This window comes from Emys orbicularis, chromosome 8, assembly GCF_028017835.1.
Source record: "Emys orbicularis isolate rEmyOrb1 chromosome 8, rEmyOrb1.hap1, whole genome shotgun sequence".
NCBI classification, from domain to species: Eukaryota; Metazoa; Chordata; order Testudines; family Emydidae; genus Emys; species Emys orbicularis.
In genome coordinates this window covers 82,155,054-82,216,001 of record NC_088690.1, presented here as the reverse complement: position 1 = coordinate 82,216,001, position 60,948 = coordinate 82,155,054, and the positions used below count along the sequence as shown (strand labels likewise).

General features: G+C 44.0%; 1 protein-coding gene across 1 annotated transcript; it reads right to left on the bottom strand.

Moving 5' to 3' along the window:
• Positions 1-502: 502 nt before the first annotated feature.
• Positions 503-22,803, bottom strand: KCNMB1 (potassium calcium-activated channel subfamily M regulatory beta subunit 1). Its single transcript, XM_065409874.1, has 4 exons — positions 22,635-22,803; positions 8,838-9,007; positions 5,978-6,173; positions 503-935 (listed from the first exon to the last, which is right to left on the bottom strand). Exons 2-4 carry the CDS (start codon positions 8,972-8,974, stop codon positions 651-653), a joined length of 618 nt encoding a protein of 205 aa, XP_065265946.1. The 5' UTR covers positions 8,975-9,007; positions 22,635-22,803; the 3' UTR covers positions 503-650.
• Between the last annotated feature and the right edge of the window lie 38,145 nt (positions 22,804-60,948).

Genomic DNA, 60,948 nt, shown 5'->3' with positions numbered 1-60,948 from the left:
GAGTAAGTAACTCTTGGGGGGGGGCAGGGAACTGCTCCCTGCCCCAGCTCACCTCCACTCCACCTCCGCCATCCCCCGAGCGCGCCACAATTCCCCTTCTCCCCCCTCCCTCCCAGGCTTGCCGCGGAGGTGAGCTTGGGGGGGGGGGGAGGAGAGGGGGCAATTTTTAGAGGGCATAGGGGCGGCAAATTTGTTAATCCGCCACTGTGTACATAGTTCCAGTAATTATGTAGGTAAAGTTGTTACAGAAGGATGCATTTAGATGTCTGGCCTCGACTTTCTGAAAATCAACCCCCAAATGTGCATTATGCTCTTTTTCAGCAAACTTGAATGCTGAATTTTTAACCTACTTTCTGTAAAACAAAAACCATTCAAACTCCCCAGGAAATTGACTGATGCATGAAAACAAACAAAACAAAAAAACACCACCAAAAAAATCTTTGAATAGTTCTCATGCAATCCCTGGGATCCCACATATCTGTTTTATTTTATATCTAACACATGGTAATCCATGGTATATAAACTCAGACAACATATCTCTTCTCTAGAACTCTGACCACTGAACATGGTACATTTTAAGAATTACAAAATACAGACTGAGAAGGCAGAGTGTGGGGAAAAGAAACTTCAGCTTGTTTTTTTGTGGACCATTATATGTTTGTTTTGTATTGCCAAGCAGAAAGTACAGAAACATATTGACTGACTTTCACCATGATGATAATCAGAACTCCACCAGTCAACATAAGGGAAGGCCAGAGGAAAGCGAAGAAAAGGCCCTTTGGAGGATATAGCCTTATTAAAATGACACTTGTCTGTCTTTGTTCTGGGTCGTAATAACAAGGGAAAGTCTGATGCTTTCGGAAATTTTCTGCTGCAGTTTCTATTAGCATTTTAACTTCTTTGTCGTTCTTCAAGTCTCGTGGAATATAGGAGCACTAAAATGAGAAATCAAGATACTTGTTAGAGCAATTGTTCTACTGCAGGATGTGCAGTGATGCGAGACCTTTCTTAAAACATCACTTAACTAGTTCAAATAAAAGATTACGTGCACATATGAGAGTATCTCTAAATATTGTCTTGCCGTTATCTTGTCCATCCCCCACCTATTTGTTGTTATCTCCTGTCATACACTGAGCCCCCAGTCCTGCAAAGGGTTACACACACATGTAACTTGATGCATGTGAATAGCGATTTGGAGTTGGGATGGAGTTTCCCCCAAGGTCAGATTGGCAGGGACCTTTTTTTTGCTTTATTCTGAAGCATGGGATGTGGGTTGCCTGGTAGGATCATCTGGACATATCTCACCTAATCAACTCTCTACCATTGCAGGGGCATTGGGAACACCTCAGTCCCTCCTGTTCTCTGCCTACGGCACACAAATAGTTCAGTGTCCTGAGGACTGAAATGCTTTCATCTAACTAAAGACGGTGGGTTCAATATGAGGGGTATCTGGGTGAAATTTAGTGGCCTGTGGAGGTCAGACTAATGATCTGATCTGAAGGTCTATTCTGGCCTCAAGCTCTATGATTCTATGAAAAAGTTTTATTGGAGCCAGTGGGACAGCTCCTGCTCTTGGAGTGAAGCCCATGCATAATTTTTTACAAAGCTCAGGGCTTAGATTTTAAACATAGAGACAAGGGCTGTACTTTTTCTCTGTGTACACAGCACCTAGCTCTATGGGCCCTGACTGGGGTTTCTGTCACTACCACAGTACAAATACATTAGTTGTACAGAAATTCCTAAATGGGCTGGGCTGGAAGGGAGCAGAGACAGTGGAACAAAGGTATTTCACTGCTGATAGTGCTTTCACAGTCATGAGTTAGGTGCTCCATGGCAGCAGTGGTAGACTATCTTGCGGTGCTGGAGTAGGCTAAATTCCAATTATCCAAGAGTACACGGCCAGTATTTGAGTTACTTCAGCGTGAGCCTCTCTCTGTAATTAGCGAAAGATGATGACCTACTTTTCCACTGGGGGAGAGAGTATTTTTAATTGGTTACACTATGAAACAACTTTGTAGCTCTCTAATGCAGGGGTCGGCAACGTTCGGCATGCGACTCGCCAGGGTAAGCACCCTAGCGGGCCGAGCCAGTTTATTTACCTGCTGACGTGGCAGGTTCGGCCGATCGCAGCCCCCACTGGCCGCGGTTCGCTGTCCCGGGCCAATGGGGGCGGCGGGAAGCGGCGCGGGCCGAGGGATGTGCTGGTCGCGGCTTCCCGCCGCCCCCATTGGCCCAGGACGGCGAACCGCGGCCAGTGGGGGCCGCGATCGGCTGAACCTGCCGCATCAGCAGGTAAATAAACTGGCCCGGCCCACTAGGGTGCTTACCCTGGCGAGCCGCGTGCCGAACGTTGCCGACCCCTGCTCTAATGCAAGAAATAGGTAGTGATCAATGTTATTTTATTTGTATTAATGTAGCACCTCTGGGTTCTAGATGTGATTAGTACCCCATTATGATAGGTACTAAATGTGCACACACCCAGTGAAAGATAGTCCCTGTACTGCAGAGCTTGCAGTCTAACTAGGTGAGTCAGAAAAGAGCTGAGAGGGGAAATGAAGTCAGAGAGGTGCATTTGCTTTCTCATTATAACACAGGAGTTCAGTGGCAGAGTAGGGAGCAGAGCCCCATTCTTCTGAGCGTCAATCCATGTTCCTATCCATTGGGCTCACACTGCCTTTCAGAGTAAAGGTGTTGCTGGATTCTTAATTCAGCTGTCTGCTGAAAGCCATTCTTTGCCTCTGTAACTGGCTATCTTAATGGACAAGGGGAGAAAGCAGAGATCAGCTATCCAGTTGTACCTTCCTCATGGACAAGCAGGGGGCTTTCAAATGTAATTGAGTCTATTTAAAGAGGCATAAAATCCATTCATAGCTCTTAGAAGACAGCTTGGCAAAAACTGTGCTGACAGGCTTAATTTACTGAAGAAATTATACTTCCGTTAAGGTTCCCGATGTTTATTGCACCATTTCATTAGCACCCATTAAAGTGGGTTGGCTAAAATAAGAGTCCTTTACCCAAATCCCAGCTATTAGTTTGGAATGCTGACATTAAATTGCTGGAAATGCTATTTATTTTGGAGCATTAATCCACAGGCCATTTTGAGGTTCTCGCAGTACTACTTTTTTCCATTTCTGTCATCTTTTTTCATCTCTTGAGCAGATAGTGTTTGTTGATCAGTTTAGCCTAACCTGGCAGTAATTTTAAAATTTCAGCTGTAGAAATGCAGAAGCTTTATCCCAAAACCGATAACCTAAACAAATATAATGTAAACAAAATCAGATTTTTTTCCCAAGCCAACAGTGACTACAAGACATTGAAAACCTGAAAGAAAATCCCCTATGTGCAAAAATAAAATTGGCCCCATAAAACAATAACATTTATCTCACTGCAAATGAGATGTTTTAGGACTGCCCTTTGATAGAGCAAGGCCTGAAGAGGAATTCCAAGTTCATGTAGACCGGCTGAAACTAACCCCTGTGCAGAGATTCACCTTAAAGTATATGTACCATTAAAGGTCCAGGTAATTCTCATAATAGGGCTTAACTGGGGTTTCTCTGGTGCATAAGGACTTGTTCTGGCCTCCTACAGAGGGATGAGTATCACCCACTATGCTGAATATTGGACCCTAAGAGTCAACCGCTGCCCTTGAACTTGCTCTCACAGCCTGCCTTATGGAAAGGAGAGTATTCAGTGCACTGTCCCTAAATGTCTGAGATTCCCTATAGTTGGAGTTTCACAGGGAGCAGAGAATTTTTTTCCCCAAAGCTAAAGGTTCTGTATGTTTACTTAATTTTTAATCTTGACATTTTAAATCCACCTCAAATCTGTGAAAAACATTTTAATATAAAAGCTAAATTGGCCACATTTTCAAGGAAGCGTTAACCAAGCCTCTACATTTAAACACATTTTTTTTCTTCTTGCTATCACTTGTGTGCGCAGCCCCTGTAATTGTGCCTGCGAGTAGCAATTCTGTACAACGAGATACTACATGTAGCTTTTCTACAACACTGATCTTAGAATTGCCATATGTTTGAACTATATAGAAATATAGACCTTGTATTTGCAAAGCTTGCAACAGCCTTTGAAGATTGACCCTCCACATTTCCAAGCTCCAAACTATCTGCATGTTTAAATCCCATAGTGCTTCATAATGTTTAATATATATTCTTCAGTCTTGAAGTGGACTTTGAAGTGATGATTGACACAAGCTGCTAAATTCAGATATGGAATTTCCCAAAGTCTTGGAAGGGTCAAGGGCACCTGGCATTTTGGTTTGGGTCCTTCTCTTATTTTGATGATATGCCAAGGAAATAAAAATCTCCTAAAGTAATCCTTACTGTTTTTCTTATGTGCACTCTGTAGTAATTCTGTGCTTTTTACATTCAAAACTCACTCTACTCACAACACTCTGTTTCTTACTCAAAAGCAAGTACAAGACAGCATAATGGACTGAAGGCATATCTACAGCAATCCTACACTTTCTCCCCACATCTCACTTTCAACCATTCTGCAATGTATGAAATGTCAGTCTTTCCATGAAACTGGCAGTTCATTCACATACCGTACATTCAGACCCAGGCATTCTCACACACACACACATTTTTTGCTTCCTATCTTATTCTCTGATGGAATTGTTTATTCCCTCTTAAAGCTAGCTTGCTGAGTGAGATTATGAATTTTAACTTCACATGCAAGAAAAATTTCAGTGAATGTTCAGGAATTCGCTGCAGGGTGATATTTTGCTGTTTCTGTGGTTGAAAATGTTTCCCTCCCCTTCACTGAAAATGGTGTAATTCTGGAGGTTTGGTTCAACTTGCTATAAAGATGGGGACAAATTGCAGAATTCAGGGCTATATTCTGGTTTGGGTTTTGAACATCCTTGGGGTGCTTGGATCTGAACATTTTGGTTTGCACCTGCCCCTTGAGAGTCGAGAGCTTGTTTTTGTGAAAAAAGCAGCCACTGAAATCTTCCCCGTATTCAGGAACCAAATTCAACCCTAATCATCTTGGCTGTTCTGAAATGGTTTCTTCACTTCCAGTGGCAGGCTGGGGGTCCATGATAAAACACTACAAGACAGTTGATTCCAGACAGGTGCACAAGTGGACATATTGGAAATGACATGAGGACATGTTTCTTTGACTGCCATCCCAGGTTTGATCTGCCAAGTTATTCAAGACTTTGGACACTCCCTTGAAGTGAAGCTGAACTCCCAGCTGTCATGGTTCCCATTGCCCTTACTGGAATGGAGCTCCACCACAATACACGGTGCAACCTCTGCACAGGTTTTGTTTCAGTAACACTCCCATCTATTCAAGGGTATTTCCAAGCCCAAGTTTCTGTTGTGACAGTGGGTAGAAACAGTTGCAGATTACACCAAGAACAAACCCAGCTGCTGGATTGGGTGCCCACATTCCCAGTTTATTGGCTTCTACCTGACGTGTACCAAACTCACTGGTGTTTCACGTTCCTAAAGGCTCTGGGACTCCACCTTTTCCTCCTTCTACCTCCCACTTTATTTCCTGCACTCCCCAAATGGGAGTGAACTTTGGGGCTCTGTGTTTTTAATCAGGGCCACATTTAACCTCAACCTACCCCAGGGTTATTCAACAAACGCTTGGGCAAACCACACATGTTGATCTATTCCTCTGAATTGTGCTTCAGCTTGCAGAGATGTATGTATATTTTATGCTTATAAATGTTTAATAGTTATTTTTGGTTGATGTAATTGCTTCTCAAATATTACCTTAAATATGTCTGATACCGCATTTATAATACATGCCAGATATGTCCTCACTCTGAATTTTTTAACATTTGCCTTGGTCTAAGCATAAGCATTGCCATGAAGAAAGACTAACAAGTCTGTGCTCTACTTTCAGTTAATTCACTAGTGCTTTGCTTGGTTATAAAAATAACCTGCTGAACCACATGTGACAAATATGGACAGGGATTCTGATGAATACATTTAAATCCCAGTACCTTGGGATTTCTTTCCTGTGTTTCTTCATTATGATAGAGCATAACCTCTTGTCCTGAGAAGTTCAAATCAACCAACACCTCTAGACAAGGATACTGGAAAATGTTTTCGTCGCCTGCACCATTGTTGAACGAGCATTGGACTTTGTCCTTGATGTTGGTTTTGAGCAGTTTGCATGTAGTTTCTTTGGTCCAAACACTATAAAACAAATCATACTGCTTTTAAATGCTTTGTTTACAGCTTTTTCACAGCGTGACTCTGTCTAACCGTTGTTGACAAATTTTCCACCATGGTGTTGTTTCATGTGTCATTAAGCCGTCAGCAGTGTGGTGGGCTGGGGGTGTGGATGGAGTGTGTATGCAAGTGCTCTGAGCCAAACCCAAACAGACAGATAGCATGGGTTGGGGTTAGAGGCACTGCAGGGAAGATATGGATTTTTACTCATGCATTAGCCATTCATTGGATGGATTTAGAGGTAGATTTTAACTCCCATGCTTGGATGTGTTGGAAGTTGGCACCCCCAAAAGAACAACAGAAAAACTAGGGTGGGTTTGTGTGAATTCTAATATTTGTTGGTAAATATTTTAAATGTGGATGCATGTGGTTTTTATCTATGCACTTGCAGAGACCTGAATGAAAATTTGACCTATGTTCTGAAATATAGTTTAGCATATTAGAGCTTTAGATCAGAGGTGGGCAAACTTTTTGGCCTGAGGACCACATCTGGGTATGGAAATTGTATGGCAGGCCATGAATGCTCACAAAATTCGGGGTTGGGATGCGGGAGGGGGTGAGACCAGAAATGAGGAGTTCAGGATGTGGGAGAGGGCCCCGGACTAGGGCAGGGGATTGGGGTGCGAGGGGGGGTGAAGGCTCCAGCTGGGGGTGTGAGCTCTGGGATGGGTCTGGGGATGAGGGATTTGGGGTGCAGGAGGGTGCTCTGGGCTGGGACCAAGGGGCTCAGAGAGCAGGAGGGGGATCAGGGCTAGGGCAACCTTTGACTAATGTTGGGGCACAGGAGGGGATCAGGGGGTGCAGGCTCTGGGCGGTGCTTACCTCAAGCAACTTCCAGAAGCAGCAGCATGTCCCCACTTTGGCTCCTATGCGGAGGCGCTGCCAGGCGGTTCTGCGTGCTGCCCCATCCGCAGGTGCCGCCCCTGCAGCTCCCATTGGCTGCAGTTCCTGGCCAGTGGGAACTGGGGGGGCAGCGCTTGGGGCGGGGGCAGCATGTGGAGTCCCCTGGCTAGGAGGACGCGTAGGAGCTGGAATGGGGACTTGCCGCTGCTTCCGGGAGCCACGGCATGTGTGGAGTAGGACAAGCCCCGGACCCCACTCCCCGGCAGGAGCTTGAGGGCCAGATTAAAACATCTGAAGGGCTGGATGTGGCCCCCGGGCTGTAGTTTGCCCACCCCTGCTTTAGATGCTTCAAAGGTGTTTTATTTTTCTGACTAATGTTGTCTGGTAACCAGGGCTGACGAGAGGGGGGAGAAGCTGGTACAAATTACTGGGGCCCGGCGGTCCGGAAGGGGGCCTGGGGCCCGGTTCTCCCCCCCCACCCGTCGGCCCTGTTTAGCTGGTCCACCCTTGCTGGGGTGCCCAAAAAAATTCCGGGCCCAGATTCCCCCCTCTCTTGTCGGCCCTGTTTAGCCGGTCCGCCCTTGCTGGGGGGCCCGAAAATTTTTTTTCACCGGGGCCCAAACCCACTTTCGGCGGCCCTGCTGGTAACTCTCAAATCCTATATTTACTGGGGGTTTTCACTTATTTGTCTTTCTATTAAAAGGGTCATTTGCATGATTGACTACACAGGAACTTTGCACGAGGCTTTCAGCAGCTTTTTTACTAAGCATATCACTGAATGTTGTTAACAGCTGAGGCAAGCTAGGAACTTCATGGCTATCATTATGCTGCACGCTGTGGCCACTCAGATCTTCACGGTGACAGCAAGGATAAAACTTTATCAGCCTGATCCAAAAGCCCAAGCCCCCTATACTGGGTGCTAAAAGAGGATCCTAGCAACAGAGGACTTGTGTGTATGCGTATCTATGGATATAAATCTACTTACACAGAGAAATATGTCCATAAAAAAACAAAAATACACATGCTTACTGGTATGATAGATATCAAATTAGGAATTGAACTGGGGACCTCTAGACCCTAGCAGGGACTGCAACTAACTTGTATCCTTTGCAGATTGATTGTGCATTTTTCCATGGTATGTGTTTGGGAAGAGAACCTGTAATTAGCTCTGATGGGTGGGCTACAGTAGTTCATTACAAAATGCTTCCAGTCGTTAAATAGTTAAAGCTCAGGGCTGTGGACCTGGCTTATTTGCCAAAGGTCATACATTCTTGCTAGGGCTAGTTTGAATATTTTCATCTAAACTTTTTTTTTAAAGGAAATATGGCTTTTGGATACCACACAACTATTGCTTCTATTTTTGTTGAAGATTTGCAGCGTTTTCGTTAAACTGAAAAATGTTTGTTTTCAAAACCAAAAGCCAAAATGTTCTCAGTGAAAACCCTGAAAAATTCCATGAGAAACATTGACCAAAATAAGTTTTTTTCATTTTTTTCCTAAACTTTTCACAGAAAATTAAAATGCATTTCTGGACCCGCCGTGATTCTAATCCTGAAAGGATGTCTTGCTGTGTCAGGTGCTTCCCCATAACTCTATTAACTATTCATGATTAACAGCTTCCCTCCCCACTTCATGCTATCTAAAATCAGCTTGTAAGCTCTTTATGGCAGTATCCTTTGATTTGTTCTGTAAAGCACCTAAGGCACTTTTGGGCTCCACAAAAATAATAACCAACAACAGAAAAACACAGGCTGATGTTTATAACAAAAAAAGAACAGAAGTTACCTGTTCACGTAGGATGGCATAATTGTGATCCCAATAAAAAAGTACATCATCACTGAGCATGCAACCATTCCTAGTCCCAGGCATAATGCCCTGGTCTCCCCTCGCTTCTGTGAGGTCACCAATTTTTTCCCCAACATGATTTAGTGTTATGGATTCTGAGATTTCTCGTTCTGGAGTGAAACACAAAACAGGGGAAAATGCAACCAGAATCATCATAGATTTAGTATTAGATTTAATATAAACTCTTAAGAGGCTTTGATTCAAGATATTGCAAATCGTGAGGGGTTTAGTGAAACCTGATCCATTACATTCTTATTCTCATTAAAATTTAGAAGGCAGTCAAGTAAGTCCAGTAAAAGAAAATACTGACTCCAATTTTTTTTTTTAAAAGGCTCCAGAGGTGATTCCGGCAATTACAAGCCAATAAGCCTAACTTTAGTACCAGGCAAATTGGTTGAGACTGTAGTAAAGAACAGAATTATCAGACACATAGATGAACACGGTTTGTTGGGGAAGAGTCAAGATGATTTTTGTACAGGGAAATCATGCCTCACAATCTACTAGAATGCTTTGAGGGGGGTCAACAAGCATGTGGACAAGGATGATCCAATGGATATAGTGTACTTAGATTTTTGAGAGAGCCTTTCACAAGTTCCCTCACCAAAAGCTCTTACGCAAAGTAAGCTGTCCTGGTATAAGAGGGAAGGTTCTCTCATGGATCAGTAATTGGTTAAAAGATAGGAAACGAAGGGTAGGAATAAATGATCAGTTTTCAGAAAGCAGAGATGTAAATAGTTGTCTCCCAGAGGTCTCTATTGGGACCAGTACTCTTCAACATATTCATAAATGATCTGGAAAAATGGGGAAACAGTGAGGTGGAAAAATTTGCAGATGATACAAAACTACTCAAGATAGTTAAGTCCCAGGCAGACTGCGAAGAGTTGCAAAGTGATCTCACAAATCTGGGTGACTGAGCAACAGAATGGCAGATGAAATTCAGTGTTGATAAATGCAAAGTAATGCACATTGGAAAACATAATCCCAACTATACATATGTAAGCAGAGTCAGGATGAGCTCTACCCTGACATCTGGTGGTGAACTATGGCGAGTGTGGAAAAGAACTCCAGGGGCTGATCTTGTTTGCATAGGCACACCCACTCGCCTGGCATGAAACAACAGCAACTGAAAGTGGTTACTTTGGCTGGTGTGGGATCCCCAGTTTCTTTGTTATTGGGGCAGGAAGAATAAAGTTTTGTTACCCTGATTCTGTGAATCAAGGCCAGTGGAACTGTTGTATGACAGAAGGACTGAGTGAGTCCTTCACCATTACCTAAGTAGCACTTGCTTGACAAGGGGCATGGGTTACAAAACCCAGTGAATGGAGAGAGGATGGGGACAGGTATTTGTACCTGATGGTATGGGCCCACTCTGAGGGTTTGAAACACCACTTGCACTACCTCCTCTCTCCACTGTTGAATGTCAGAGCTAACTTTGATTCCATTAGGAGTCTAGGGAGATTGTGGAATCTCCATCTCTGGAGATATTTAAGAGTAGGTTAGATAAATGTCTATCAGGGATGGTCTAGACAGTATTTGGTCCTGCCATGCGGGCAGGGGACTGGACTCGATGACCTCTCGAGGTCCCTTCCAGTCCTAGAATCTATGAATCTAGTTACAGGCTGCTGAGCTGAATTCACTTTGGGCTAATGGTGCACCAGCACTGGGGCCCCCCTACTATGAGTTGAAAGTGCTAAGAGCTGAAATCACAAAAGAGTTAAAGTTATTAAGAGCTGAGATCACTGAGTGCTGTGTTAACTAGTTGGGGAGCCTGAAGCTATATTGCTAAGCAGCTGGCGGAGCAATTTGTGGGGATGACTGGAGGAGCAGCGAGCGGCGCGGAGCCTTGCGGGGCCGGTTGGAGCAGCCCAAGGAACGGCGAGAGGAGCTGTTTGCGGGGACGGCTGGAGCGGCTCACAGGTCGGTGAGCGGAGCAGCTTGTAGAGCGGAGCAGTTCGGGGGACGTCAGGAAGTGGACTGGCTTGTAGTGAAGGCTGCGGCGGAACCCCACGGAGAAACGGCTGGCCAGCCTCGGATCACGTAAGGTGCCCCTTAACACCCTGCGTGCCCCCCCCTTTTACTCTGGGGCTGCACTGACCAGGGACAGAGACTTTGGGGTTTGTTGGACTTTTGGGACTTTGGGTGGTTGCTGGACCCGAGAGACTTCGGGGGTGTTGGACTTTGGGGACTCTGGGTGATTTTTGGGTTGCTGGATTCAAGAACCAAAGGGAAAGGACACAGCCCAATTTGCTGGGGTGGGTTTTTTGCTCATGGTTTGCGTTATGAATCCTGTTTGTGGTGTGTTTTCCAATTTAATGCTGATGTCGTTTACCTCATGTTATTAAACATTTTCTGCTACACTCAGACTCCGTGCTTGCGAGAGGGGAAGTATTGCCTCTTAGAGGCACCCAGGGGGTGGTATGTAATTGTCCCAGGTCACTGGGTGGGGGCTCGAGCCGGTTTTGCATTGCGTTATTGAAACGGAACCCCTAGATACAGAACCCGGCCCTTGTTGCTGCCAACTTAGATGGGCAGAAGGGTTACACATACAAAACAATAGGATCTAAATTAGCTGTTACCACTCAAGAAAGATCTTGGAGTCATTGTGGATAGTTCTCTGAAAACATCCACTCAATGTGCAGCAGCAGTCAAAAAAGCGAATGTTGGGAATCACTAAGAAAGGGATAGATAATAAGACAGGAAATATCATATTGCTTCTATATAAATCCACGGTATGCCCATATCTTGAATCCCATCTCAAAAAAGATATATTGGAACTGGAAAAGGGACAGAAAAGGGCCAAAAAAAATGATATGGGGTATGGAACAGCTTCCATATGGAGAGAGTAATAAGACTGGGACTGTTCAGCTTGGAAAAGAGATGACCGGGGAGGGGGAGGGGAATATGATTGAGGTCTATAAAATCATGAGGGGTGTGGAGAAAGCAAATAAGGAAGTGTTATTTACCCCCTCTCAGAACACAAGAACTAGGGGTCACCAAATGAAATTAATAGGCAGCAGGTTTAAAACAAACGAAAGGAAGTATTTCTTCACACAACGCAGAGTCAACCTGTGGAACTCTTTGCCAGAGGATGTTGTGAAGTCCAAGACTGTAACAGGATTCAAAAAACTAGATACGTTCATGGAGGATAGGTCCATCAATGGCTATTAGCCAGGATGGTCAGGAATGCAAAACAATGCTCTGAAGTGTCCCTAGTCTCAGTTTGCTGGAAGCTGGGAATGGGATGGGATGGATCACTTGATTACCTGTTCTGTTCATTCCCTCTGAAGTACGTGGCATTGGCCACTGTTGGAAGACAGGTTACTTGGCTAGATGGACCATTGGTTTGACCCAGTATGGCTGTTCTTATGTATTGTACTGTGTGAAATACCCAGTTTGACAAATTCAGTGCTACACGGGGTCATGGACTATGTTCCCTCTAAGCTGTGCAGTTGGACGTCCGCCCAGGAGTGATTCAAGTGCCGGCAGTGTGTGTTAAGGTGCCCCTACCCCTGCTGCCCTGCAGCCACATTGCTCCTGCCCTCTGCCTTGGAGACCTTGCTGCTCCTGGGACCCTCCTGCTGGTTGTGCAGAGCAGGGGGAGGGTTATGCTGATGTCCGGGTCTCCCCCTCCCCCTGTCCCCCTGTACTCTATCTCTGCAGAGCAGGGGAGAGGGGACAGGGCCAGGGCCGGCTCCAGCATTTCTGCTGCCCCAAGCAAAAAAAAAAAAAAAAAGGCCGCGATCGGCGGCGGCAATTGGGGAAAAAAAAAAAAGCTGCGATCGGTGGCGGCAGTTCAGCGGCAGGTCCTTCGCTCCTAGAGGGAGTGAGGGACCTGCCGCCCCCGAATTGCCGCAGGTGCCGCCCCTCTCCCTTGGCCGCCCCAAGCACCTGCTTGTTAAGCTGGTGCCTGGAGCTGGCCCTGGACAGGGCTCAGGACTCGGAGCAGGAGAGGGTCTGAGGTCTGAAGGAGCCTTCTGGGTGGTGAGTGAATGCCTTAACGAGACAGCACAAGGTCACTCAGAGACTTCCCCAGCAGCCAGCACACAATCTCTCTCTCTCTTCCCCCCTGCCCACATACCCCATCTTGCAGAGCGGGGGAGGGGAGACAGGGCTCAGGAGCAGCAGAGCTTTCAGTGAGAGTGCCTTAAAGAGACAGCACATGTATTGTATCTAGTTTTTTTTATTATTATTATTTCTACTGGTAGCGCACATCTGCACATTGCCTCAATGCACATAACAAAATTTATTCTGCACATGGATGGAAAAAATTAGAGGGAACATTGGTCATGGAGGGTGTATATCAGGGGTCGGCAACGTTCGGCACGCGGCTCGCCAGGGTAAGCACCCTGTCGGGTCGGGCCAGTTTTATTTACCTGCTGACGCGGCAGGTTCGGCCGATCGTGGCCCCCACTAGCCGCGGTTCGCCGTCCCGGGCCAATGGGGGCGGCGAGAAGCGGCGCGGGCGAGCGATGTGCTGGCCGCGGCTTCTCGTCGCCCCCTTTGGCCCGGGACGGCGAACCGCGGCCAGTGGGGGCCGCGATCGGCCGAACCTGCCGCGTCAGCAGGTAAATAAAACTGGCCCGGCCCGCCAGGGTGCTTACCCTGGCGAGCTGCGTGCCGAATGTTGCCGACCCCTGGTGTATATGGATATATATTCTAGGGTTGTATGAACTATTGGCAACAAAATGTGGAAACTTCAGAAACTGTGTTCACCTAAACCTGCTGTGATTAGGATTGGACAGTGATTTAGACATTTCTACCTAGTCAGCACCAGCATTCAATTCATTGCTATTGCTGGTGGTAGTGCAACAGTAGGGAATGTTAAGAAAAATGCTAACTAATCTAGGATGGGCAGGAATGCATCCTTAGAGTTCTTCTGTATAATTGACTGAATTTAGGGGTTTGGAATGTTCTTATCCCCCTTTGTTAAATAGAAGTCTAAATGATAACCTCCCTGGTACTGATGATGATTGCTATGGAATTGCAGCAATTGAAATTAATGAGTTCTGAAAATTACTGCTATTCATCCATATTCTCTATGCCAATTTAGCATGATCGATGTTTAGCAAATAAGAATGGTTGAAGTTCACAGTCCACAGTATGGTTGAAGTTCACAGCTGGGAGTGTATATATATATGCCATTGATGGCCATCACTAGTATAATTTTTTTAATGGAAATATGGTGTAAACCACACTTGCAGAAATCATATTTTCAGCAGACTGATAGGATTTGCTGGGGGTGGGGAGGGAGACAGTAGAGAAGTGGGGTGGGGGAATAATCCAGCAGGCTGAATTAAACCCACATAGCCCCAGTCCTTCAGTTTGTTGTACATGGATTATCCTTGAATCCATACAGCTTCATGCTGATATCACAGAGTCTTTGCACAGGCTCAAGGGTTTGCTTAGGTGGAGTCAATTGTCAGCTTACTGCAAACATCTTCTAGTCAGAGTTTAAAAGAGGCAGCTACTTACCATGTTTAGAGTTACCATATTTCAATACTGAAAAAAGAGGACACTCCATGGGGGCCCTGCCCCCGCCCCTTCCCCATCCCCGCCCCCGCCCCAACTCCGCCCATTTCCCGCCCCCATTCCAACCCCTTCCCCAAAGTCCCCACCCCAACTCTGCCCCCTCCTCTGAGCACCCCGCATTCCCCCTCCTCCCTCCCGCTCTGATCTTGGTTGGGGGTTGCTAAGTGCTTCATAAACTGTAAAACGTTTGTAAAACCTACAAAGTGAGGGTGAAACAGAGAAAAGTCTGTGAGCAAAACAAGCTGCTAGTGAGGGAGACATGGTTATCTATATGAGATGTTTTTATTTAAGAATCCATGGTAATACAAATAGTGATGATGATGATGGTGGTAATGCTACAAATAAGCAGTTAAGATTGGGACCTTATTCTAAACAAGAAAATAAATCTAAACCATGGAGAATGCAGTGAAAATTAATATTGATTATTAGGAATAATGGTGAGGTAGGAATAGCATCATGCTGGTCAAGGAGAAGGGATTCCGCTAGGGCCAGGTAATAACCATGGTTCTATTTAGTATTTGTGTCAAGACACATTCACTGCTTAAATACAGTTCTCTGGTTTAGTTATTTGGTACAGTAACTTGCAAACCGTGAAACTGGTAGCACTCCAGCAAAAGACGCTCGGGGGACCCCGAGTGCGAGTGGCTGCAGCAAAACTAACAACTCGCACCGAGATGATGTCACAGCGGGCAACCCCCCCCCACACACACAAATTCGGAGAGCCTTAATATAGTTGAAATACACTGAACTGCAGATTTTTGGATTGACAGAATGGAAAAAATAGTAGCTATTTTGCTAAAAATTAAGGACAGCTATTAGTGTACAGGACTTCTGGCACTGCATTTCTGACTATACCACTGCCTCATTCGGTGACCCTGGGCAAGTCACTAAGGCCTGCTCTACACACAGATTTTGTGCCAGGGTAACTATTTTGGTTAGGGGTATAGTTTTTTTTAAACCAATTTAGTTATCCCAGTACAACCGCAAGTGTGGATGTAATTCTATACTGGTACAAGCACTTTGATACCAAGTCCATGCCAGAAAGTTGTCCCACTTTCATTATACTGGTACTGTTAAAATGAGAGAATTTTCATGCACCACCAAGGCCTTACACTCGATCTGTTTCTACCTATTTATGATTTTCCACTTACTGCTTTGTGATGCTCACGCTGAAGGAGCTCTACAAGTATAAAGTATTTTTATGGACATTTTTATGGTATTTTATATTGTTATGGGGTGCGTGGCTAGGAGCCTGACCTTTGCCTCGCCTCACAAGATATGAAGGTGCAAGACCTGGGTAAGGTTTTCCCCTGGGTCATGTTTTATGGACAGGGCTAACAGGGCATGCAGCAGCCCGATTGATTTTCACCAGTTCCATTCAGGAAAGTAAACGGAGACACGGGAGAGGGGGAAGGGGGGGGATCCTGCCCCGCAGATACACCCCAACAACATCCTCCAGGCAGCTCAACCCGACTAGCAGCTCCTCTCATGCCCCAGGCTCGCCAGCCGCCCCAGCCCCTCTAGCTTGCCCCGTGACTGGTGCCCGGACAGTGCCGGCTCCCCCAGCGAGTCGCCAGGTGGTACCGCAACGCGCTGGAGTCCACAACCCCCCCGGGGGCGCCCCCCAGCCCGGCGCTGGCTGCCGAGCGGTGCCCAGAGACAACCCCCACCCAAAGGACCAGGGCCCGCGCCCCCCCTCCCCTGAAGGCTTGCTGCCTCACAAGGGCAGGTTGGTCGCTTCGCAGGGGCCGCTGGGAGTTGTAGTTCTTGGCCGCTCCCCTCTCCCGGCTCTCCCTGGAGCGCGAGGCCCGGCCGGACTACAGCCCCCGGCAGGAGCCGAGTGTCGCACCGAGATGATGTCACTGCGGGCGACCCCCCCCCCCCCCACACACACATCCGGAGAGCCTAGCCTCCCTATTTTCCCGGACATATTCGGCTTTTTGGCAATTCCCCCCGGATGGGGATTTGAGGACCAAAAAGCCAGACATGTCCGGGAAAATCCGGACGTATGGTAACCCTAACCATGTTCATCACTGGTGGATGGGTATAAAAAGGGTTGAGGCTCAGTTTTGGCAAGCAGGTGGACCCTGATTCAGCACAGTGGCGTAGCCAGCTTCTCAGTGCAGGGGGAGCAACCATAAAAAAGGCGCCCCCCCCTTGCCTCCTCCTCTGGCCACGCCCCTCCTTGGCTCCTCCTCCGGCCGCTCCGCACCCCCCCCTTGGCTCCTCCGGCCACTCTGCGGCCATGCTGTCCCCCCCCCTCGGAGGGGTTCGGAGGGGGGGGGGCCGGGCACGGGGGAAGGGGTGGCGGGTGGGCGCTGCTCGCTTCTCCCGGGGGCTGGGGGGAGTGGAGCAGTGGGGCGGGCAGCAGCTGGCGGGCAGATCCCCTCTCCCCGGCAGCTTCCTGGTTCCCTCGCCCGGGCAGTCCAGCATTTTTTTCAAAAGCGGAGCCTGCCAGGCCGCCGCTGGGCTCCTGCAGGCAAGGGGCGGGGGGCAGCACGGCCGGACTCCGGAGGAGCCATTTGGGGGGGTGGCGGGCGCGGCCAGAGGAGCAAAGCGGCCGGGCTCCTCAGCCATCGCGCCCCACGCTCAGCTCGGCCGCCGAGCCCTGAGCCGCCGCAGGAGGCAGCCGCGGCGGCGATGTTGGGGCCGCGCTGAGCATGGGGTGCGATGGCCGAGGAGCCGGCCCCTTCGCTCCTCTGGCCACGCCTGCCACCCCCCCCCCAATGGCTCCTCCGGAGTCCGACCGTGCTGCCCCCCCACTTGCCTGCAGGACCCCAGCGGCGGCCCGGCAGGCGCCGCTTTTGAAAAATGTACTGAGGGGAAGCGGCTGCTTCCCCTGAACCCCCTAGCTACGCTACTGATTCAGCACAGCACTTAAGCATATGTTTAAATCCATCCCATTCAGCAAATCACTAAAGCACATGCTTAAGTGCCATTGAGGTTTAACATCAAGGTGAAGTCAATGCCTAAGACTGAATATAAGTGCTCATGCACTTGGCTGATTAGGAATGGACTGTTGAACAGGAATGCAAGAATTATTCCACAGTGAAGGGCTAAACCACATAACTGTTTTGTTGTTTCCTGCATTTTGGCCACAATCCTTTAAGTTACCCTTAAATGGGTGCCTGCCTCCCCCCACATACCCCTCCCCCCGAATCCACTGGACTTCAAAATGTCACTGCAGGAAGCATTGTCTGGAGAAGAATAAAAACCAAAACAATTGCTATGGTGAAAGGAACTTTAAAGATGCCGTCAGCTTTTGAGAGGAAGAGCTGAAGAAGAATGTGATGGTATTAGTATGTGGCTTTCTATTTTAATTATCTTTCAATCATTCAACCATGGCAGTATTGTCATTTGACTGGTTAATTTTGATAGTCAAAAGACAAGATATTTGGACAATTAAGACTTTGCTGCTGTTAGAAAAATAATTTTATAGCAGGCATTAGCATGGTTACTAACAACAAATATATTCTCCCATGTGATTTCAACATGTGTTGATGCTGTTATGTTGATAGCACAGCACACCCTGAGGTTAGTGGAACTGCGGGGGGCGGGAGGGGGGAGGGAGTTTTTAAGTGTTGGAGGGTTTCAAATATTGAACAAAAAGATGATTGGTGTTCTAAGGTCTCTTTGGGAACATAATTGTTCCTCATTGAATACTAGCATTTAGTTGCAGTACGGAAAATTGTTCAGTTCAGTATAAAATTCCACACTACATAGGTATTTAGACCCATTGTGAGAGACCAGCTTTGAAGAGAATCAGTTCAATGAAATTCAAGTACAATTTGCTGAGGTTCCTAATCAAAAAGCATCTTCTTCTTAAATTGACAAACTGACACACAAACCATACCTGATTTCTGAGGTGTGCAGCCATATGAGATTCAGACCTTGGGATTGCTATCAGATTTGTGCTCCCTTGTTCTAAAAATACCCCTCCCAGTCACACACACTTCAATGGCAGGATGCCGATGGAGCTAAATGAAAATCTGAATTTCCATCCTATAGGAAATTCTAACATTTCAGCATTTGTTTTTATCCTGAAAGGGGGCAAAGTTGAACCATCAATTTTTTTAATGGAATAAAAATTCCCTAAAATTTTGACTCAGACATGAAATAAAACATTTTGTTTTGAGTCAGCTTGACAATAAACTGCACTGTGCGGCTTGGGCAGAAGGGAGACTGTGGTGTAACATGGGAGATGTAATCTGGCCAAGGAACCTGACCCAGAGAAGAGAATGAGGACATGGGGAACCCAAACTGCAACTCCCATGAGGCAGTGCTGTACAAACTGCTGATACAGCTTACCGATGAACCAATGCTAAACAAAGTGCTTTGGTTCAGTTCAACAACTGAAATGTTTCAATTCAGGTCAAACTGACCTCCCACAAAATATTTTGAGTTGATTTTTCTGATGGAAAGCCAAAAATTTTGTGGAAACCGCATTTTCTACTGAAAAATCCTTTTGATGAAAAATTCTCAACCAGCTCTATCAATCACATGGAATTCACCCATGTGGTCCTAACAGAGTCAGGGAAAAGTTAAAGCACCTGGTGCGCCCCCTCCCCCCCTCCCCAAATTGAAAGTGATTTCCAGACACAGAATGTTGCCATTTGTGCCTATTAGCAGAATTGCAGTGGTTAAGTATCCATCCCAGTTATACTGTGAGACAATGCAGGAGACCAATCCCCTCATCATATATAAAACAAGAAATTATTGCCCTGGGACCATTAACCAAAGAAATAATGCAATTATGAGAACTGTTAATCAGTAGCTCTGTCTCTTGGGATGTCTGCCACATCCATTAATTTGCACTTCTCTTGCACCTTTCATCTAATCATCCCAAAATATTTGCCAGTTTGTTTAAGCCTCATAGCACCTCTTGAAGCTAGATAGCTAATTTACACAGTGGTAAACTGAGGTACTGGAAGGCTAAGGGATTGAGCAGAATTACACAAACAGCCAGTGGCAGAACAGGAAATACCAGATTGCTTGACTTCAGTTCCCTTGTGCTAACTGCTGCACGATCTTGCCTCTCAAAATTCCTGAAGCAGTTCAGATCCATTTCTGCTCCACCCCAAAACAAACAAATGATAAATTGTGCAAGGAATGATAACAGGAAAGACTCACCTAAAAATATCAGACAGCACTTCTACAAACACCACGTGATGGGCCAGATCCCCAGGCAGCATTAACCAGAGTAGCTCCATTGACTCTTGTGTTGCTTTCACCTGTTTATACCAGCTGAGAATCTGGTCCCTAAAACTGAAAGTTCCTTTGCCCTTTTTTTTATGCTTGTAAATTGAGTGAGAGAATGAAGTGATGATGTAGCAAAAATTGTAAAACCACACTTAGCATGTATATACACTGTAGAAACCCCTCCTGAAGAAAAGCTGGGGATGTAAGACAGGACAGTAAACTTCAGTGAAATTGACCTAATATACTTATTTTTTTAAAACCCCTTGCATATAAAAATAACCATTCAGATGTTTTACTAGTTCTTGTTAATGATAAAAACCCTCCATTTTCTGGTTTGGAAGACAAATGAAGGTGCTCTCTGTGTGCGCGCACACGTGCATCTGTACACAAGTGTGTATAATTGTGATATTACATAATATAAATTTTCTCCCAGTCTCCAAAGAGTTAATTATGGCACATCATAAACTCGGATTCATGTTTACATTCCTTATTTTATTCTGATCTAGTATATCAGGAGCAACATCAAAAAAGGCTCATTTCTAAGTGTTTCCTCTACCAAAGTTAGTAAATATTTGACAAATGAAATATTATGAAAAATTTAATTGGCCTGGGAAGCGTTACTGTTTTAAATCTGGAGACACTGAAGTGGGGGGCACATGTGGATTTAAGTCCTGCTTCAAATATTAATCTCAGTGTAGCCATAATTCTGAAGCTGCTAGGGTGCCACCATAACTCGTAGGAAAATATAAGCTACAAATCTTTTCATAATTCCCCCCCTCCCTAATCTTTTTGTTCAATCTAGTTAAATTATACAGTACTGTACAATTCACTGTACAATTTCAAGGTATAATCACCACGTTGACAGCTGCTGGTGATAATACTAGGGATGGGTTTGGCGCTGAATACCCAAATTTGATTAGTAGACTTTTTATCCTCGATGGGGAGATTCCCCGCCCCCCCCTTTTCTTCAAGGACCTTTTGTTGCCATGACCTTCCTTGGTTAAGGATGAAACTCCCTTCATGGTTAATCCATGCTGCTCCTAGATTCGATGCAGAAGTCACTAGTGATAAGACTCCACAGCACTCACAGACACCTGTCCGAGCAGAGAAGGAGAAATTGATCTCCCACTCCCATGGTGAAGCCTCATTAGTGTAGAACTGAGGTTGGCAGTAAGTATTAACAGAGTTAATCATTAATAGAGGAACCTTATCCTGCACCATTTGTTGAATTTCCTATAACTAGCCAACTATTAATAAGCAAATGGTATTTTCAACAGAGTTACTAGGAGTAAGGTTCCTATAAGCATTTAGCTTTCAAATGAACAGCGGCAGTGGATGTTATGTTGCATTACACCAATGTGTGTAGTGGTCATTTGGCTCTATGATGATTAACTAATAATATTCTAAACAGGCCCTGACCTAATAGCCTCTAATTCCCCTGACTTACACAGCACTCTGTGAGTTTGAACTTAATCAAAAAGCCACTTTGAAAGCAGTTTGTAAATAGCCATCTATTTACTATCTAAAATGTTAACTCTTTAACAGCCATCTGGTTTTATAGCCCTTGGAGTACTCTATTCTGGCCTGCATTAAAAAGAGAAGTGCCACTTTCCCTGGCCTCCTAGGAAGAGGGCTCCATTTAGTGACCTCGGAGAGATTATTGCCAGTTTATTGGTAATGCATTTCATGCATAGAATAAATAACAGGTAAATAAGGAGACAATCTGTATAGAATCATAGAGCCATACACTCAGGTAGTTCGCGCGGGGGGGGGGGGGGGGTGTTAACTCTTGACAGCAAAGCTACAGGAGCCTGTACAGTCACCAGCATTTTGAAATGGAATTATGACCCATAATTCAAAATTTGCTCTCTTGTTTTTAGTTTATAGATTTTTAAACCAGTTTGGATCCTTTTTCTTCCAGGTACTGCCATTTTGCCTCCTCTGACCTCCTGCCCTGCTCCCCACCTCATGTCTTGTGCAGCTTCATGTGGTGTGTCCTGGCTTGGGTATTTAGACTGATGTTCAAGATTTTGGACTGATGTTCAAATTTTCCTTTCCCTACTTTTGCATCTCCAAGCCCTCTTTTGCTTACTAGTCACTGTTAGGCAGTTTTGCCCATAATATTGAGAGTCACAGCAATCCCCATTCCTGAGAGTGCCAATTATAACCCCTTGAAATCGAAAGTAAAAATATTACAAGAAAGCAAATGAAGTTTCTGATCCCATTCTGTGTATCCGGTATTTACAGTAAAGAGTGATGCTGAACCAAAGGAGAAAAGACATAAAGTTTTACATCTCACCACCATATAGGGCTCCAATCCAGAGACCTGGGTAGCTATACCACTACTAGTTTATATCACGTTTGACATACATGGGATGTAAATTTGATCATGTGATTAAAGCATTGTTCATATAACAAAACAAGACTGGAGGAAAAAGCTGGATATTTCTTATGTCAAAAACTGTAAAGTAGGAGTGAGATGTCAGAGAGTAACAATTGGCTAGCTTTGATTTCTAATGCTTTATATAATAATTTGAACAACTGCTCTTATTCAGTCTGGTATCTCTAATATATTTCTAGAGTACTTCTTCTGAACACTCCCTAATATGATACTGCACCCTATTTGGCCATTTGAGACTGGGATTTTAAAAAAGTCTGAGAGAGGTGCCCAGTTACCTTTAAGGCATCCAGATCCCTTAAACTCTTTGAAAAGCCCACTCACAGTGCTCCTGAAGCTAAGGACATTTGCTAATAAGTACTGGCCCCGAAAGAGCAGCAGTTTCCCCACTTTGTGTTATTTACAAGTTATTAGCATCATGCGTATTGAAATATTCAAGTAACTTTATGATGTATATCTGAGAGAGGAAAACTAGATAACGACTTCCCCTACCTTAAAAGTTAGCTGTGTGTCTAGAAGCGTTCCTGTATATTTATAAAAGCTGTTTCTTCTCAAAAGACAAAGCTGTCCCAGACATTCCTAAGGCAAAACTTTCTCTCAGTGATACTTACAGTCACTGGCGAATGCTGCTCTTTTGGCGTCTTTAGCTCATGACATAGTTTCTGTTGTTTGACTGATCCTGGTAGGTGAAAACCTTTCCACACCAGTGATGAAACAGCAAAACCTAGAGTTAAAAACTTTCCTTTCCAGGACTCCTCTGGGTTTGTTTTGCTCTGGCTGAACTCTGAGCTTATTTCCTTATTATTATTCCTATTACCATAAATGGTAAGGTATGAACGGATGCAGTCCTCTTAAGATTAATTGCTGAAAAGTAGAAAGCCACAATGTTCAGAGGCTTGACTCTCCTTTCCACTACAGCTCTTTTCCTGTGCTCTGGAAGTGTAAAGGTAATTCAAAGCAGGTCTGCTTAAGTTCTCTTTACACTGTCAGGGCACTAGAAATTGACTTTAGTGTAAAAGAGAATCAGGCCCTTTGTGTTCAATCTAAAAGCAATGACCTACTACTAATGACAATTAAAAAAAAAAAAAACATTACACCCATGGGCAAGAAAAGTAAAGTAAGCAACTAGCATGGATTTAAAACCTTTTCTGAACTTATATTCACTATTTGGAAGTTAGCTAACTGAATTTAAGTTTTACTTTTGGAGTTAAAGGAGCCTGACCTTTTCTAAAGATCAAAATGCCAGGGCGGTATGTAAAAGCTGAGCACGTGATTACCATTGCATATGCAATCTATGCTTCAGAGGTAGATGCTTATCTGGATCTCTACATGCACAAATTTAGATGCAGAATTGCAGTACGTGTGTATTTAATATGTCACACAGGCATACTTAGCCTCCTGATATTTTGAAAATCCGGCCTTCAGAGAATTTAGACAAGTAATAAGTAACAGATTGATACAGAATGAAACTAGTTCTACACAGAACCAGCATAATGCAGACAGCAATAAAACCAGCATTCCTTTCCAATGTGCCTGAGTCTTAATCTTGGACGGTCATGGTGAGTTGAAACTTTCAGGAAGAGTGCTTTAGTGGCAATAGTGGAGGAAATATTCTTTTTTATGTTGACACCTTATTGTCAGTAGGTCTTGAGTTAAGTCTGACTGTTCTTTCCATATAGGCCACAGAAAAGTCACCAGATGTTCATCGTTTTTTGTTTCTGTTGATTTTGGTCAGAGTTGAGCTAATGGACAATGGAATTGCAGCAGTGTAAATCAGAACAGAGTTCTGCAAAATCAATTTTTTCTTGTAATGCTTTTATCTAGCTCCCAGTGTGATGCTATAATTTAAAGGACAAATGTGAGCCTTGGAAATATAAGCAGGGGAATATTAAGTAAGAGCAGGAAGGTGGTGTTACCTTTATGTACAGCTTCATTGAGACTATTACTGGATTACTGTGTCTAGTTTAGGTGTCCAAAAAGATGTTGAAAAAATTGGTTCAGAAAAAAAGCTTTAAAGAATGAGGTCTAGAAAACATGCTTTCTAGTGACAGACTAAAGAAGCTCAAACTATTTAGTTTATCCAAGAGAAGCTTAAGAGGTGACTTGATTATGGTCTACAAGTATCTACATGGAGAGGAGATTTCTGATGGTAAACTGCTCTTTAATTTAGCAGAAAAAGTCATAACCTGCTTCATAAAGTAACAATCCAGTGGGTTGGAAGCTGAAGTTTTACAATTTGGACTAGCAATGAGGTGCAAATCTTTAACAGTGAGGATAAAGCCATTAGAAGAAACTTACTTAGAAAGATAGTGGATTCTCTATTTACCTCTTCATATTAAGACTGGATATCTTTCTAAAATACATGGTATAGCTCAAATAGAAGTTAAGGGCTTGATGCAGAAAAACATTGGGTGAGGTTTTTCCCTGGTGTTTTGCAGGAGGTCAGAGTAGATAATCACAATGGTCTCTACTAGCCTTAAAACAGATGAATCTTCATTTCTTGCTGTCCTTTCTCCTCATCCCAATCTCATCATGTCTACAGACTAATGCACTCATGTTGATTTTAGTTAAAGCATAGATTCACAGATTCCAAGGCCAGAAGGGCCCAATGTGATCATCTAGTCTGATTTCTTGTATAACACAGGCTACAGAATTTCCCAAAAATTATTTCTAGAGCAGAACTTTTAGGGGGAAAAAATTCAATCCAAGGTGTTTCACTGCAAAAGCAATGGCAAAACTTGTGCACTTCCCAGGCAAAATACTGCTAGAGTGAAAAACCAAGATTCCACTCAGTGTAGCTGGGAATAGATAATCTTAGCATTTGACTGTGTAGCATCAGGCTGCTGTGGCCATGGTTAAAGTTGACGCCTTAGACTTGAACTATGCTGATGCTCCAGTTCCATTGTTAAAGGCTCCCTGTCCCCTCTTGCTCATATGTCTATGGTTGTTATGCAGATATTCATGTACGGTACGGTCACACACACACACACACACACACACACACACACACATGCATTTTCTTATCTTGGTAGTACTGTATCTAAGTACAAGTAGGCATTGGAGACAGTATTGGAGCAAACAAAAACAAAAAAATCAATACTGGAGAGCTGGAACATGTGATGGGATCAGAGATTCATGTCTGATAAACATATTCCAAAGTTGGGATGCTTCTCGGAGACTTTATGGGGACTATGCACATGGGCAGACTGCTGTATCTGTGTGGAGTCCCATTGACTTCAGTAGTGCTCCTGGCAGGCACAGCCAGATCAAGCTTTTATCAAATCTGATCTGAACCATTTTGGGTCTCGAGAATTGGACTGGAAATCTCATGAGATTTTTGTAAGCAACTGGCTCTGAGCTGGCTAGAAATACTGCATGAGGTCATTCCTGAGGCTTGCTGACACTTTTACTTCTGGTCCTGGCTGTAACTTGGTGGTGTGGAGGCAGCAAAAATAACCAAACAATGGGAAGAAGAGTTGTCCAAACTTTCCTGAACTTCCAATGTTCATTTTGGGTTCAGCTCAAGACTCTTGCCAAGCTTCAACTCAGTTCTTGTTTTATCCCAGTTAATTTATCCCCTTTTACCCGGAACAGAAAATGGGAGAAACTGGATGAGCTTTGATTGTTGTGAATTTTTCTAAAAAAGATAACTCCAGCTGGAATGAGAAAAACATAAACCCTTAAGCTATTGGGGGATCTGAATTTAGAAGTCACCAGCTCCAGAACCCTAATTAGTTAACTGTCTAGTAAAAGAGAATTAGGTTAAAGATTATATGGGGAATTATTTTCACTACACTGCCATGCTTGGAAGTTTAGAAGCTGTTCAAAGGGAAAAGTGATGGAAGAGAAAAGGTGTGTGTGTTTGGATCAAAACTAGAGGAAGGAGGAAGCGCGTAAACATTAACATGAAGGGATTTGTTTAATGTAAATAATGATATGATTGATTGGTCTATCGGTCTTACCTGGCCAAAGGAGGAAGTGGCAGAGATGGGGAAAATAGTAATGGAAAAAACTTGCTTTGCCAATATTAACAGCTTTTTGCAGAGGGCAAACACGCAAAGCCTTAGAGTGTACTGCCTTTGATCCAAATGCTGACTTCCCATTGTAACCAGTGGGAATTCCCTGTTCCTGTCAAAGGTGCCATGTGGCTCAGAAAACTAAGCTAAGATAAGGTGGATGCGGCCTGATCTTGTGGGATGAGGCATGATCCTGTGGGATTCTGAGTGTATGAATCTTTAACTCTCTTTAGTGCCCATATATTACAGTTATAATTACATCAGCAATACAGGGGAGATGGGCATTTTAGCAAACACTTATTTCTATTTTCTTTTGACCCCTTAACATCTAAACGAGCTGGTTGAACCATTTATTTTGGATGGTATGCATTAGGAATGGAGCTGCTCATATAGTGTGTCAGTCTATCTGAAGCTAATCTTTACTTTTGATTTTTATTTGTGTTTGCTGAGTTGTTCTGTGGAATAACTTTCCTGCCAAGTTTTGCTTTCATTACTTGTGGTGTGTGATTGATCACTTGTCACATGGCATTGGTTCTGCTCACCTGCAGTATGACTGAAACTTTTTAAGCAGAAAAGTAATATCTGGTTTGAATTTTCATATGAACAAAAAATACTTGTGGTTAAAATGAATTAAACTTTTGTGATTCATGAATGTTTTGATGGAGAAAATTATTATTACTCCACGAGTCACTGTGAACCAGAGCTGGCACGGTTATCTGCAAATATATACACACTTTGGTATTCCTATTATATGGTCAGCTTTAGCATGTCTGTTATGCCAACCTCATCTCTTAACACTTACCTCATTTTATTTTACATGTGATCATAATCACACACTTGTTGATGTATATATTTCACCATCACACGCACCATTTACATTTCACCTGGTTTAAAAGGAAGCACAAGAGGAAGTGCTGAGTAACAAATTTCTTTTTGTTTTTCTTTTGTTTATGATTGATTCTAAGGCCTTGTTCTGCATGGAATTTTTTTGCGCGGGGGGAGGGGTATAAGCGATGGCAAAATTTTTCAGTGTAGTGAGTCTTAGGGAAGAGTTCATTGCTGAGTGAGATATATTGTATGCCTTGTCTTGGGCCTGATCAAGTGACCTAGTATACTATACATCAGTGGTTCCCAAACTTGTTCCGTCGCTTATGCAGGGAAAGCCCCTGGCGGTCTGGGCCAGTTTATGTACCTGCCGCGTCCGCAGGTTCGGCTTCCAGCAGCTCCCATTGGCCTGAAGCAGCGAACCGCAGCCAGTGGGAGCCGCAATTGGCCGGACCTGCGGACACTGCAGGTACACAAACCGGCCCGGACCGCCAGGGGCTTTCCCTGCACAAGCGGCGGAACAAGTTTGGGAACCACTGCTATACATTATCATAAATTAGTGTGCAGTGCTGGTTGTTAGTCCTGGTTGAAGTACATAACTAGTGTCTAAGGACCAACATAAACGCGATAGGTGTTCCATAGATAGTAAACTAAGTCAAGTATCTCTTGACGTACTATCAAGAGAATAGTACTCAGAAGTAAAGAAATGGCTCAAGTTGATAAGAACTGCCCATTCGTCCAAGCTGACCCTCCTAAAGAATTGTTTTTACACTGAACTGTAAGAACAGCTAATGTCTGTGTGGCAAAGACTTTTAGTAAGTGTTGCAGTTTATTTACGGGAATTTTCCTAATGCCTCTGAAGCGTCAGTGAGCTGTGAAATGAGAACAGTTGTTCAAAGCTTCATGAAGCCCTGTAAAGTTATTAGCTTTCCCCCTCCTAACTGAAACACATTAATAGACCGGATAAAGAAAAGGAAAATCTATGGCAGTTGTCCAAGGAACATTCAGGCAACTTGAACATGATCACTTAGTTGCTGGAGGGGGAAAGAGTTACCTTATGCACAGTCATGTCTAGATCAACTGTAGTAGGCCAACACTTCTAACCCAGACGTGTCATGTTAAGCATCTAAATAAGTGAGTTGGCTTTCAGAATTGTTGAGCACCCATAATTTCCCTGGGTTCTATGGGGTGCTCTGCACTTCTGAAAATCAAGCCACATATTTATGTGCATAAATATAGATTCAGGTGTTTATCACTCGGGGCCAAAGTTTGGAAATTTTGGCTCCAATGTTTTGAAGATAGTTCGTGTAAAGGTAAGATAACTTTGTAGTGATAATCTTACTTTGTGTAGATATTGTACTTAGAAGAATGATATTCTCTCACTAAGGCCTGGTCTACACTAACCCCCAACTTCGAACTAAGGTACGCAACTTCAGCTACGTGAATAACGTAGCTGAAGTCAACATACCTTAGTTCGAACTTACCGCGGTTCAGACGCGGTCCACACGCGGCAGGCAGGCTCCCCGTCGACTCCGCGGTACTCCTCTCGCCGAGCTGGAGTACCGCAGTCGACGGCGAGCGCTTCTGGGATCGATTTATCGCGTCCAGACCAGACGCGATAAATCGAACCCGGAAGTTCGATTGCCAGCCGCCGAACTAGCGGCTGGGTGTAGACATACCCTCAGAATTCACTTCTGTGTGACGGGGTGCTGGAACAATTTTTTATAGTGGGGGTGCTGAGAGTCATTTAACTGAACTGTAAACCCTGCATATAATGGAAACCACTTCAAGCCAGGGGTGTGGTAGCACCCCTAGCTCCAGAACCTATGCTGTGTGATCATCTAAAATTTGCTGTACTGAAACAGTTGGAGGTACTCACTTTCTTTCAGGAACCAGGCCCACCCTGAATGTACATCACACCTCAAATCACAAATAAAATGCACACTAGAGCATATACTGGGTCTGACTCCTCTCTTTGTTTGTACACCAGTGTTACGTTACCTATGGCCTTCAGTAGCATTACTCCTCATTACACTGGTATGAGTGAGAAGAGAATCAGGCCCTCTATATACTACTAGTAATACCTAGCTCTTATAGTACTTCTCACCTGTAGATCTCAAAGCATTTTACAAAGAAAGTCAATATCCCCATATTACAGGTGGGAACCTGGGGGCAGGCACAGAGAGGTGAAATGTCTTCCCCAAGGTCACTCAGCAAACCAGTGGCAGATCCAGGAATAGAATCCAGGTTTCCTGAGTTTCTGTATTGCTTTGTCTACTTTGTGGGAGGCAATTGCTCTTTGAGCTCATGGGCCTGTCTGGATTGGTGCTTTGTGGCTTTCACCATGATACCTAGGCAAGGGTATTGTCACATTTGGCACAATATGTCCTTTCCCATACCCAAATGGCACAGATTTCATGTCCCTTTCTCTACCATATTCCCAGCTGCACTGACAGTAACACAGTCAGTCTTTGTAATAAATTCTTAACACAAAGACAGGAATAAAGATAATGTTGCTTTGGTTTGAAAGTAGCTGTGTATCTTAGGCATACAACATGCATTTAAATATATCAGAATGCATCAAACTAAACTGAAGGGCATATGCTGAACTTTTACTGATGTTGGTGAGAGTTTTGTACAAAGACTGAGGGCAGTGAAAGGCTCCAAATAAGCAAAAAGCTACAAAGAAACTACAGTGTTCATATGACTTCAGCTTTTCACACACACAGCTACTGGGATATTACTTGCTGAATACAAAATTCAGCAAAGCACTCTAGGGAATTTAGTGTGTGGCCGCAAGGTTCACACAGACACTTAGCGCATTGCAGGCTAGTGCTGGGTAAATTTAGACCCCAATTTGCCATGAACTAAGTGTTTGTGTAGACAAACCCTAAGACTGTTTGCTTTGTTTTTGTTTTTGGTTTGCTTTTGTGTTGGGATTATGACCAGTTTAATCCAAAGAGAAGAACTCATTATGGACTGATTCATTACAACTCGGCCTTCGGTGCAGAAACATTATGAATGTTTGGTTCTATTTTCCGCCTGCTAAAAAAATTGTTCCACCTGACCTTTCAGAAAGGAAAGGTTTAGAACTGTTTGTGTTATGAGGCAAATAGGAATCCGTGATTTACCTTGTCTATCGCTTACTATGTCACCAACAGGCGGTCTCCATGAAACACTTGGGTGCTGCAAGAAGTGATGTGACTTTCCCATCTGAGTTCAAAGGAATAGATGACCTTGTGTGATGTTGGAGGAGGTACTGCTGAAAGTGGCCTCTTTTGGATGAGAAATAAAACCACAGTCCTGACAATCAGTAGTCATTAAAGACTTCATGGTGGGACTTGCAAGAGGACATAGGGCCCTATCTCCAATATTCTGTGTAAGCCGTCGTCATATTGACAATTATATATTGACCCTACTTTTTCAAACCAGACGTAGCATTAATCTGCCCTTCCTGTTCTAAACTGTAGTGTATCTGGGGTAGGCCCAGCACAGCATATGCATCATTTCTTTTCTTTATAAATAGCTTTAATTTTGAAATAAAATTAGAAACTGGGCGGAGAGGGGTTGGGGGTGAATGTGTACACAAGGCTGTTGTGTAGTGTTGCTGTGTGCTTTTAAATAGTTGCTGTATTCAATTCCAGAAGTGTCATAACATTATGTTGGTGGGTGAGTTGTGGGGCCTCATTCAGGCGTGTATGTGTCGATTCAGTAATCCTGGACCTGATTTTTCATTTTTTATTATTTTATGGGCCTCTCACCTTGTTGCCCACATTTTTGAAGACACTAATAAGGTGTATTTTTATGACATCTTTTCTGTTGTGTTGGTATACTGCCTAGCAAAGTGGAGATCTCACCAATGACTGGACCTTCCAGGCACTAACACAATATAAATAATAAATAATAGTAACAGAGCTTTTACTGCAGTGGTTTAGCTAGAGAGGAAGGATGGGTCTTGCAAATGCAGCATTTTATCAGAAGGTCTGAGTTCTATTCCTGGCTCTGTCACAAACTTCCCAGGTAATTTTGTGCTCATAACTTAATTTCTCTGTGACTCAGTTCCTCATCTGTAAAATGGGGGTGGTAATTCTCCCTTTCCTCATAGAGTGTTTGTGAGGACAGATCCCTTAACCAAATGTAATATGTTAATGTGGGTTTCTCAGATGATTTGGTGAATAGCTCTACAGCACAGCCAATAAATAATGGCTTGCTTTCACATATTGGGCAGCTAAACAGGTAAGTGCTATAAAATGTGTTTGCAAAAATGCAAGCAGGAAACAGAGGGCCAATTTGAGATTCTTTGGGAAATCATTACTTCTAGAAGTAACAGAGTATGATGTTAGTAATGTTATTTCTGATCAATGGAGTAGACTGCTTTCCTTTGAATTATGTAACAGAAAAGATTAGAGCATTATAAATATAAATTAGTTTGATGCCTCTTTGGTTAAATACAAGTTCCATACCATGTTTCACAGTTGCTACAACAAAGTGGGTTACACACAGGGAAAAACATCATCTAATTCTCCAGGAAAATTCTACTCTGGGGTGGCATTTGTTCCTAGTCCAGTGCCAAGTTCCTCCAAGACGAGGGCTGAAATGTTGGCAAAAATATAGTATAGGGCACTCTTTGTTCTGCTGGTTCAGTAGATCAAAGGCCACAATGTTTTTTATTTCCTGTCTTTCATCAGCACTTAAATTGTTGAAAGAAATTCAAAGGATATCCTTTTTTTTTTTAAAAAAAGTTCCTTTTTCACACAAGTTAATGAAAATGTATGATTGTCATTCATACATAATAACATGGATCTTGCATTCCCTGGAGCAATAAATTGACTTTCAATGTGAAACCTCATTGTACAGGCTTTTTAATTGCCTTATTACACATGTCTCACAAAATTAATAAGATTTCTTTGAGCTGTCTCTTCACCACTGGGAGTTGAAATCCAGTACAAAGATAACATTGCCCAAAAAGTTAACTGTGGAGTTCTTTTGGAGCTTATGACAGAACTTCCAATGTGACTGCAAACTGGAATGCTCTTGATGAAACAGGCAATGAAGGTGATTCATTTCACTCCTGTGTGGATGGCCAAATAAGGCCTAAGACAACAAGTATACCATGTGTTGAGGCTGCAGGTGGGGACCACCAGTAAGCAGTCATGTCTTTTACTCCTTTGCTCCCACATCCCATTGATTGGGTCCCTGTGTTAGTCCACATAGGGCAGTGATGGGTGGCAGCCCAGGAAGAAGCCTTGTGCTCCACATTTATGCAGATACACTGGCTCTAAGTCACAATGAAAAGGTTGCAGAGGGACAGTGGCTGCTTTTATTCAAGGTCATAAGATAGAGGAGTAACCATTACCAGTCTTAGGCTGCTGGTAATAGAAAAGAGGGTCAGTCACCTATAAGACACTGATCCAAGTCTAGTCCCAGTTGGCACTGACCAAAGGTGGCATTTTGGTTTAATTCCAAAGATGGTGTCTTTGTTACATGATTGTATGGTGCCTAGCACCATGAGGCCCTGATCTCTAGGTGCTGCTATAATACAAATAACAACTCCTGTTCCTAGTAGAAACCTGTTTTGTATTACAAGAACGCAGAACAATTGTTAATAGCTGGCCACCCTTGTTGGCTGCCTTGGTGAAGAGGACAAGGATCAACAGTGGCTGGGCACAGACTTGAATCATCCTCTCACCATAGACCTGGGTCCTCCAAGCAAGTTTTCAGCACATTGGTGGAGCCTCTGTCCACTGGAAGCATCAAGACAACACTCCATCCTCAGCACTCAAGCGAACACTATGGCAATGTCTGGGGAGCAAGTTTACAGTACCGTCCACTGGACTTGGATCATGGAGGAGGCATGCTCTGTCGTCTAGATGGCATATCCAAACCCCACACTCGGGGAGTACATTTGCTGTCGATATTAGCCCATGCTGTTACTTCTAAGGCAGGAGAAAATTGAACCCAGCAAGTTGTCCCTACCCCATACCTGCAGCCTGCCTTGAGCCATCTTGCCTTCAAACTGCAGGATGGTTGTTGTCCCAGACATGTAGACAAAACTGCTCTGCTCATCACTCCCACTCTTGTATTTCCCCCTCAAAGAAGAGCAGGATTTTGTCCTTGTGTTCCAAGGAAAGGTTTCCTATCTCAGCTATCCATGTCAGCCTGAGTACATAAATAAATCTCCGAGGTTGGGGAAAAGACACTGTAAAAGCACTATTAAATTTTGGTGCTTACAGGGGAAAAATTTTGAATTCCTTCAAATTCCCTGACTTGGATATTGGATCAAATAATAATTGCTCTGAAAAATATACATAAAATGAACTTTTAAGGTTCCTTGCTTTAGTTATCTCCTCTGTGAACCTTACTCCTAGTAACTCTGTTGAAAATACCATTTGCTTGTTAATAGTTGGATAGTTTTAGATGTTTGTGGTGGGGCGATGACTCACCGGCACGGTGCCTCCTGCTGGTCATCCTGGGAATTAGGTCTTCAAGACCGGTGTCTCGCCTGCTGCTGGCCCCCGTGTCCCTCCCGGACCCCGGTGCCCCTCTACGTCAGGGTTCTGCCCCAGCAGTAACCCACAATCTGGGTCTCCCCACCCAGGGGAACCCCCAACCCTCTATCGCCACCTTGTCTCAGTGGCTACTGCCAGTCACCATCTAGCCCCTGCTCACTGGGGCAGACTGCAGTCTGTAAACCACTCATCATCGGCAAGGGGGTTAGCACCTGCTGCCTTTGCCTATCTCTGGGCTGCCCCTCTGCAGCCCCAGTACCATTTGTAGGCCTTTAACAAGGCCTGCAGCCTGGGGTTTTACTAGGCTGGAGTTCCCCAGCTCCCTCTGCCTTTGCCCAGCACTGCTCCACCTCAGGTACCCTTCTCAACTCCCAGGCAGCCTGATCCTTCTCTCTCAGAAGCTAGAGAGAGTGTATCTTCCTTTTTTCAGCTCCTGGCACCCAGGCCTCTTATAAGGGCCAGCTGCGCCCTGACTGAGCTGGCCACAGCTGTGACTGCTTCCCCAATCAGCCTAGCCTTTCACACCTGCAGCCCTCTCCAGGGCTGCTTTTACCCTTGTTCTGCAGGAGTGGAACAGCTGCCCCACTACAATGTTCAACTATATTTAGTCCCTGTTGCAGAAGGAAGCATGTCAACATCCTTGTGCAGAACTCTTATGGACATCGGTAGGAGTTGCGTGCCCATGTAGGAGAGAGTGCAGAATACTCCATAGAGAGCTGACCTGTAGAGTGGAGACATTTTGTCATGTATTTAATTTCATTATCCCTGTATAGTAATGTAAAACAATAGTGAAGGTGGGGTATTAATGTTTTTGCTCACTGTTTAAAGGAGCCTGTTGCTGGTAAGCAGAATGAAAAGATGCTTAATTCAGGAAAAATATTTTTGTTATTCTCCCAATTTAAAATGTGGAAGAATGAAAGATGTACCCAACTTTTGGTTTTACCACATCTTAAAAGTTTAGGTATGGTCCTTGTTTCATAAATGGATGTTTGTAAGCATAGAACTTCAGAGAGAATGTTTAAAGTGGACTGAATAGCTTTGCCCAGCTTTACTGTGCCTCTAACCATGGATATGAGAATAAGCGTGGATAATATAAAGACATCCTGCTGTGTAAGCCCAGACTGAACCTTATTTCAGGTTCAGAAAGTTCTGGTAAACATTTATATTCTTGTGAATCTCCTCTTTACCTGTGAGAACAGCAGCAAATACTTGGAAGAAAGATTTTCATTGGTGTATTTCTACTTCAGGGGTCGGCAACCTCTGGCATGCGGCTCGCCAGGGTAAGCACTCTGGCGGGCCGGGCCAGTTTGTTTACCTGCCGCGTCGGCAGATTCGGCCAATCGCGGCTCCCACTGGCCGTGGTTCGCCTTCCCAGGCCAATGGGGGCAGTGGGAAGCCGCGGCCAGCACATCCCTCGCCCGCGCCACTTCCAGCAGCCCCCATTGGCCTGGGACGCTGAACCGCGGCCAGTGGGAGCCGCGATCGGCCGAACCTGCCAACGCAGCAGGTAAACAAACTGGCCCAGCCTGCCAGGGTGCTTAAGCTGGCGAGCTGCATGCCAGAGGTTGCCGACCCCTGTTCTACTTGATCAAAAGCAGGAAGTACTAGAAATCATCTCATGTGTTTGAACTCGTGGGTGGAGCTATGCAGAAAAATAAAGAAAAAAAATCATTTCAGGTTGACCCGAAATGAATTTTGTTTGAAATTTTTGGTGAAACAAAATAACAAATTTTATTTCATGTCAACCAAACTGCTTTAGCTGACTAGGAACAAAATCTTTCTTTCCAGTTTTGAGGTTTTAAAGAGTTTTTAAAAAAAAACAATTGAATGAAATTGAGGGAAATTCCCAAAGAAACCATTTTGAGATTTCAGAATATTTTTTACCGAAACACTTTGCCAAAATCAACCCAAATTTGTGAATTGTTTCAGCTGACACAAATATGCATTTTTTCAGTGAAAAAAAAACTTTTAATGAAAGTTTTGCCAAGCTGTACTCATGAGATTTCTAGCCCAATTTGACCGATAAAGTCCCTGATTCTGCAAGCTGCTCCATAAGGGAGAGGACCCTTGTGCCCATGCAGGGCCCATTTGAAATCAGCGAGACATCACATGAGTAAAGCCTGAGCTTTGCATAAGCCTTAGGAGAATCGGGGCATAACAGCCTGTTCCTTCCATGGAGGTTTTTAAAAGTTTTGCCAACCTAAGGAGGGAGATAAGATTAGGGTGACCAGATAGCAAGTGTGGAAAATGTGAACACTTTTTTTTGGGGGGGGGGGGGGGAGAATATAGTTGGGTATATAGAACAAAGCCCCTAATATCAGGGCATCTCATCCCCATGGATGAGGTGTTGAATATTTAATGCTATTTCTTCTTAACTGTCTTACTGTCTACTGGATTACATGTAGAGGATGCTTGGGAATGAGCTATATTTCCAGCAGCTTTTTTAGAAGGGAATGTGTAAATTGTAAGTTTTCCTTTTTCTACACATGAGCTCTCAGTGCAAAGTTGTTCTTTTTAGAAGGAGCATGTGAAATATCCAACGTTTAGTGCTGCATTTTTAGTGATCCCAGGACAGGCTCTATTCAAGATAAACTTAAATATCCTTCCCTTAATTGTAATAGTTTTATTAATGGCATCTATGGATTTCACCAGAAGCTGGTATGAGATTTTGTTTTTTAAGTCTCCTGGTGAAACTCCATGGCTCACTATATCAGGGCACTTTAGTGATGAGAAAACTATTTAATCTTCATCTCTCTGTGTACTTGTGCAGCGGTTCTGCACTCCTCCTGGAGTTCTTTATGTTCTCAGCAACATTATTCTATCCCCCTTGAGTTTTTTTCAGTCCGCTGTTGTTTTTTTAATTTAATTTCTACAATGAAAAAATTATTTTCAGACTGAATGGAAGAACACTGTGAAGGATGAAAAGCACTCTCTAAAACCCTTGAATAATACATATACATGATGAATTATGGTGAATAGCAGTGGATAGAAAGCTGGCTAGATTGTCGGGCTCAACGGGTACTGATCAATAGCTCCATGTCTAGTTGGCAGCCGGTATCAAGCGGAGTGCCCCAAGGGTCAGTCCTGGGGCCGGTTTTGTTCAATATCTTCATTAATGATCTGGAGGATGGCGTGGACTGCACCCTCAGCAAGTTTGCAGATAACACTAAACTGGGAGGAGTGGTAGATACACTGGAGGGTAGGGATAGGATACAGAGGGACCTAGACAAATTAGAGGATTAGGCCAAAAGAAATCTGATGAGGTTCAACAAGGACAAGTGCAGAGTCCTGCACTTAGGATGGAAGAATCCCATGCACTGCTACAGATTAGGGACTGAATGTCTAGGCAGCAGTTCGGCAGAAAAGGACATAGGGGTTACAGTGGACGAGAAGCTGGATATGAGTCAACAGTGTGCTCTTGTTGTCAAGAAGGCTAACGGCATTTTGGGCTGTATAAGTAGGGGCATTGCCAGCAGATTGAGGGATGTGATCATTCCCCTCTATTCGGCATTGGTGAGGCCTCATCTGGAATACCGTGTCCAGTTTTGGGCCCCACACTACAAGAAGGATGTGGAAAAATTAGAGTCCAGCAGAGGGCAACAAAAATGATTAGGGGCTGGAGCACATGACTTATGAGGAGAGGCTGAGGGAACTGTGATTATTTAGTCTGCAGAAGAGAAGAATGAGGGGGGATTTGATAGCTGCTTTCAACTACCTGAAAGGGGGTTCCAAAAAGGATGGATTTAGACTGTTTTTAGTGGTACCAGATGGCAGAACAAGGAGTAATGGCCTCAAGTTGCAGTGGGGGAGGTTTAGGCTGGATATTAGGAAAAAAAATTTCACTAGGAGGGTGGTGAAGCACTGGAATGGGTTACCTAGGAAGGTGATGGAATCTCCTTCCTTACAGGTTTTTAAAGTCAGGCTTGGCAAAGCCCTGGCTGGGATGATTTAGTTGGGGATTGGTCCTGCTTTGAGCAGGGGGTTGGACTAGATGACCTCCCAAGGTCCTTCCAACCCTGATATTCTATGAGTCACACAGGACTGGGAATTTTGGGAAGTCTTCAGTGGACTTTGGCTCAGGCCCTTGGGGAGCTATCCCAATTTTTAGAATTTCCTGGGATATTGAAGGACAGTTGGATTTCATGGTAATTCTAGGGGACAGGTGAAGAGATGCAGGCAAAAGGCCAGATTCTGCTCCCACTGATCTCTCCAAGATAGGACTTTTGCCATTTACTGAGCTGCATACATTACTGATGTGATTAGTCCGGTTGAATGTGCTCATTTTGAGTAAGGCAAGCAGGATTTGGCTCCAAAGCAAAGAGGAATCTAAGAGTCTATCACCTGTTACAGCATTGGTTTAACTGGAAGTTAAACAGAATGGGAAAAAAAATTCAAGAGCTTATGGTACAAAGCCATAAAACAGGTCATACAGATCAATGACTATAGTAGCTCTTCTCTGACTGGCAGGTGCGTGAGTAGCTTTTGTCTGTGTGACAGTAACCAAAGGCAAAATTAGAGCAAATGGACCACATTCTGCTCTGTTACACCAGTCTGACTCCACTGTGTGTAAGTAGAACTTGGCCTGCTGTAACCGCTGACCCAATGCATACATATATGCTAATGTATAACATGAGAGACAAGGTGAGTAAGGTGTAATATCTTTGGGCCAACTTCTGTTGGTGAAAGCAACAAGCTGTTGAGCTACACAGAGATCTTTTGTTATTTCAAATAACTAATGAGATTAACCTTGTATTTCTTCTGTCCTCTCTGGATAAGAAACACCCTCTGCAGATGGCATCCCATGACATGAGCTCACTGTTTTAACAAGAGCTATACATTTGCAATCTGTTTCACAGGAAAAAAATTACTTAACTGTGCCATTTTCTGTGCTGCCATCAGCATCTTTCTTTTGCATTCGTAACATTGTAGGTTTTAAGGCCGAAGGGACCGTTATGATTCTGTAGTCTGACCGTATGCATATCACGGGCCATAGAACTTCACCTGGAGATCCCTGCATCAAGCCCATAGCTTCTGGTTGAGGTGGAATGTCTCTTTTAGAAAGACATTTAATCTGGATTTCAAGACTTCAGGTGATGGAGAATCTGCCACTTGTCTAGCAAATTGTCGCTTTTTTCTCCGATACCAGCTTGAGCCACCCAGCCTAAAGCTGCATCACACTCTGATTCTTTTGCTGTCTCTGTCCATTGATACTGAGAAGACAATGCAGCAATATGCAGTGGTCCAAGAAATAAGCGGGTCATGTATTTAATAGAAAACTTGATGAAGGCATCAGGTTTCTGTAATTTCTGTAATCACTTAAAATTTGCTTCTTGTCGGGCTCCAATATTTTACCTGCAACTTAGGACTGGTCAACACACAGAAATTGCACCAATTTAACTAAACTTATTTAGTAAATCAGAAAAACTGATTTAGTTCAATAGTATAATGTCTGTGGGAATAGACTGCGCCTAAATTAGTATGAAATGGTTTCACAGCCTGGTCCACACTAACCCCCCACTTTGAACTAAGATACGCAACTTCAGCTACGTTAATGACGTAGCTGAAGTCGAAGTACCTTAGTTCGAACTTACCGCGGGTCCAGACGCGGCAGGCAGGCTCCCCCGTCGACTCCGCGTACTCCTCTCGCGGAGCAGGAGTACCGGCGTCGATGGCGATCACTTCCGGGATCGATCCGGGATTGATTTATCGCGTCTAGACAAGACGCGATAAATCGATCCCAGAAGATCGATTGCTTACCGCCGGACCCGGCGGTAAGTATAGACGTACCCAAAAGCAGGGTAGCTGAAGTGAGTGGAGTAAAAGGGAAATATGTGGATGATGCATAGATTTTGGAGGGAGGAACACAGGGTGCAGTACAGAAGAGTCTGGTGGAGGCTCGAGGAAGCCTGTCTGTGTGCATGTGGCTAGAACATGAGATACAGCATCTCTGTAACTACTTCTCTTAATAAAGATTCAGTTTAGTTTTAGAAATATGGAGTCCTCTCATGTTATTACCCAGCACAAAGTACAGGAAACAGATGGGATTTAGGAGGAAAACAAGGAGGCTTTGGAGACAAGAGTTTTGGATCAGTACCCATCCCTTTGCTCATGAATAAGCGTCTATGGAGGCAGATGTACTGCCAAGATAATTTTGACACTTGCATCCTTCTCTTTTTGTGGACGTGTTGCATGGCTTGTACCTTCTCACCATGGTAAGCAGTGTTACTGGGTTCTCGGTTTTCAGAATCCACTGTTTCTTTTATGTTTGTCATATTTTCTCTTTTCATTTATTTTAGTGCAGCTGATCCCTTCTTGGCTGAAACTGACACTCTTTATGGGGATTCTTTTCATAGACCCATAACTCTGGATTTAGTTTCTATCTTTAGGGAATAGAAAGAAAGATGCATGTCATACTGTGTGTCAAAACTCTACAAGATATGGCGGCACATTGTTCATGACTGTAATTGCTAATATTATAGTGGTGTGGCAGCAGAGTTAGGGTTGCTTGGTGGTATGTCATTCCCTTAAAGAACATTGAGTTGAGCAAAACTCAAACTTGTGACAACCAACAAATCCAGAGATAGGGTTGTCCATGCACCCTTAACTCTGCCCTCTTTCAGAAATGCTCCAATATGCCCCATTAACATACATATCTTTACTCTGCCAATTCCACAGTTGGTGAAATATACAAGCATAAGAAAGGCCGTACCGGGTCAGACCAAAGGTCCATCTAGCCCAGTATCCTGTCTACCGACAGTGGCCAATGCCAGGTGCCCCAGAGGGAGTGAACCTAACAGGCAATGATCAAGTGATCTCTCTCCTGCCATCCATCTCCACCCTCTGACAGACAGAGGCTAGGGACACCATTCACCTAGGGACAAGCACTTCACCTCCTCTTATAACCCATTCACACTCACCGACAGGATTCCATCTAACAGTGCTAGTAAAGGACCAAAACAAACAAAAAGAAAAGGGTTGCCCATGCCAAGTACCTTTTGAGGACATTGTGACACGGGGCCCATTGCTGGTTCATTATTATATGTCATTAACTTTTGTCAGGTCTGACATACTCAGTGTGTCCCAAATTATACTCTGCTTCTAAAAGGTGTATTTTAATATATCATTGGAAGACTAATAACTCTCTGATCATTAATATTCATGTGTGATGTGTGTATCTTTGCAGTGTGTTCTAGAACTGTGAGTTATGATATGAGGAGGTCTGTGTTTTGCACCCTCCAAAGTGTGTGAGCAATAGGAAGAGCAGCATCTCTGCCTTCAGGGTCTAGTACACATAATTTCAGTGCAGATCTATGCACGTTATATAATTAGCAGGACACAGGAGTTTTATTACAGAGGTTATTGTCAATAGGAGCTGGGATATGAGAGCAGTCTAAGTATGTGTTATCTGCATGCACTCCAGGTAAAGTGAGTGTGGCAAGTGTCAGGTGTAGTTGTACTGAATAGTGGAGGCAGTAGTTGGGCCTGCTCGGTAAAGGTTTGTTTGTGACATGAGAATGTGTGTGGATTGCTTTGAGGTGTGTGACAGAGCTGTTGTTGTGATGTGAAGAGATCTGTTTCCCCAGCTCTAATGTGCGTGAGGAAAGGGAAGAGTGGCATCTGTACCTTCAGAATGTAGCATGCACCATTTCAGTGCAGAATTGTCTAGGTTATGTCAGTAGCAGAGCGTGGGGCTTTTATTACAAAGGATGTTGTCAGCAGTGAGGTGGAATATGAGCAGATTCTAATACTTTGATGGGTAAGTAGACATATAGCTTGAGCTGGCATCCTGTGAGTTAGTGTAGGGGAGTTCTAAAAGGCACTGAAGTGATTCTTAAATTGTACATGTTGTGGTGTTCCTCCTGGGGAGTAGGCTAACGGTGAGTGTACATCGGGATCTGGAACTCCCTGAACCTTGCAGTGCCAGGGCTCCTGTGAGTATGTGCACATCGAGGCATTGCTCAAAGAGTGGCATGGACAAACTTTTTGGGTGTTTCTTTTATTCGTGTTAGATGGAATCCTGTGGGTGAGTGTGAATGGGTTGTAAAAGGAGGTGAAGAGCTTGTACATTTCAGCAGCTGTGGGGTTGGCAAAGCAAAGGTGTGTGCATTAACATAGTATATTGGGAGCACTGCCTGGGCAACCTTAACTCTGCATTTCCTGACTTTCAGAAGTTTGAGTTTTGCTCAACTCTGCACTTGAAAGGGGATGACATACCACCAAGCAAGCTTAACTCTGCATTAAAGTAGATTTTTGCCATTGAATTTACCATGTGCTGTGCAATGAAGATAAAAAGCTCATGGGTCAAGTCCATTCTCCATGTCTCATGTGACTACATTGAATTTGATTGGAGTCTTAATGGGTGAACTTGGCTCAGTGATGCATTTATATATCCCTTTTCAAACAGAAGAATCCCAGACTCTTTACAGACCAGGCTGGTATTATGGCAGCATACACCATAAGTGGTATCTCAGTGAATCTTTTTGCAAGTTTTCATGTGTTTGTGAAACATACTATATTGCTAATTAACACTTCCCAAGAGCATTTCATACCAAGTCTTAATTTTTGGCATGAAAATGTTTTTGCTGTTGATGTGTTTCCAGCAAAAATAGTTATGGATGGTGATAGCAGTTGCATATGGGAACATCTCCACAATTTATTCTGGGCAGTATGATGGGGGGAATAGATAAAAACATGCTAATTAAGTCCTCTAAGTATCCTTCAAAACCTGCACAGCTTGGCAGGCACCTTGAGGAATAAACAAAATTTTTTGGCAGGATTCTACAGACTTTGCAACCCCTTCCTGTATGATTGTGCAGAGATATAGGGGTGAGTGAGACATGGAGGAGTGTGATGGGCTAGTGGATTGACATATGACCGTTATGGCTTTGCAGTGATGATCTGGGCATAAAAGCCTATATATACAGCAGTTGGCTGTACCTGGAGTTTGCCCCATAAGCCCCCTCTAGAATGCAGATAAGAAAATGGATGATTTCATGATGTCCTGTGGCTTCCTTTCGCAGCCCAACAAGGTAACATGTCCAGAGTTTTAAAAAAAATCTGGACTCAAACTGCAAGTGCTCATGGGAACAATATTAAAGAACCTGGATAGAATAAGGGACTGGAACTCTGGCTCTTTATATGCTGATATTATATGTTCTTATGGTATCAGCACCAGCTGCTTGAACATATTGCCTGAGATGCCAGCACTATGCTATCAGTAGATGAAATCTGGCCTTTTCCAGTCTCCTTATGCTCTGTTTATGACAGTGATGCTGAGACCATATTGTGTCCCCTCAGCAGGTGCTGCAAAAAGGGAGCGTTTGCCATACCTATTGAGCCCTCCTCTTTCTTCTGAGCATTAGTATGCAGACTCCTACTCGATGTAGTTACACGTCTCATTCTCCACAATTGTGCCTCATTTTCTTTTGCCAAACCAATATTATGACAGTTACGACTATGAACTTGTCTACATGAACATTCAGTTTGCTGCAAGCTGGGGTGGAGAGCTGGAAAGAAACTGCCATGTGTCACTCGCAGCCTCATCCTCCTCTTTCATCCCAGTGACCGTTCCAGAGGTCAGCAGTTTGGGTCTTTGGTGACTCTCCACCAAGAGTGATTGATGATAGCCGCTAATGCTGGTCATAGGAAATAGATGGGGTTCCAGGAAGCTTATGTCCAGCCCACATCTCTCTCTGTGCCTATTCTATTCACTGAAACTTTGAATTGCTTTCAGAAGTGGAAGCTTTCCAACTGGTTGTCCCACCCAGTTGATAGGCATTATGCTTAAATCACTCATCAGGACGTGAATAATTGTCATATCACAGTTTGCTTGAGTGAGGTCATCTGCACTCCAGGACATGGCTGATTTCCCTGGTCCTCTCCTGCCACTATTTTGCTGCAGCTCTAAAACATATGGAGCATGTCGACACCAGATTGATCAACCCTTGGAATGCAAGTGAAGCACGTTTGCTCTCTCCCTTGCAGTTGGATGGAATAGCCGTGGGAACTACATAGGTTCTGGAACTGTACTGATTGCAGCTTAGCCCCACTCACTTCTGTTCCTCCAAATAGAGCTTCTGTGAAGTTGTGGCCTGTTGCTCCCTCGTCTGCCTCAGAGGGGTGACATGAGATCCTAGTGGGCACTGACACTCTACTGGTGTAGAAGTAAAAAGGTTCCATTAAATGAGTGGCGTTCTGAGTAAGGTGAAAACCCGGTGGAAATGAGACCTGCATCCTCTGCCTGTACCCGAACAGTCAGTGCATTTGTCATCGTGGAAGAGCTTCTCTTGTATGTATGCTGGTGACGTGAGGGGCCTACTTGGTTAACATGTCCCAAGAAGCGGGTGACTTACAAGACTTGGTTCCTTCTTAAAACGTGGCAATGTTGCTGACTGCTAGTGCACTCTGGGGCATCTCAGCACATAGTGCAGTTACAGGGCAGCAGCAGGATGAAGAGGAGTCTTCCTCACTGATTTAGGAAGGGCATGTGCATTGGGAAATAGATTCAATTTACTCATCTTTCCTAGAAGATGCTCAGGATTTAGGTGGGAGGAGACCTAATGGCAGATCTCAAATGAGCAGTAGCAAGCCACACAGCTGACCCCAGTAGATGAGTGAGGAGAGAAATAAGAGTGGCACAGGGCCTTCTCCCACCCCAAAGACTGTTAAAAGTAAACGACCTATGGGGGATCAGATCAATTAACTCCTCAGTTAATCAGCAATGCTCACAAAAGACTTCAATTAGCATCAACAGAACTAGCAGTCAGAACTAGAGTGGGTTGATTTTGGGGGGGGGAGGGTGCTTTTACATAGAAAATAGCATTCTTCAAAAACAAAAAATGCTGCAAAAACTGATCTGTTAAAACATTTCAATTTTTTTGCAAAGTATTTAATTAAATTTTTATGAAACCCACTTTTCAGTAAATGAAGGCTGTATACGAGTTTTGATTAAAAAAAGTAATTGTTTTAGATATCTGTTTCAAACCCATCAAAATGGAAACTGCTTCCGAATTTTTAGATTTTTTTAATGACTTTTATTTTAAACCATCTCCAACAAAAACTATGTTGCTTACTATGCAATGCACTGTATACACTATGATACAGATGAGGCCCCAGATGGCAATGTTAATTATATGGGCCCTGTGGCGGGGTGACAACTCACTGGCGCGGCGCCTCCTGCTGGTTGTTCAGGGAATTAGCTCTTTTCCAGTTCTGGAGCGCCCTCTGCCGGCTGATATCTTGCCCGCTGCTGCCCCCCGTGTCCCTCCCGGAGTCCGGTGCCCTTCTATATCAGGGTTCTGCCCCCGCAGTAACCCACAATCTGGGTCTCCCCACTCTGGGGAATCCCCCAACCCTCTATCCCCACCTCACCTCAGTGGCTACTGTCAGTCATTATCTAGCCCCCGCTCCCTGGGGCAGACTGCAGTCTGTAAACCACCCATCATCGGCAAGGGGGGTTTGGACCAACTGCCTCTGCCTGTCTCTGGGCTGCCCCTCTACAGCCCCAGTACCCTTTGTGGGCCCTTAACTCAGCCTGCAGCCTGGGGTTCTGCTAGGCTGGAGCTCCCCAGCTCCCTCTGCCCTTCTCCAGCACTGCTCCACCCTAGGTACCCTTCTCAGATTCCCAGGCAGCCAGGTCCTTCTCTCTCAAAAGGCTAGAGAGAGAGTCTGTTGTCTCTGGCCCTCAGCCCTCTTATAGGGCCAGCTGTGGCCTGACTGGGGCGTGGTCCCACCTGTGGCTGCTTCCCCCAATCAGCCTGGCTTTTCCCCACTGCAGCCCTCTCCCAGGGCTGTTTTATGCCCTTCAGGGCAGGAGCGGGGTGACCACCCTGCTACAGGCCCTCATCATGCCACTCTATTCACATGGGCTTCCGTGAATTTTTCTTTATTGCCTGTGACCTGTCCATGACTTTTACTAAAAATATCCATGACAAAATCTTAGCTTTAGTTATGCTGAGTAGATTAGGTCCTACAGGAATGTTGCACTACAGAACAATATCACTTTCACCCAAGGCTCTTGAGGTGCTTGATAATGTCTGACTGAGGCAGCACAATACTCCAGGGGGGTGGGTAAGTGGCTATCCCCATTTTAGAGGATAATACTTGCTTGGGATCATAAATAAAAAAATAAAATTAAATTAATGGAGATATCCTATCTCCTAGAACTGGAAGGGACCTTGAGTCCAGCCCCCTGCTTCACTAGTAGGACCAAGTATTGATTTTGCCCCAGATTCCGAAGTGGCCCCCTCAAGGACTGAACTCTCAACCATGGGTTTAGCAGGCCAATGCTCAAACCACTGAGCTATCCCTCCCTCCCAACTCATACAGTGAGTAGGTGGCTGGGCTGGGAGTAGAACCTAGGAGTTCTGTTTCCTAGTAACCAGCTGCACCTCCTATCTCCCACCCAGTCCCCCCACAACTGTACTGCATATGTGTAGAAATACACAGGGACACTTTCAGAAAGAAATGTGTGGGCCTGTCTCGGCTCTGCAGTCAGCACCAAGTCATAGCCCTTCCATGCCTATCTGCTGCTGTGCTGCACAGGGGTCACTTTCACTCTGGCCCCTGATTCCATGAGTGCAGGGGCTTCCCACAGCATAACGGACGGTGTGTCCTGGATGGGGCTCACACTGCATTAGCCCCATAGGATAGGAATGCAACCTCAGATCCACCACTGAATGATCTCCCATCCTCCTTCCTGTGGTGAGACATGTTGGGAGCCATTAGGCTGGGACAGATGGCACGGAGCAACTCCACAATCTTGGGTACGGATTTCTTTGCCTCCCTTTCCTCACCCTTGTGCCCCTCTTTCCTCCTCCCCCCCATCTCCCCAGCTTCTCAGGCCATTTGCTATGTACAAGATTTTAAGCTTGCTTCAAAGAAGTTCCCAGGGCAAAGCTCCTTCTCAGTGAGGGTGAAAGCCATTCTGATTACAGCCTGATGATTCATTTACTTACTGCTTCATTGTCTTAAATGTGGTATAAGGGCACATTTCCCTGATTCATGCAGACAAATGTACATACAGCTTTAATGCTCTTCCTTGGAATCTAACTCTTTGCATGGGAGAGGACTGGTGAAACACAGAGAGGCTGGTAAAGTTCTGCAAGTCAAGCCTTTTAAAAACAAGATTTGAAAAAATTCCAAAACAGAGCCTGCAGGGATCTGGCCCTTTAATCTATACTCATTTTCTTTAAACCTCAGCAGCCCTTTTAAGTAGTGTCATACATTTTTATGTTCAGAAGAAGAATCTCCCTGCCAACTATGGGTCAAAAGCCTTACTCATGAAAAATGCATGGTTAAAATTAATCTGATTTTTTTTTTCAATATTGCACTGTCTGTAGTGCATGTTGGAGCTTAACAGAGAAATTCTGGCAGCATTTTTACCTTAGTTATTTTGTTTGCTTTTCCAACTCCCAACTTCCACTGCCTCAGCTACACATTAGTGAAATTTATTGGCAGTAATGGGTGGTCTCTGCCTCTGTAATGCAGCATCTCTGGAGTTCAGCACTTTTCCACCCCCTCCCCCCAATTGCCTTTAAAAATATATTTCTGCCTCATTCTCAGAGATGCTGAACATCTGCAACACTCATTGACTCCCAATGGGAGTGATAGATACCACTGACAATTGGATTGCATCTCTCCTATTTATTCCCTGGTTTTCCATATTAGAATATTTTTACCTTTGCACAGGCTGAATATTTTTTAACAAACTTTGGAGTTGGTGCATGGACACTCTCTAACTGGGTCACTCAATGTGATGCTTGTATGAGGGAATAGCTCATCCAGCTCCTCTCCTAGTCACTCACCAGAGCTTGGGCTCACGTGATGCTGATATTGCAGGGTAACTGAGGATGAAGAAAGTTTGCACTGCTGACATGCTGGACCATATCAGGGACTAAATTGGCCCACTGATTACTGGCCTTGAAAAATCAAAGACTGTATCTTGTTGGCAGCAATTTAGGCTTTTGAAGAGAAATGTGGGCATCTTTATAAGGGCTATAACAAAATACTTGAAATGAGCTTATCATAAAAGGGGGAAATCCATATACTGAGTTCATTTACTTGGAGATTGACCTACTGATTTGAAAACTCAAAAGGCTTAGGGTTTTTGAAATCTGAACCTAGTTCTGCACTTGAATTTTGAAGATGCATTTTTTATAACGGGGATTACTCAAAATAATGGATTTGCGGACCGCTGAATTTGAGTGTTTCTAATCTGAAACTTGTAAATTTGGGCTTTATGTATAACTTTAATATGCCACTGGGAGATGAGGAAAAATACTCAAATGGTGGTGCAAAAACTCCAAATGCTCTTAATAGCTGGCAAAATATTAATCTTAAAAACCTTTTTATGCGGTCCATAGGTTTATGGGGAAAATGCAAACACTGATGAGATTCTTGATTATACCAAGTATACTGAAACTGCACTTCTAACAATGCAAATGATACCAACATTTTTAATCCCACTGCTGCATGGATAATTGCTGTTAACTTTTCTTCACCTTTGCTGGCATCTGAGAGAGACTTTCCAAGGAGATGCTATCCAATGGCTTTCAGAATTACAAAATCTAATTTGAGACACTTCCTGCTTCTAAGGAATATTTATTATCAATTGTTGATGAGCAAAAGAACTGGAATAAGACTATTTGGGTTTAGGTGTATTTGTCAATTTCCTTATAGTACATATGGTAAGCTGCACCTTGTATCCTATGTTAGTGTCTTCAAGCAAGTGGAGAAGAAAGATCAACTACAATTTGTAAAGAGAGATGTGGATGTAAAATTCAATAGTGATAACAAAGGATCAGGCAGGAACTAGAAGAGTCCCAGCTGTATGGGGGAATGGAATAATCAACTGTAATACATTGCATATAATGAATTGTATTCTAGTATCTTCAGGGCAAGTTCAGAGTGCTTAGTGGTGGCCAATAGAGAGCTGTCTGGTCGCATGGCGCTGGCTCTACTGCCTTGCTTCCAGCTGCTACATTACATTAAATATGGTTAAAAACATATTAATATTTTCTTAATACTACTTTGCCACCTGAGCAAGTGCTGTAGTTCTCACCAAGATGCCATGTGATTGTGAATGGATGGAGAGGGGCTAAGGGATTCTCACAGATGGGGCCACCCTGTTAAAAACACTGAGAACCTCCCACATGTGCCTATCCTATTCCTATCCCCATGCTAGTACAATGACACTTACTTCACCTGTTTTCAGATGCAGTGGTGCTTCTAATGAGAGAGACAGTTACTGTATAATTGTGGAAGAACATCTCTCCATCTTCTTATTTGGGGAATAGAGGGGAGTGTTGTGTACTAAGTCTACCAAGCATGTTTACAAACTGCCTCGTTTTGTTAAGGATTCAGCTAAATGCTCTTTCATAAACCCAGTTATCAACTGGAAGAATCTAAAATATAATTTTTTTAATTATTTTAAAAAAAACAATCTGAACACTGCAAGCAGTGAAGGAAGAAAATGAGATTTGTGTGTGTATGTGTCTATCAAAAGGAAATAATACCAAGAGGATGAGCTCTGTAAACTCGGGGGTAGTACCGTTGGACTGGAAAATAGCTAATGTGGTTCCTATTTTCAAGAAGGGGAAAAAAAGTGACCCGGGTAACTACAGGCCTGTTAGTTTAACTTCTGTAGTATGCAAGGTCTTGGAAAAAATTTTGAAGGAGAAAGTAGTTAAGGACCTTGAGGTGAATGGCAATTGGGACAAATTACAACATGGGTTTACAAAAGGCAGATCGTGCCAAACCAACCTGATCTCCTTCTTTGAGAAAGTAACAGACCTTCTAGATAAAGGAAATGCGGTGGATCTAATATACCTCGATTTCAGTAAAGCGTTTGATACTGTACCGCATGAGGAATTATTGGTTAAATTGGAAAAGATGGGGATTGATATGAAAATCCAGAGGTGGATAAAGAACTGGTTAAAGGGGAGACTGCAGCGGGTAGTACTGAAAGGTGAACTGTCAGGTTGGAGGGAGGTCACCAGTGGAGTTCCTCAAGGTTCGGTTTTGGGTCCGATTTTATTTAATCTATTTATTACTGACCTCGGAACCGAATGTAGGAGTGGGCTGATAAAGTTTGCGGATGACACAAAGTTGGAAGGTATTGCCAATTCGGAGAAGGATCGGAATATTCTCCAGGGAGACTTGGATGACCTTGTAAATTGGAGTAATAATAATAGGATGAGATTTAATAGTGAGAAGTGTAAGGTGATGCATTTAGGGATGACTAACAAGAATTTTAGTTATAAGCTAGGGACGCATCGGTTGGAAGTGACGGAGGAGGAGAAGGACCTCGGAGTCCTGGTTGATCGCAGGATGACTATGAGTCGGCAATGTGACGTGGCTGTCAAAAAAGCTAATGCGATCTTGGGATGCATTAGGCGAGGTATTTCTAGTAGGGACAAGGAGGTGCTGCTTCCGTTATACAAGGCGCTGGTGAGACCTCATTTGGAGTACTGTGTGCAGTTCTGGTCTCCTATGTTTAAAAAGGATGAACTCAAACTGGAACGGGTACAGAGAAGGGCCACTAGGATGATCCGAGGAATGGAAAACCTTTCCTATGAAAGGAGACTCGAGGAGCTCGGTTTGTTTAGCCTAACCAAAAGAAGGTTGAGGGGGGATATGATTGCTCTCTTTAAATATATCAAAGGGATAAATACCAGGGAGGGAGAGGAATTATTTCAGCTCAGTATTAATGTGGACACGAGAATAAATGGATATAAACTGGCCGTGGGGAAGTTTAGGCTTGAAATTAGACGAAGGTTTCTAACCGTCAGAGGGGTGAAATTTTGGAACAGCCTTCCGAGGGAAACAGTGGGGGCGAAAGACCTCTCTGGCTTCAAGATTAGGCTAGATAAGTTTATGGAGGGAATGGTTTGATGGGATAAGTGATTTTAGTCAATTAGGCAATAACGTGCCATCGCTGGTAAAATGAGGGTCTGGCTGGAGAATCTTGCCTGTATGCTCGGGGTTCTACTGATCGCCATATTTGGGGTCGGGAAGGAATTTTCCTCCAGGGTAGATTGGCAGAGGCCCTGGAGGTTTTTTGCCTTCCTCCGCAGCATAGGGCAGGGGTCGCAAGCTGGAGGATTCTCTGCGACTTGAAGTCTTTAAATCACGATCTGGAGACTTCAACAGCTGAGTTAAGGGAAAGTGGGGGGGTCAGCTTTTGTGGCCTGCATCATGCGGGAGGTCAGACTAGATGACCATAATGGTCCCTTCTGACCTTAAAGTCTATGCATCTATGAGTCTATGAGCTTTCCTTTGAGAGCTCCCCAAGACTTGTTCAAGCAAGGATAACCTTCCACTGAGACATTCTTTAAGATGCTTTACTTGTTACTTGTTTGCTCTAATGCTGATAACTAGGATGCTTCTTCTATAGTATTGATTTCTTTTTTCAAATGTGTTCACTGTACCATTCTCAAATTCTAAGTGCACTGCAAAATTTAGCTGTCTTAATTAAATATTAAAATATGTGATGTTAGACATGAAAAGGTATTAAATAAGGCGAACAGAAATCCTGTGTCCAATTACCTTGAAAAGTATGAAATGTGTGGGGGAAAAGAGGCCTTGGTATCATCTCTCTGATCCTTCTCCATCACTTTTTTGAAGTGCCACTAGGACCAATCAGATATCTAAACCAACACCTTTTCTTCTTTGTTTTTCTGCCTGTCTTGTATTTCTGTATATTCTCTATCCTGTTGCAATTTCTTTGCTCTGCTGATTAGGCCTCAGCTGGAGTATTGTGTCCAGCTCTAGGTACTACATTTCAGGAAAGATATGAACAACTTGGAGAAAGTCCACAGAAGAGCAACAGAAATGATTAAACATGTAGAAAACATGACCTCTGAGGGAAGATTGACAAAATTGGGTTTGTTTAGTCTGGAGAAGAGAAGACTGAGACGGGACATACCAGTTTTCAAGTACATAAAAGGTTGTTACAAGGAGGAGGGAGAAATATTGTTTTCCTTAACCTCTGAGGATAGGATAAGCAGCAATGGGTTAAATTGTAGCAAGGGAGGTTTAGGTTGGACATTAGGAAAAGCTTTCTAACTGTCAGGGTAGTTAAGCACTGGAACAAATTGCCCAGTGAGATTGTGGAATCTCCATCATAAGAACGGCCATACTGGGTCAGACCAAAGGTCCATCTAGCCCAATATCCTGTCTTCTGACAGTGGCCAATGTCAGGTACCCTAGAGGGAAGGAACAGAACAGGTAATCATTAAGTGATCCATCCCATTGATCAAATTTTCTTAATACTAATAGCCAGGATGGACCTATCCTCCATGAACTTATGTAGTTCTTTTCTGAACCCTGTTATAGTCAACCCTGTTATAGTCATCACTGGAGATTTTTAAGAGCAAGTTACACAAACACCTGTCAGGGATGGTCTAGTTAATACTTAGTCCTGCCATGAGTGCAGGGGACTGGACTAGATGACCTTTTGAGGTCCTTTCCAGTCCTGTGATCCTATGAATATCTCTGAATACCAAATAGCTGCCTTAATGTAATTTGGCAAGAAAATCTTAGCAAGCTCCAGGCAATATTTTAAAAATTGTTTAAGACCAGTTACTGGAATTTTCTTCACATTATTCAGTCTGAGTTCTGAGTGCTGCATCTAGATTGCAAGGTCTCAGCTGGGAGAAAACCTCTTGCCAGGTCAAAAAGGATCTGTTGTTCCACAGGGTGCTGTGTGTATCACTGTATGTCCATCTTACTGTTAGTATCATCTTACCATGTGTACTTTAGGTACCCTGCTCTTTGGCACCATTGAAGTACACTCTCCATAGAGAGAGAGTTTGTGGTGAACTCAACACTGAACAAGCAAGCCTGAAAGCCACCATTCAGGCAAGTATTTACCATGCACTTCTACCCAATACTATTCAGCAAAACACTTAAGCACATACTTAAGCATGTTCTCAACTTTAAGTTCCAATGACTTTAGACCCTTTAAGCTAAGCATGTTTTTAAGTGTGTCTGCTGAATAGGGATTCTTTGCTGGACATCGGATTGACACTCCAACCTTACCCACACCTGGCAAATTTCTTTCTATTTTCTCTTCCCTTTTATTTGGAACAAAGAGGTGAATTATTCAGTCTTTAATTGACCAAAATTTTCCATGAAGCCGATACTGAGTTAAGAATCACAGGATTTGGCTTACAGGCTTTAGGGACATAGACGAATCACACACTGATCATCACAAATGGCCCTTCTTGTATGCGATCTCAGCAGAGACCAGGCATTCAGTGGCTCATGGAGGAGGTGTTCCCTTCTTCAATCCTGTGCAGGTGATCTTTTCCAAAACAGGATTGATGCACACTACAGGGACAATGTGTGGGAAGACTGCTGTTGCCGGTGCTAGGGAGAAGCAGAGAATGGCAGGTTTTCCACACACAAGCAGCTGTACTAATTTCAGTCAGAGAGACACACACCAAACAGTGAGCAAGTCTGGTGTGAGTGTTCTTCCTGTGTAGCAGGTGAGGCAGGCTGAATTTTTTAGTCCGGTGGCAGTTCTGAAAAATTGAAGAAAAAATTTGGTTTGGGTCAAACAGAATCTGAAAATGTTTGGAATGTTCAGTGAATTGCAAAAAGTCCATTTGGGGTTTGTTCCAGAGCGGAGATTCAAACCTGTGACTCTCACATCCCGGTTGAGTGCCCTAACCACTGGGTTAAAGTTTAAAGGCATGTGGGAGATGGGGGAGCAGCAACAGCATGTCCGCCACACTTTCCTCCTCCTCTGGCCATTTTGTGACTGGCCAAAACTATTTATATCAAATTCACAGTCTCAAGTCAACTCAAAAGGCATTTGATTGTCAAATAAAAGATTTCTAGTAGCAGGCTTTGTCTGATCACAAAGGGGCAGCTGCCTCTGCACCCAAGACAGGGCTTCACCATGTAAGGGTGTAGTACCCAGAAAACAAGCCGTAACTGATAGCAGCTGTGACAGTCGTAGGGTTGCTAGGTGTCCAGTTTTTTACTGGAACGCCCAGTGGAAAAGGGACCTGGCGGCTCCGGTCAGCACCTCCGCCTGGGCTGTTAAAAGTCCGGTCAGCCATGCTGCAGCGCTAAGGCAGACTAGTCCCTACCTGTCCTGTTGTGCCCCAGAAGCGGCCAGCAGGTCCAGCTCCTAGGATGGAGGGTCAGGGGGCTTCACGCGCTGTCCCCGCCACAAGCACTGGCTCTGCACTCACAGTGGCCGGGAACTGCAGCCAATGGGAGATGCGGGGGCGGTGCCTGTGGGTGAGAGCAGTGCATGGAGCCTCCTGGACCCCCCACCTAGGAGCCAGACCTGCCTGCTGCTTCTGGGGCACAGCGCGGAGGGAAGACAGGTAGGGACTAGCCTGCCTTAGCCCTGCTGCGCCACTGACAGGGAGCTGCCCGGGGTAAGCCCATGCCCCAACCCTGAGCCCCAACTTCATGCCCCAGCCCTGAGCCCTCCCAAACCCCAGAGCCCCCTCTTGCACCCACAGCCCTCTCCCATACTCTGAACCCCTCGGCCCACCCCCAACCTGGAGCCCCCTCCTACACTCCAAACCCCTCATCCCTGGCCCCACCCCAGAGCCCTCACCCCTCCCACATCTCAACTCCCTGCCTCAATTCGCAGCCCCCTCCCACAGTCTGAATGCCCCAGCCTAGACCCCCCTCCTGCACTCCAAACCCCCTCATCCCCAACCTCACACCAGAGCCCTCACCCTCAGCCAGAGCCATCACCCCCTTCCACACCTCAACTCCCAGCCCAGAGCCCCCTCCTGCACCCTGAACCCCTCATTTCTGCCCCCACCCCAGAGCCCCAACCCCCTGCCCCAGCCCAGTGAAAGTGAGTGAGGGGGAATGTAGTGAGCAGGGGGTGGGGCCTTGGGGAAGGGGTGGGGCAGAGGGAAAGGGCAGGGCTAGGGTGTTCGGTTTTGTGTGAGTAGAAAGTGGGAAACCTTAGACACTGGGATATATCTGCACCAAGTTATGAACTCCAGTTTATATCGTGCCTTTCCTAGAAACATAGATTATAGTTCAACACCACTTGGTTTTAACCAGAACTCTCAGGGTACAGAAATATACAGGACTTAAACAGACAAACTTTGATTGAATTTTACAGCTGAACATTGCAGATACTCAGGCTCTGTCACTGGAACCAAAATAATGAACTAGAGTTATAAAGGCTCAAGAAATGACATTCTATTGAAATGAGAGCGGGAAGGGCCTTGAGAGGGTTAAGTTAGAATTCACTGAAGTGTCTGCTGCACTACATACTGTGCAATTTAAACACATGGGTGTGCTGCACAACTGCATTGCAGCAGGAGAGAGGAGTTCTGATCCCTTTTAATCACACTTTGAATATTGCCTCTGGGTTCTATGGCATATAAGAAAGGCAACAAATTACATTATACCAATACTTTTGCTTATGGATATTATTTTATATGAATTCTGACCCCCTTGTGCCAGGCACGGCCTGAACATACTGTGTTCCCACAATCGAGGATGGACAAAGAGTGGGGGGCACCAAGGGATAAAGTCATCTCCCAAAGTTGACACAAATTCAAGCAGAGCAGGGAATAGGTCCCCGGTCTCGTGGGTCTCTGTGCAGTGCCCTATCTGCTAGACCACGCCGCTGCCTGGTTAATAGGCCTCCTCGTCCCATGATCCAAAATTACAACAGTATTTGAGAGGCCTCTGTTTCTCCCCACCCTCTTGCCACGTTGCTTCATTGTTAAATTAAGCCTGAAAATATAACCTCTGCCCCAATGTGATTTTCTCCCTTTATACATATCTAAACTCATAATAATTGTGGTTGTGGCCCAGCTCATTAGTGAAAAAATTCCCATAATGATGCTGGTTATCTGACCATGCAGTGAAGCCTTTACAAAGGCATGAGTCAGCTATAGATTCATTTACAGAAACCGAAAAAAGTCTAATGGCACAAAATCCCTTTAGTGATCTGGGTTTTGTCATCCTGTGTCTTCACCCATCTGCTCGGGTGAGTTAATGTCTGAAATTCATTGCTTAGAAGTTGTGAACATCTCTGAAGGTTTTCTTTAATCCTCCCCCCGCCCAGCCATGATCTTTAAAATTATGCTTTTAAAAGATGCTGAAATGACAGTGCTGGTACTCAAATTGCTCTGTTTATCTGCAGAATAAATATGGCACAAGCAGTAGCTGTGTTGCTAAAAGTATAGCCAATTGATTTTGACTACACTTCCAGTTCAATATTGACAATGTTCAAAAGACTGAATTACCAAGCTCTGCCATATTTAATGTCTTTAAACAAAACAGTTTGGTACAGAAAAGACAAAGTAACACATCACCAGTGTGTCCGGGAAGTGAGCTGTCGCACCATGTTCAGTTCACCTTGCACCAAAGGAATACCCCCTAAATATGACACCATACCCACTTGTGTCTATAGCCGTGGTTCTCAACCTGCAGTCCACTTGCTGCATGTGTGACCCAATCAGCACATAGCTGCAGCCCATGTGATATCCTCAGGGCCATACTGGTAGTGTATATATATTGTGTGGATGTGGCCCACATAACACAGAGAGAACTGCTTATGAGAACCACTGATTTCTAGCATAGTGGCTTATAAGTTAGACAGCACTTTATATGTAACCTCAGATGCAACACACCAGCTTGTACCAGTTCCTTAACTTCTTGTTCTGAACCTTTCCTTATCTCTGGTTTAGATACTATGTTTTAAATCAGTTGCGTGTGTTGGTGTTAGACATTAGGATATGGAATGAATGTCTTGCTTTTGACAGGCTTTATATTCGCGAAGGCCAAAAGCTACATTTAGCTTTGCAGAGCATTGAGGGATATATCTCCCTTGATATGAGTGAGCATAATCTAATTTAAAGTTACGCTAATATAATGTATATAATGTTAATGTGATGTGTAATTCAGATTAATCTGGTGTGCAATATAACATATACATTGGCTAACAGCCATACCATTCCCCAGCCTGCCAACATCCTTCAACCATGTTCTTGAAGGGCCATTTCTTAGCATCTCTGCTGAGAATGACAATTTGTGTGGTGCCGACACCAGTCTGCCAGGAAATGGACTGAGACCATGAATTCACTTCACGTAGTTCATCAGCTGGCTGTTAAATGGATGATGAATTTTGGTCACTACTGACTGAGGCCTCGATCCATGCTGGCAGATCATAAGACCCACATACACTCCCACTTAAGTTAGCAGTACTCCATGTGGGTTATGGGGCCTGAGGCTTCATTTGAACTGGTTTCTTATAGATGAAAGACACCATCTACAATAGGCAATCCTGGGAGCCAGCGCCCTACCAGAACTTTGTCAAATGTGCAACTGATAGAGCTGTCCCTTTGGCTTGACACACCATTCTGTTTAGTAAGCCAAAGCCTTTATTTGTGTGAAGACCAGCTTTGCTTTAGCAATTAACCATCTGTGAAGCCATTACGCTCAATCCATCATTAGTTCACAGATTTACGAAGGTTCTAAAATGATGCCACAGTTTCTAAATAACACTAACTTCAGAGCTGAGTGGGAACATAGACCCTCCCATATTAGAATAGACCCAGAGTCTGTCTAGACTGTACTTTAACAATGCTTTTCTAGGAGGAGCCATCCTCCACCCCACCCTGGGCAGAGAGCACCGACCAGTGAATGAGGCACTGGAGTTGGAGTTGTTGAACTTGTTTTCTATTCCTGGCTTTACTACTGACCTGCTGTTTGAGTTGTCATCACTTCCCCTCACTGTGCCTCCATTTCCCCATCTTAAAAAGGGGATATTGCTACTTGTCTTCCTTTGTAAAGGGCTTTCAGCTCAATGGGTGAAAAGGGCTATATTAGAGCTGAGTGTTACTGTTATTGCAGATTTTGGCAAAGCAAAGTGGATGTTGGGGATATAATGGTCTCTGTACAGTTAGTGTCTTCTTACATTTCAGAATGCATTTAAAAAAAAGTTTTGCAATGAAATTAAGAAAAAAATAGTTCTGGTTGAACTTCTCCAAAGGTTTCCCTACATTTACTTTCTGATGCCAGGCTGATCTTGGGATAAGAATCCAATCTCTACATTCCTCTTGGGAATGTCTGGGTCTTCCAAGAACAGACTCAACAATCTGGCAAAGGCACAGCTGATCACTGGTCCACTTGTTAGAAGTTAGTTCAGTCTCCGTGCCCTATTTGCCTTTTTGGCTGTATGGCCTATCTAGGCAAAAAAAGAGAGGTGTGTTATCCAAATTTGTCCAAGCTCTTATCTGACTTTTTACACACACAGATCTAGGGCACCAATGTGCTAAGTTACTGCTTTGGGAACAGAGAGGTATTTTTTTAAAGAGGTTTCAGGAATAAAGTAAACTAGCTCCTCCATTTGCTGAATCTGTTTAGAAGTGTCTTTGCCATCTCTAAGTAATGCTTTTAATAGAGTTGGAAAAGAAAGAATTCCAAAGACACAGTAGTTAAGTGGTAGTTTGCAAGAGCTGCAGTGGAAACTACAACCTACTGCCAAGTAAAAGTGCTAAATTCAAAAAGCCCATGCGGTTCCCCCAGCTTCCTTATACTAACCTTGGTACCTCACTAATCTCCACCACTGTGTTACACCGCCCTTACCCCCCCCCCCCCACACACACACACACTGAGCAAATCTCCTGCCTAGCAGTATTACCTCTTCCTTACTCAGGTTAAGTCTAGTCACACCTTTTACATCCCCATAGTTATTTTTCTCAAGCTGTGGGACAATAATGGTGCTGCCTGAATGTGACTTGAAGTCAGACCTCAGCATGTGAAGGCTTCAGTACGTAAAGGTTTTTGCACTGAGGTCAGACTGCTGGTGCTTCTCTCAGTTCCCCTTAGGGAGCAGCAGGCTCACTAGGTGCTTTTTAAAAATTGCTATTATTATTCCTGGGCAACCTCTGCTGAAGTTACCTATTGATGCTCCATAAGTTTCCTGGAGAGGGAGAGATGGGGAGAGAAGCACAGTGCGGCTGTGGCTGCTGTCTAGTGGTCTGCCCTTCACTTTACTTTCCTTCCTTTTGTTTGGCCAGAACTACAAACTTCTCACACCCCAGGGAAATAGGGGAGCAACAGGCAGAGAAGACTTCCACTGTGGCCTACTTCTGCTCAATGGGTCTCTGCTTCTGGTCTGACTTCAGCCATAACGTCTGATGCAATGATGCCTGACATCAGTGACCTGAGCTATATGTGGCGAAACACTTAATCTAATCAGAAAGCATTTCCCAATTAATTCTAAACCCACAGGGAGTGCTTGTGAATGAATAATTCATCTGAACATTGAATGGGGTGAACCTCTGTGTTGCTGGAGCTGTTTGTTCCTAGCCAGCCAGTAATACATAAAGTAATTAATAACTTTCTTCTTAGGACAATTAAAAATCATCCCTCCACCCATCGTTTCTTCAGTACTTCTTTGGAAGTACAACTTGATTGAGTAGTTCGAAAGCCTAACCCTAAGGCGTTTGGAAGCTAGGAAGGTATGAACAAAAGTTAGGTTCTTATTTTACACCTCAGAAACTGCTTGATTTTGCCTAAGTCCAGCTGAGTTTAGGTGCAGATTCACCCTGCAGTATAAGGGCTGGTCTATACTACGGGGGTAGGGGGGAGGTGGGAGAGGAATCTAAGTTATGCAACTTCAGCTACATGAATAACGTAGCTGACGTACTTAGGTCTACTCACTGCGGTGTCTTCACTGCTGTGTGTCAACAGGGGACACTCTTCCGTTGATTCCTCTTGTGCTTCTTGAGGGGCTGATCCCTGACTGGGGCCTGCAATACAAATAATTAATAGTTTTGGTTTATCTTTTTTCTCTGGGACTGATTCCCCAGTGAAATCGCAATCATGGGCCAGACTAGCTGGTGTGTCCTGGCTGCCTTGCACCACTTCTCCAATCCCATTCATCTATAAAAATGGTTTTGCCAGCCAATTAAGTTAGGTTTATGGCCGCTTTCTATTGCCTTAGTAGCACACAGTAACCAGAATTGTACTAGTGAAATTAGCTTTGCAGAAGCAGGAGACAGTAAGTCCAGCTGGGTATTACTCAACCTGATTGGTGAATTATTGATCAAATATTGGTTTATTGGGTTGTGTAATATGCAGATTGTTCAGGGATATAGAGCTTAGATGAAGGCATTTAAAAACTCATATAAATGACTAAAGCAAGCACTGGATAAAGATCTTAAATTGTATCCACTCTGTAAAAAGCCAAATTTAAATAGATCAGACTCTACCTATTTGCATCCAATGAAGAATCTTAATCTTACGGTGACACTGGCTTATCTTTGTTTTGAGCAAAATTCAACTCTGCTGCCAGGAAGGTTTCTAGGATTAGATTATGATATAAGGGCTGTGCCCATGTGGCAAGGGTGAACTAGTGGTTATATGTCTCAATATATTATCTGCAGGGTTGTTGTAGCCATGTTGGTCAATTGATATTAGAAAGACAAGATGGGTGAGGTAATATTTTATTGGACCAATTTCAAAAGCTTGTCAGTATATTATGGTGCCCATTCCATAATGGGGCTAGATCAAAATGGATTAAGGCCACAGACAGACAGCAAAGAATACTTCTCTGTGTACTAGATTTTATTTTAAGCAAATCAGGTGCCTCTCTCCCTCCCCCCCTCTTTGGGTTCTTTTGCCCATTTTGAAGAACTGAAAAGGAGAACAAATGGGTTAAGATGCATCATCTACTAATCCTCTGCTGAGTGATTAGAAGTCTTGATATTTATGCTCTCATGCTTAATACCATTTTATAGCGATTGCTTTTTGTGTATGAATATTTTATATATCCAAATTGCATTCTGTATTGGTGTGTGGAAGCCGGAAGCCAAATGTCAAATAAATAGACTCTGTTCAGCGATGTTAATGCTGAGGTTCAAATTTAAAAAAAAAACCTGAGTGAGTTTGTGTTTTAAAATATTCTCTGTTGATCAATCTTGACCTGAAAAACATAACTATTGGAGTGTGTGGCTGGTATGCCTTCAATTGGTAGGCACTATTGTCAGTTTCTAGGGTCAAACTCCCCTTAAACAAGGTTTAACTGCCAGATCTAGTGTGTACAAGACTAGCATGTCTTATAAATACTTTCCCACAAAGTGTACAACCATTTATATCCTAATTTTAACTGTCAACTTCATTCAAAATTTCATATTGGGCAACATCAGGTGAATGTCTCAGATTCACAAGCTGTGGCTGAAATTTCATATGCACTAGCTTTTGTGCACAAAGATTGGGGGGATGAACTTTTTTAGAGCGCCTAAATTTATATATATATTTGCTATCCACACAAATAAACTTGCACATAAAACTCTTGGGTAAAAACCCCACAGGTGTACAGAAGAGTGTATGGGAAATTACAAGTGCAATTTTAGAGGCTGCTTTTAAAATGTCTTTTTGTATTTAGTTTTTTTTGGGGGGGGGGAAGAGCTCCATCTATTGTCATGTGACCATTCTTACTACTGCACTGGAAGAGATAACAAAAATGATGTTCATGCAGTCTTGTGTGAAGAGAGCTCTATCAGCTTCCCAATTTAGTACGTATGTGCTCTTTGCTGGTGTAATATAGGGGGTTTTGCTCATTTCAT

Coding starts and splice junctions, on each gene's coding strand:
- KCNMB1 (XM_065409874.1), bottom strand. CDS start 8,974: ATGTTGGGGAAAAAATTGGTGACCTCACAGAAGCGAGGGGAGACCAGG. Junction 6,174..8,837: donor ATGCCATCCTACGTGAACAG/GTAACTTCTGTT, acceptor TTTGTTTTATAG/TGTTTGGACCAAAGAAACTA. Junction 936..5,977: donor CACAGGAAAGAAATCCCAAG/GTACTGGGATTT, acceptor TTCTCATTTTAG/TGCTCCTATATTCCACGAGA.